At 45.2% G+C, this 72,089-nt stretch overlaps 1 long non-coding RNA gene across 2 annotated transcripts; it reads left to right on the top strand.

Annotated features, from left to right (window-relative positions):
* The first annotated feature begins 42,085 nt into the window (after positions 1–42,085).
* Positions 42,086–68,612, top strand: LOC144107853 (uncharacterized). 2 transcript variants are annotated; one of them, XR_013309422.1, is made up of 4 exons: positions 42,086–42,143; positions 64,752–64,849; positions 67,190–67,329; positions 68,541–68,612. It is a non-coding gene; the product is annotated as an uncharacterized LOC144107853 (long non-coding RNA). The 2 variants fall into 2 exon arrangements; XR_013309419.1 differs by lacking the exon at positions 42,086–42,143 and adding an exon at positions 64,150–64,265.
* Positions 68,613–72,089: the final 3,477 nt, after the last annotated feature.

Raw genomic sequence — 72,089 nt, 5'->3', positions numbered from 1 at the left:
TGTGGAACATTCCTAACGCGGCGACTTTCCCCATCCGAAGAGAGAGTCGTCTCCCTCGCGGCAGCGCACAGCAATCACGCCGTCCGTGGCGCTCGTGTAGCTGCGATGCCAACGCCTTTACTTGTTAGTAGGTGTACCCCGACCGCGGCGGCTGCGTTTTTATGGAGGAAAAACACTAAGGCGCCCGTGTGCTTTGCGATATCAGTGCACGTTAAAGATCCCCAGGTAGTCTAAATTATTCCGGAGCCCTCCACTGCGGCACCTATTTCTTTTTTCACTCCCTCCTCTATCCCTTTTTTTACGGCGCAGTTTATGTGTCCGCCCATGTATGAGACAGACTGCGCCATTTGATTTACACAAAAACCAATTATAATTCATCCGTTCGTTCTGCGCACCAAATGATCGGCGTCAGTAGTGCTGCCGGATTAGCCAAGACATATAAAGGGCCGCCTGCGTCACCAAAGTCGGCATTAAGCAAAAAATGCGGCGAACGAAGCCGCTCACGGTAAGTGAATGACGGCGGAGTCACCATAAGCCGTGGATGCCATGCTCGCTACCTAGCACGAAGCAGAGGTCTGGGCGAAGGCAGGGACATGTTCAGCAGCCAAAAGCCCTCATAAATACCCATCTGCGGCAACATTGCGTTATGAACGATCCTAGGACGCGCTACGACTTTCCTGTAATGCATTTCACGCTTACACCTACTCTCGAAGACGAGATACACTACATTTTAAGGCGAAAGCCGTACTAGCCCCATTACGAAAAAAGTCGGCGCCGTGTGTTAGTTTCTGGGACTACTCGTAGACGGTGCAGAAAATACCATCGATGAAAGAAAAATATGGCCACCTTATCGACCGGCCACGAATGGACGCAGCAAGCCGAGAGCCGCAACTTCAGAGAATCAACTGAAATTTATTCTTATGTGTCCATCACTGCCTGACCTCTATGTGGTGGCAGTATTCCCGACTACATTCGTGCCAAAACTGTGAGAAACCGTTCGTCCTAGAGCGCTCCGGGTGGCGTCATGCGATTGGTCTTTGCACATGGGTTACATGCTTTAGCCAAGTTGGAGGCTTGCTTGCGACAGGGGTTCGAACCATTGACATATGCATCTTCAATCGGATGCCTTCACAGGCGTTACCTCTTCCCTTAAAGTGCGATTGATATGTTCACTGAGATGTGAGACAAGTTATCTTGCCCTCTCTTTTCTTGAAAGAAACAATTTTAGTCTTAATATTGTGACTCAGTCGTTCTTCGTAAAACGTTGCGGGTGCTGTCATACAGCTTCTCTTTCCATACAGCATAGGTTCCTTGCTCAGGAGGTTGGCTATCTCGCGAGAGGTATTCCAACCGAGTGTTTCACTCGAACATTTGTGAAAATTGAAAATTAGTTTTTGAGGAACGGAAATGGTGAAGCAATTGCCTCACACATTGATGAAGGGTGACAGATGTTGCGAGGGGGAGGGAGAAGAAAGAGAGAAAGAGGCACCGTAGTGGAGAACTCTAGAATACATATCGACCACCTGGAAATCTTTAACGTGCACTGTCATCACACAGCACACTGGCGCCTTTGCGTTGCTCTTGCATCGAAATGCTGTCGCCGCGGTCGGATTCGAACCCAGAAACTCCAGCCCAGTAGCCGAGCGCCATAACCACTGAGCCACCGCGACTGTGGTCAGCGTTCCTGGAATCAGCATTCCAAGGCTTGTCTTTGTGTCATTCCTTAATGCACAACCTGCGTCGAGGTAGAACACTCACGATGCCAAACTAATGCCTTCGCCTTCACTGCACGTGGGCAGCCTTGAGTGCCCTTGGAACTATTTTGTTCTGAGGGCCTTCTGCTATTATCCTGTCCACGCGATAGTCATTACCGCTCGTGACGATGGAATGCCCGGTTCGTACCGAATTAAAAATTGCTATGAAATATTTATCTTTTTTTTTTGCCTCCACTGGCGAGACTTTTTTCTCTCTTGCCTCTATCATCCCTTAAAAACTGGCTATGAGAAAGGAGAAGCGCCGAATAAGAAGCTTTCAACCCCTTCAAACCAATCCTCATGGCGTGATTAAGGAGTCCAGTGAGAGCGACACTGCAAGCCGTATATCGTGCATTCATATTATCTTGCTCTTGTTTATTATTATGGTTGCCTTCACTGGAATAAGTATAAGCTAAACAACCGAAACTGAGCTAAGAGCTCTACCACCGTGTGCATTATTTGCACTCTCAAGTGACCTACGTTCTAGCTTTTCCCCCAAAAAGCAACTAAAATATTAAAATTGCGTCCTAAATACATTACAACTGACGTCATCAGTGGAGATGCAGCGAGCTAACCGATTATGAAAACCCATTCTGTGGCATGAAACCTAGTCGCCTCGGTGGCTCATAGGTTAAGGCGCATGTCTACTGCGCCGGAGTACCCGGGTTCGAATCCGACCGCGGCGGCCGCGTTTCGATGGAGCCGAAACGCAAAATGCGCCCGTGTGCTGCGCAATTTCAGTGCACGTTAAAGATCCCCAGGTGGTCGGTATTATTCCGGAGCCTTTTATCGGCATCCTTTTATTCCTTTCCTTGTTTCACTCCCCCCTTTATCCCTTCCCTTACGACGGGAATTGGCCGAGCCCATGAAAGGCACGTCCGCTCCCTCGGACAGCTGGCTGCGCCATTTTCGGCGGTTCATCGAGTCTGTGACCTTGAATTTTCCACCCGATCGACGGACCTTATCGAGAGGACCACAGGGATATCAGAGTTAGGACTCTTTTTTCCGATTTCTCTGAACTTTTTGTGTTCGATGGACGGCGTGGTGGAGCTAGGCCTAGCTTAGTCTATCCTTCTGCAGCGGACTGGGCTGGCGGCGACCCCGTCGGGGGACCACAGCCAGCCCCGTGAAGTCGACCAAAGCTCGAAATAGGGAAGTATTAGAGGAAACGTCGGTCGGACCGGAGGAATTCGAAGTGCCCGGGCAGTGGTACCCCAACAAGGAACAGAAGTATGTGCCGCTCGAGAAGAGCGCGCACCATATTGCGAAGAAACGCGCTGCTGAAAAGCAAGCGGGCAGAAAGGTGGCGCCGAATTCGGTGGGAAGCAGATAGCGACACCGCCTATTTGACGACGGAATCAAGACGTCGGCGGGGGTCAACCTACGTGATGAGAAGGAGGACGTGGTCTCCTTAATCATGAACCAACACACGATTCCCGTGGTCACTACGAGCGCGGAGAGAAAGCTGCGCTACGCGAGCCTTACGCACATCATGTTCGACGGCGAAAAAATAACAACGACAACCTACGTAGCGACACAAGAATACTGCTCCAAGGGCGTGGTCCCCGACTTCCCTATTCAGTATTCTCTCGAGAAAATTATGTATAGACTGGACCGGCGCGACAACCCGCAGACTTTGGGTGTTCGGAGACTCGGAAAAGAATGGAGAACCGTGCTTATCCTCTTTGAAGCAAGAGAATTTCAAAGAAACATCGCTCTGAACGCGGTATTCCTAAGTAGCATAAAAAGTTACGAGGTTTGCAACGCACGCGGCAGACTCGGCCACAGGGAAGACGTCTGCCGGACCCGAGCGACTACAAATTCAATGGCTACTGGAGACGCCACTTCAAGACCACCAAATGCGAGGCCAAATGCCAGCAGTGTGTCAAAGGCCACATATTGGGCCACCTAAAATGTCGAGAGATGTGCCGGACTCCATACGAAGTGAAGAAGCGGCAATGGGAGCGAATGTCTGCGCAAAATGAAGCGCCACCTGCAAGCCATGGGGCATCAGAGGAATAAACGAGAGAACTTCCACCTTCCAGAAGACTCCTTTTCCAAGCTGGAGTCCGCCGCCAGAGGGAAGACCCCGCCGCAGGCTGAGGGGGGCGCTCAAGTTCCCGCACCACTGGGCGCTAAGTTCATGGACCAGGAGGCACTCGGAACTCGAGGGACCATGCCAACCTGTAGAAGAGGAGCGCTAGCCAAGCCCACATAGGGGTAAGCTTCAAGGGCGGGGTTTCCAAGGCTAAGAGCAAAGATAACAGAGATGAGGAAATATTGAATTCAAAGAAAACAGCAGAGAAGTTAACGGGGATCGTCGAATCATTAAGACAATCAAAATTTGAAAAACCCGAAGCAGCAAAAGTAGCCCCCCCCCCCCCCCCCCCGCCGCAACAGCTGTCGTTACTTAAGCAAACCACCTCGCAGCTACACGCGCCATCACTGACGCTGGGGGAAGATAAAAGAATATCTGAAAGGCCTCCTTCGCCGCAACAGCTGTCGGTAATTATGCAACCCTCGCCCCACCTCCTGCGGCCACTGACGCCGCCACCGACGCAACAGGAAGAAAAAATGGTAAAGGAGATGTCGCTCCCGCCCCCGGTGAAACGGAAAGTTAATAACGTAGAGCCAATTCAGGAATTCGAGAGGAAGGTAGAAAATATGATGATACTCTATTCAAAAAAGAATGATTTCGAGATTAATATAAATATAAAAATCCAGGCAATCCTAGTTGATGTGGGAAAGCAAGGCGAAGAGTTGCAAAGACTAAGGAACGTAGTGGTAGCCCTCAACGCGTGGCAGCAAAATACTAAACGGGCATTTGTGCAGCTTCAAAATTGCCAGGCGCACAAATGAACTAAAGTTTGGCAGAGAACTGTGCGGGTTCTAGCGTAAGAAGGCGCTCCTGAAAGAGAATCTACCATTAATAGATGAGACTCCCCTGGTGAGTGCCCTCCAGGAAACTGGAAAATACGCAAAATTAACGGGTTATCAGGCGTTCAACACCGTTAGGGGAGTGAAATCATTTGTAACCCCGTTCGTTAAACGCAACATGGCAGCCATAGAGCATGACCTAAACTCTCGAGATATTGAAAATGTATTTCTAGAGATATTTATGGGAAAAACGAAGGCCCTAGCTTATTTATACTAAATTTGTACAGCTCGCCTAGGTAGCGGAAAATTACATTTAGGACCTCGACGCGCAAGGTTATCAAGGTAGCAGGTACTAGCCCCCCTGTAAATGTAGAGGATTTGAACGCGCAGCAGCAGGGATGGGGCTACGCCAAACAAAACTCAAAAGACAGACATCTGTGGTAGGACATGAACGAGCTAGGGCTCACCCTAGATGCGGACCATGAACAGCCACAAGGGTGGGGAATAGCGTCTGTTCAAGCGCCTTCACAGATCTGACATTCTCAAAGAACCTAAGATGTCTAGAGTGGTACTATTCAGAGCAAAAGTTTGGAAGCGATCATTTCATTGTCGTTTCGGCCCTCAAAGAAGGCGTCAAATCTCACATAGCGCGACAACCTGCCGTGACGGAATGGAATCACTTCAGGGAACCGAGAAGAGGCGCGGAATTGGGGCAAATCGAGAACCTAGATGAATGGATGGAGGCCCACAAAAGAAACGTTGAAGAGGCGACCAAGGCGCTATAGAAGCGGATAATGGACAGTCATCTGCTCCACATGTGGGAGGCCAAGCATAATATGGAAACGCGGCTAAGAAAGCAAAAGTGTACTCGCAACCTCAGAAGGAAGATCGCGAGACACAACAAGGAAATTGAAGTTTGCGCATTTAAATTATGCGGACCGAATTGGTGCAACAGATGCGACAAAATGGAGGAAGGCATGAACCACTCCAAGACGTGGAGCATGCTCCGGCATCTGCTGGACCCAACGAGCTCGGCAACACAGTCCGGAATTAGATTAGCAAAGGTCTGACATGCTTTTGTGGGAGGCAACGCCGAGTTTATGGACAAATTGGTAAAAACGTACGTTGGGGGCAATCAACGTTCCCGCCTCCCGGACTATGGTGGGCTCCGAATGGGCCCCTAGACGCCCCGAACAGAGGTGGAGATACGGACAGAAATTTTCAGACTAAAGACGAAATCCGCTCCGGCCCTGACGGAGTCACGAATAAGATGCTAAGGAATTTAGACGATGAATCAATTTGACTCTTAACCGAATATATCGTAGAAGATTGGAACAAAGGCAAGCTACCCGAGCAATGGAAGACAGCCAACATTATACTCATAGCGAAGCCGGGCAAGCCCACGCAGCTAGACAACCTAAGGCCAATTTCCTTTACGTCATGCGTAGGGAAATTGATAGAGCAAGTTGTGCAAACAAGACTGACGGGGTTCATGAAGCAAAACAACCTATGGCCGCATGAGATAGTCGGTTTCCAGCCAGACTTGTGCATGCAGGGCGTGATGCTCCGACTTAAACACGACATCATAGACTCACGATCCAAAGACGCAAATGTGATTTTGGGACTAGACCTCACCAAAGCGTTTCACAATGTCAAATAGGAGAGGGGGGGGGGCTCAAGGGGCAGAACGAGCTGCGAGTGAGGAACAGAACTTACGGATATATAAAGGACTTCCTAGCGGACAAGAAAGCCAATATGAGATTCAAGAGCTTAAAATCACCCCCATTGAGCTGGGAAGCAGGGGCACACCGCAGGGCTCGGTCTTCTCGCCGTTTCTATTCAACGCAGCAATGAGAGGCCTCCCGTGCAGATTAAACGAGCCAGAAGGGATAAGGCTCAGTATGTACGTGAACGATATCAATCTCTGGGTCAACCGAGGAAGCGATGCACACATGGAAGAGCGGCTACAGGCCGAAACAGACGACATTGTCGAGTATGCAGCCCAAAAGGGGATCGCGTGTTCGCCGAAAAAGCCAGAACTTTTAATACACTGAGACAAGCCGAAGGCATGTGACTTATTATTATTATTTATTAGTACCTCACAGGCCCCGAAGAGCATTGGGTGAGGGGGGCAAATACAGATGTACATACAGATGGAAAAAAAAACCATAATATCGGTGCAAGAACGCGGTACAAGTCAAATACAAGAAAGGAACACGAAATTTATACAAAACCGAGTTAAAATAACATCAGACACGAAACAACGTTAAGAACAAATGAAACTGTTGTACATTTCGAACATCACTATGGCAATAAATGTATACATAGATGTTTTTTAAACTCACCAGGATCAATGAAAGAGATTATGTTGTCAGGAAGATCATTCCAGAGTTTTATTGCTCTAGGTAATGCAGAGGAATTAAACGACAGGGTCTTCCCATATATCCGGTTGAAGCTGAGTTGATTGTGTAAGCGTTGTGAAGAGCGGAAAGGTGATGCCAGAGGTAACAACGAAGGACGGGTGTGAACATATTTATGGAATAAACACAGAAGTGAAATGGAGCGACAAATTTCAAGTATCTGTATGTCATTAAGGTATTTAAGCTGGGATACACTTGCGAGAGGACTATAATTGCTAAAAATGTACCGGGCAGCTCTGCTTTGAATGGACTCGAGCATATCTATGAGATATTTTTGATGGGGAGACCATATAGGTGAGATAAATTCCAGCTGTGGGCGAACAAATGTAAAATATGCAAGTTTTCGAACGGAGCTAGGTGAGTTTCGAAGGTTCCGGCGTATGAAACCTAATGTCCTCGACGCTTTGTTGCAGACTGCAGAAATATGAGAAGACCATGAAAGATTTGGTGTGAACTGAATTCCAAGGTATTTGTACGACGTAACCCTTGATAGAGAGGTATTATTTATAGAGTATATGAAGTTAGAAACAACATGCTTGCGGCTAAAAGTCATTGATTTACATTTATTAGGGTTAAGAATCATTTGCCAGTTTTGACACCAATCAACAATAGTGTCAAGGTCATTTTGAAGGGTCAGGTGGTCAGTCTCAGAAGCGATCTTACGGTAAACAACACAGTCGTCTGCGAAAAGGCGTAAACGGGATGAAATGTTAGTGGGAAGGTTGTTAATGTAGATTAGAAAAAGTAAGGGTCCAAGTACGCTTCCCTGTGGTACGCCTGAGGTTACGTCACATAGGGATGAGGAAGAGCCGTTGACAACTGTGAATTGCTGACGTAATGAGAGAAAGTTTCGAAGCCAAAATAATGTGAGGGAATCAAGGGAAAGGGTAGATAATTTTGTAAAAAGCCGGCCATGTGCAACTCTGTCAAATGCTTTTGAGAAATCTAAAAAAATGCAATCTGTTTGCTGGTTATCATCCATGTTGAAATGCAGGTCAGTAGTAAATTCAAATATCTGGGTATCACATGAGTAGCCTTTCCTAAAACCATGCTGATTTGAAAAGAAGAAGTCATTTCGTTCCAGATGGTTGTAAATGTGAGATGCGATAATATGCTCAAGTAATTTACAGCATATGCATGTTAACGAAATAGGCCGATAGTTATCAGGAGAGTTTTTGTTACCCGTTTAAACTTTTAAACTATAGTTCTTAACAGGACACATGCACAAGAAGTAAGACAATACAGGTGCTGAGAAGTCGCATTTATATTGCCGGTGCGAAAAAAATACATTGGACTCATCTTATTGAATTTCCTTATCTTGGACAGCCGATCATCTAGTCTCTTTGAACTGATGCTTTAGTCATATCAGCATTAACCCTTTCAGGACCATTTCTCTTCCTTTGAAAACAAATATTTTGGCCCCTAAATATTATATTGAGGCCTCAGGATAGATAATAAAGATAATATGTGAGTTCTCCAGAGCAGAATACTTGAGAGTGATATTATACAGGAATGTACATAATTTCGTACAGCGTCCTAACTGATGCAAATAAAAACACCAAAAAGCCAGGAATTATCACACAGACAAATAAAACATCCCGCAATTATTTTCCGTTTTCCAGATGCGCATTACGCATGACGTTGTGAAAAAAAATGTTTTCGCTGCTGTCATTGTCTGTCTGCAAAAACATGGTGGACGTGCTACCTCGCTCACTTATTTGAAAATATTATTTACGCATTCGCTATATGGTGTAAAACACCATCTTATTCACGACAAAAATGATGCTCATTCACCTGAAACAGTAAACTCACTGCAAGGGTCATCGAAGCAGTATGTTCAATGTGTACACCTTCAAGGTTTAAACAGACTACCCTTAACTCGAACTCTGCATAGTTTTAACAAATTTTAGGTCCCCCAAGAAAGCACGTGCCCATTCCAGGTTCCAAATACATGGTACTGCACGTGTTCGTGACAGCCGCCTTTAAAGCATAACTCCTGTATCAACAAGATGCACAGTTGGACTGCTGACCCACGTGACACATGTATGTTCCGTCTAACCTCAGAAAAAATACACTACCAGGCATGTGTGTTTTGTACCAGCCACCTCTCTCAAATAAGCATCAACAAATAAGTGCTAATGAAATACATTGGCTTGGTACTGTGCTAACAAATGCAGGACAGAAATGAGGACTGGATATATGAGACAGATGCTGCGCCATTTCCTTTCCCCAAAAACCAATTATTATTATTATTATGTGTGCAGAGTCAGGTAAGGTTTATTAAGAAAGTATAGGCCACCTGTAGCAAACAAGGACATGTTTTACGGGTTTGTGGGGTCTAACTTTCCACAAAAGTAAATGAGGCTATGAGGGACACCATAGCGGAGGGCTCGGGATAAATTCGACAACCTGGGGTTGTTAAATGTGCACTGACATTCCACAGTACATGGGCCTCTAGCATTTTGTCTCCATCTAAATGCGACCACCCGTGGTTCAGATCGAACTTGCGTCTTCAGGCTCAGCAGCTGGGCCACCGTGGCGGTTCAAACAAGGACGCGTGAAATTTTGTAAACACCCATAATAATGTTGGTGATGAAAATCATGTGCTCTTCAGAAACCATTCTACATTACCAGCAAGCATAACAAATGGGCAGCTCATACAGCTCACGCCCACAAAGACCACATCTTCAGATCTGTTGCACTGTAATATGCCCATCGAAATCATTTTATGGTCCCTTTAATTAAACAAAAACTTTCATAAGCCTGATAGTTCTGTATGCCTCTCTTCTAAGGTACGCTCCTAAGGTACTGCGAATACCAGAGCCTGCTAATGATTTTTTCCTGATGTAATACTACTATTTCTTGGCATACGTTGCCAATCTCCTAACCTGCACTACAGCATCTCAGCACGACTGGCTTTCATTTATCGGTACAGTGCAAAAACATGCAAAGTCCTTAGATCAGGGTGTTTTTAGGATGAGTAGCGCTTAATACAGTGACTCGTTTAAGACAGCTGGTCGGCAACCATGTTTTGGCCCCTCACTTCAAAATCGCAGTTTTCTGATTTACCTTTGAATTCATCCACCTCATGAATACGAATATTGAAAGAAGTTTAAAATCCCCAGTTGAACACAGACACCCACCTGGAATGAGCATTAGGACTCCACGAATTTTTCTTCCTGTGTCCAGCTTTGTGAGCTTGAAAACGTATATCATCTAAAAGGCTCGTTTTCGGGGAGAAATGTATTTAACCCAGTTTTTAAGAGATACGTTCGGGGTGCAAGAATTAGGTAAAATGAGGTTTTAGTTGAAAACCAAGTGCCCTACTTATAATCGACTTAAGCATAATTTTGATATGCCGTATACCCTACATCCTTCTTATTAGTGTCATCCCAAAATTAAGGTCTCCAGTTCTTTTACAAATCGAAAGGAATGTTTATTTCAAGCAAGTTACAAATCGCTTAAAACGCAGACATTTCTTCTACTTTTCCACAATGTCACCGTTGCGGTCTATGTTTTTTGCAGACGATGGGGCAGTTTTTGTATGACCATGTCATACCAGCTTACCACCATGCCGTTGAGGAAGCGCTTGAACGCATATTTCACTTTGTCATCATTGGTGAAGCGTCTTCCAGCGAGGTGATCTTTTAGCTTTGGAAGCAAGTGGTAGTCACTTGGTGCGAAGTCCGGACTGTAGGGTGGGTGGCTGATGACGTCCCATCCAAACTGTTGCAGGAAAGCGACGGTTTGGCAGGCAACATGAGGGAGAGCGTTGTCGTGGAGAAGACTCAGGCCTTGCTCAGCATTCTTCTTCTGTGATTTTGAATCGCCCGTCTGAGTTTTTTAAAGGTCTCACAAAATCTCTCCGCGTTTACTGTGGTACCAGGAGCCATGAAGTCTAGCAACAATACTCTTTTTCGATCCCGAGACACAGTTGCCATGACTTTGCCGGGAGATTGTGTTCGCTTGAATTTTCGCGGCTTGGGCGAAGAGGAGTGGCGCTACTCAAGTGATTCTTGTTTGGTCACAGGTGTGAAGAGGAATGCCCAGGTTTTGTCACCCGTAACAATAAAATCCAGAATGGTCTCCTTTCCATCTCTATAACAGCGATGAAATTCGCGGGAGTCAACGCATTGCCATTGATGGTCGTCTGTAAGCATATACAGTACCCATTTTGCCCATACCTTCTGATATTTCAACTTTGCTGTCAAAATCCTATGAATAGTGCTTCTAGAAACGCCCGAAACCAAAACGAAGAGTTCGTCGAGTGGGATCTTCTGACCTTGCTGCATTATTTCTTTCACCTTCGCAACTGTATCATCAGAAATTGACGTGCTTCTTTCTTCGTTGTGAATTTCAGTGCGACCAGCTGCGAACTTCCTACACCACTTGCTGACGTTTTTAGCTCGCACTTCCGACAACTCGCGATAAATTTCGATTGGTTGAACACCATTAGCGTTCAAAAATCGAATAACTGCGCGAACTTCACACCTGGCGGTAGCGAAAAACAGGAGCTCCATTTCAAATGGCTGCTCTGCGCCAAGACTGACAGTCATTTTCGCGCTAAGCATGGGTTGTATGGAAGACAGAAAACAATGAACACAGCAGTATGGCAAGCACCCACGCAAATAGTTTCCCTGCGGCCGCAGCCTTTTGGAGACCTTTCTTTTGGGATTATCCTCGTAATATAGCACAGCAAAAATTTCTTGCACAGATGCTTTAAGGTGACTTCAGGACCATTGAGGCAGCAGCAAAACAACTAATCTATTGACTAAGGCGTACCACAGCTACTAGTGTACTAGACATAGCAAAGTTCTGTCTAGTGCACTTCTAACTTTTGTGTCGTGCACAAGCTACCTTAGCTAAATCATCTCATAATGTTATGTGGTACCCTAACGCTCAATTTCTGCATGGCTATGATACTTTTCTGAAGTCTGCTGAAAGAAGACTTTCCAAGCAGAGAATTGGACTCATGCAAACGCGCACATACCAAGCATTCGCTCTAGCTTGGCATTTTTTTCCTCCAGTTGCGGCACCAGCTCTTTAAACTGTGTCTGCTCAGTGGTTATGGAAAGCTGTGAGGAGTGTGCAAAGAAGCATGTGAGGGCAGAGTAGAAGATACAAACAAAAAGAAATTGCAATAGCAAAGTACTTAATATAGCAGAGAATACACAGGCAGGGTTTAAAATTGCCAGCTATTAAGAAAAATTCTACTGAAGTATTTTGCTCAAGTTGAAGTAGCCAAGCTAATACATAATGTCCAAACAGACATTTCAAGCAGACAGGAAAAAATATAGATGTTACCACTCAAATTCACATTGAAAACCAAGAACAGGCAGAAAAATTGAAAAAAGGAAGCTAATGACCACACTACACTGAATAAAACATGCATGACTACGGCAAAAGTAAAAAAACTTCTAGTACCCTGCATTAGTCTTCACTTCGTGCCAAGCATGAGAATCGTTAATTTACAGCAACAAGCACCCGCACAACCTTACACACCTCATAGAACTTGAGCACGGGGCTGACATAAATAGCAGTTGAGGTGCACAGTGTTCTCTACATGCTGCAACATATGTCGGCTACCTAAAAGGCATTCAGCATTCAATACCTGTAAGGCGCTCGGCTACTGGTCCAGAGTTCCCGGGTTCAGACCTGACCGCCGCAGCTGCGTTTCGATGGAGGCGAACACTGATGCGCCCGTGTGCTGTGCGATGGCTGTGCACGTTAAAGATCCCCAGGTGGTCGAAATTATTCCAGAGCCCTCCACATCAGCACCTCTTTCTTCCTTACTTCCTTCACTCCCTCCTTTAGCTCTTCCCTTATGGCATGGTTCAGGCGTGCGCCGATATGTGAAATAGATACTGCGCCATTTCCTGCCCCCCAAAACCAAATTTCATTTCATTCCATACCTAATAAGCTACAGCACATCAATGAGCGACTGTTTCTTTTTTTGTGAAATGCTGTCCTTTCACGTCCATATACATCTAATGCCGAGGTGCTAAAGCTTGTGGGTTATGCAGCAACTGGTATCAAGGATGTGAGGCAATCCAAGAAGCTGATTTCATTGGATTTGCATGTGGAAATGATACTGGCAACGTGCATCAAAGAAGCACATATGAAGATGGATAACGGAGATACCTGCCCGAGAGCAGCACACCTTTGCAGTGTGAATTAAGTCATCTTGCCATTACTCACTGACTGCCTTCGAAATGCAATGGTTTACCCAGGAACAAACTGTATGAAATATAGTTTTGCATCAGGATGGAAGTGAAGAAATTAAAGAGCCAAAAATAAGAGCCATTAAAACCGGTTATTTACACCCATGTCGCCCACTCAAAAACGTGTACTGCAAGGAAGGTGTTTTTCATAGAATGATAAGAAGCACAAATAAAAAATAGCCATGTACCGAGGATAATGCACTTGACGTCAGGACTTCTCTCGGCAACAATGGGATTTGACACCACCTAATTTCAATTCTAAGTTCAGTGGCGTATAAACCATTGGGGCATAGTTTTCATACGCCTTTATATCCTACTCATAAGTGACTACAAATTACTAGGATTGCTCCAGAATTATGTATAAAAAAGTGGCAGTAGCACCAGTTTTACGAACCATAAATGAAAATCCGCAGTGAACACCACCTTCGGCCTTGGTTCAGTGTTTCCACAGTCAAGAAACTCAACTAAAATAATTTAATATATTTATGAGAATCCTACAAAGTGGAGTAGGTATGAAACAAGGTAGTTAATACTCATTAGCGTCCACCTTCGTGCAGCCATACGTGTGCATGAAAAGTCCTAGTTGGAAAAAAATATGTCAGGCCATATGGGTATTAGGCCAAATGCGAATATGTGCTCTAGCATGATATCAATTGTCGGTTAGAGCTACAACCTATTTGGTGGTACCAGGCTACCACCTAATTACCTCTCCATGTTCTTCCATTTAGCTGCTGTGCAAGCACCATTCGAACCATGTTCTTCTAACTGCTGCTATTCATTCTATTTAGCTTGGTGCACATAGGGGGCGGTGCCGCCTAATTACCGCCCCCTGTTCTCACCTGGTTACCGCCGGCTACATTTTGGCAAGTAAGCCACCCAGTGGGTAGGAGAGCAGTGGCACAAGGCAGGTGTTATGGCAGGTGCTGCCATCGGTGGGACTTGGTTGGCTTGGGTTGTGGTGCAACCCGGGATGCTCTTCCCGAGCAGCCTCGCGCGAATAAATGGGCTGCCGCCAGCCATGGTGGGCAGGTGAACAGTCTGCTACAAAACCGGCTTCTGATAAAAAGACAGACAATGCCCAAATACGAGGAACGGCCACTCTAAGTGCTACAACACTAAATGTGTCCTGGTATACGGAATGAATAACCTCCCTTTGACAGACTGTGGTCCCAGGTTCAATCACCGAACCAGAATGTATTTTCCTTTGCTAAGAAATTAGTGTAATGGCATGCAACTTTCTATTTTAGATGCATGGCAGTGCTCGGGTGGGTGCTAATGAGTGATTACTCATTAATGACAAATTTACTTTAGGTCTTCAACTTATAGCATTTATATTTCTTTTTTAAACATAGTACAAGTACGCATAGAAGTAAATGGAGCATACAGAATAATTTACTGCAAGCCTTTTCTTGCTGAGAGCAGGGATTGTTAAACTGAGTTCTGCAGAAACCTTTGTTCATTTGGAGGAGCGCTTTCTTTCTAACCCAGTAAATCCCTAAATTCATGCATCCCTAAATCCCCACCCATTCCTTTAACTGCTTTATTTCGGGATTAGTCACACTATAATACCTTACACAAATAGCTTCTCTTTGCAGCGAGCCGTCCTAAATTGAATTTTGCCATTTTCCTTGAGAAAAGAAGTTGTTCCACACCAGAACGCTATCTCTTTGCCTCTGAAGTTTTATCGTTTTTTTCCACAATCGGGGAGGCGCCGCTCCCTCTTCGAGACGGCGATGGAAGTTGAGGACGTCAGGTCTCCTCTGGAACCCGGTGGGTCGGCGGCAGCCGCCCAGAGGAAGCGCTTCCACCAATCGAGCGAGGCAAGCATCCAGACCACCGTGCTGCACTCAGCCACGAGCGAGGACTCTTCGGCGAACGATGGGTTCATCCCAGTGATGAGCAAGAAAGCCAAGAGAACACTTCGTAAGAGTGAAAACTCATCCTCATCAAGCACATCTACCGTCATCACGACGCGTGGTGCATCGGCGCATACAGTCCATTTTTACGCCTGAATCGCCCACCGACAACCTCAACCTGCTGAACAGAGAGGCTACGTCGGTGTTCCTCGAGGCTCGCGTCCCAGCGGTGATCAAGGACGTCAGAATCAAGAGCCGAAGAGCCTTGCCATCGATGTAACGGAACGGAGCGCCTGGAAAAGTCTAGCCACCATCAAGAAGTTTGGAGACATCCCCGTCCGCTCTCTTGTTCTTGAAGACAATGACACAGCCGCTGGCGTCATTTCCGACATCGATGCGAACATCCCTGACTCAGACCTGCCGATGCTCATTAAACCAGCGACGAACAGCATCGAAATAACCAAGGTTCAGCGCTTCGGCAAGTCTAGGTGCGTCAAGCTCACTTTTAAGGGCGATTGTATTCCATCGCACGTGAAGGTTGGCCACTGTCGACGACATGCAGTTCGCCCATTTGTCCCGATGCCGCTTCAGTGTGGGAAGTGCATAAAAATTGGGCATGTAAGTGGTGTTTGTAATAACAACATAGCTTGCCCGCGCTGCTCTGAGGCACATAGCGGTGACAGTTGCCGGTCACCGCTTCCCAGTCTTCCCGCTAACCGGCCGAGCACTTCGTTTGCGAAAATTACTGATGCCCATCGCGACTTCCTACCAACCCAATTTACACCAGCCTCTAGACCGTCTTCTCCATTATGGAGTCTGCACCAACCTTCTGTGCTTCTTTCCATACCGGGCATCAAAAATAAGGTTGATTTATCGACGGCATCACTAAAACAGACAACTCTAGAATATTTGCATGAGAGACACGGACACCGACTACACGTATACACCTATGGCTCAGTGACCCAGTTCCTCAGGCTCCGTATTCATCCCCGTAAGGACCATAGTTAAGTGAAAACATCACACCGGACATCATCGACTGGCGCCGAACTTACTGCTGTTCGTGCCGCCATTGAGCATATCAGTGAAGAAACACCTCAGCAATGGTCCGTTTTCATTGATTCAAAGGCAGCCCTCCAAGCATTACAATCTTCTCTTCGTCATGGGTCTCATGAACAACTTGTCGCCGAAATCCGAGAGCTCAACCACACAGCCATCAACAAAGGGCACGATAGTGTTTAACAATGGCTGCCAGGACACATCGGCACGGCAGGCAACCACCACGCGGACGAGGCCGCGCGAACTGCTCACCATGAGGGTGATTGCCTGTCCACCCCTATTTCGAGAGCTGACGCAGCGGATAGGCATATACCACTGTCGCGAGACATCACGCTTGCTCTGTGGAATTCAGGCCGATTCTCGCATTCGCGTTTCAAAACCTTAGACCCAGATCTGAAGCTTCGGTTTCCATCCGGCCTACCACGGCGTGAAGCAACTTTGTTCTGTCGCCTGTGGCTTGGTGTCGCTTTCACCAAGCACTACTCCTTCTTAATAGGTATGGCTGACAGCCTGCATGTGCCATCTGCGGGTGCGATGAGACGATAGCCCACATTCTTTGTGAGTGCCCTGCCTACAGCGCCGAAAGACAGTCTCTCTGCCGTGCACTGGAGCATCACGACCTACGCCCACTGACGGAAACGAAGATTCTCGACCACTGGCCGTGGTGGTCATCGGCAGTGAAAGCGTCCAAGGCACTGCTCCGCTTTTTGAAGACTTGTGGCATGCACGATAGGCTGTGAGTTTACTGAATGCTGTGACTTTACATAGTGACTTCAATTTCCTGCAATTGTCTTTTCTCCTTCATCATCTTCTCCTTTCACCCCTTTCCCTCGTGCAGGGTAGCAAACCGGCTATTCGTCTGGTTAACCTCCCCGCCTTTCCTCCTCCCCCTTGCATTTTCCTGTACAGATGTCTGCCTGGATATTCTTTACTTGCACGCATGTCAGGCAGGCAAGAAACAGAAGGCAAGAGACACAGGGTTTATGAATTCCTTTTGATAGCTGGTGGATCTACCAATGCTAAAAAGGCGGAGATTCCTCTAGCTTAGAGGAAATATGAAGGTGCGATATGTGCATGAAAGTAGCAGTAGCATAGTAGCATGCGTACATAGTCTGTCAACTTCAGATTGAATAAGCATTAATACAGCTCGAACAGAAAAGTGTGCTGCATTTACTTCATACCACACCTGTACAGGTGGGCTTACTGAACAGAATTGACAGGCTACAAATATAATTGCCCCAACACGACTACCAGCCATTATATTAACATATGGTCATTAACATTTCTAAGCTCATAACTCCTTTTTGCTGAATAATGCATTGTGCATACAGTCAAATGAAATTATACGAAATCAAGTACAATACAAAAGATGTCCGGGAAACATAAAAAGCCAAAGAAGGCAAACGCACAAGCATAAACATATGAGGCGCATAGTTATACTTACGTCGCCTAAAGTAACTGGTTGGCTGCCCAGGCTGGAATCAAGGAAGTCAGCACAGCATGTAATGTAGAGAACGAATAACTGATGATCAATTATACTAAAGGAATGTATTCCAAGACAAGACAGGAATATCAGAGAGTGAGGTGGGTGGATAAGATCAGGAAGCTTGCAGGGAGGCCACATCAAGAGCAAGAGGACATGGTTAATAGGAGGGATACTGGAGAAATCTTCATCTTGCAATGGATGAAGTTCGGCTAATGATCTGACTTCAGATACTTCCAAGGATGAAAGTCATATGCCTTGAAAACCGATGCTCCTTCGAGCTAGATCTACTTGTTCGCAAGGGAGACTCTGGGAAGCAGACGGTTGCAACCATCACCATTTTTATGGCACAAATATAACACGTTTCATAAACTAGCCAAATTTGATATTTAAAGGGAAACTGCATAAGTTGTAGAAGTCGACGAGCTTAAAGAGGTGTAATGTATGAAACTTGAAGGTAAAGCATGGAAATACCTTTCAGGCTAGCATTTGAAATGCTGACGTAATTTCTGCCAAAAATCCTGACGGCCTTCAAGCTTCTGCGCAGCGCACAGCACCAAGAGGGGTGCATCATGACGTCATCGAAGGTACCAGTACATTTACAACGTATAAACGCTTGCTTTCAAGGAAAATAAAATCCAATTCTAGCAACTGCAAAGGCCGCCGACCGTTGTTTGGCGGCATCCCATGAGGCACAGCAGGGTGTGGTCGACGGCAGCGGAAATTTGAAATCTGCCCAGCGTCACCTCACATAAGCTTCTCTGCATTCTTTTGGTGTTGTGAGGAGAATTCTAAAATTTAATCGTTGATTACATCATTATTTTAAATGCTAACGCCAAAACTCTTGACATGCTAATTACGTACAGCCAAAATAGATTTGAATACTTGGATAGCGCGGAAGTCTCAAAAAGTGGTGCAGTCGCCCATTAAGACTACAAATATATCAAGCACTCTTCCGAGTGGACTCTAAACACAATGTGAATGATACGCTTATGGACAATTCTGAATTTTTACGTTGTTTCGTCAGCATCTCAGAATGCTTTATACCTTTATTATTTATACCAGAGCTCTGTATGGGTCTGATGCAAGCCAGTATCGGCAGCATGTGCTGCATTAGTTTTTGACTACTGAGCCATCTGTATCGGGCATATTGCGTTACGGTAGGGCAGTTAAGCCGTGTTTGATTTACTTACATCGCAGAGATATCGGGAGGCCATACAGCAAGTGTAAGTGGTCAACGAAAAAAATTTACATACAGACCACAAAGCAGAAAGGAGAAACAAAAGTGTGAGATGCAGCCACCTATGCTAAATGTTCACGAATGTTGACTAAAACGCATAGCACGCTTCTCTACCAAAGGACACGTGCAAACCAGAATGCACACATCACAGGTTAACCGTGGGGAAATACAAAGACGCTTACAGAAAATATTCTTGTAGTGTTCATAGACTAGATTTTTTACTGAAAAACTTATTTAAGTTAGTTTTATTATTAATAATGGGACTGCATGGTGTATCATTTGTAAGTCAAGTTCTGTAAGGTTGAAGCGAAGTTACCAATATACTTGTTTAACAAAATTATATATAGTGCCAAGGTGGGCTTGAGGGGCGACAGTTTAAAGATATGTGGTCAGGATGAGAAAATTTCTTTTTTTTATATATGATGGCTCTGCTATGTGTAAAGAAAACCAACGTTAGCTATGTCAAATACAGCTTTCTGCTGCAGCATGTGAATTTGATTTTGGGTAGGTCAGCTTGAATAGTGCTTTCCAAGGCAAGAGAACAGTGGTTTTTCTGTCTGAAAACATTAAAACAAGGGCCACAATTGGTCTCTCACGCACAAAGCAGATTTAAGTTCTTGCATAGCGAAATGAATCACCGGCCTGTAGAAGATATTTTTTGGTCAAAGACTTTTTCCAAAGCGTTTGTGACATAAAAATAAAAACTGAGAACAAGGCACTACAATGGAACTACTGGAGGCATTTGAAATCAGGAAGAGAGGTGTATATTGTCTTAGCGATACGTCTGTGAATCTATACAAATCGGAGATGGCATATCTTGAACCGTTCTGTTCATAGTGGTGTGTGTGAACTGGTATCTGCACGTGATCTGGGTTTTCCTTATATTTGCTGCGCTGCGAATGAAAAAAGTTAGATGAAGTTTAGCGCTATCCCTGTGCGCCCCTTTCTTATGTTCGTCTTGGTTGCGCTACAGTTCTTTTGTTACAAAATGCACCATCTAGCCGAACAAAAACTTCTTCTAAAACAAGGCCTGTGGAAAGCTGGTGTCTACCCAGCAGCACTGGGTATTGAACACTATGGCAAGACGAGCGAGTTGGTGATACATACTTAAGAGAAAATAGCGCAAAATACGGGGACAAGTGGAGAAAACAACAGGACCAGCGCTTTGTTGATAAAACTAATTTAACCTAGATACATGACTGATGTTCTGAAAGTGTTTAAAGAAAATGCTCATGGTCTGAAATTCACCACAGAGGTCACGGCCAATAACAAGCTGCAGTTTTTAGATTTGAGCGTGGAAGTACATACGGAACATATTTGCTGGGAATACTTGCCAAGGGCCGGCAAGTCGTTGTTGAATTAGAATTCACATCATTCAAAAACAGAACAACAGGAACAGGTATAAAATACGAACAGGTATAAAATACGAACTACGAAATACGAAATACGAACAGGTATAAAAACGAACAGGTATAAAATAGGGGTTGTGTTTTCAGCTACTAAAAGACTTAGAAGCTTATGTGCTAAGGTGGAAGGACAGGCTGAAAAACAAAACGAATCCCAAAGTACCTGTGGAATTAAACATAAAACTATATATGTTCCATGCTCAGAAGGAAAAAATAGCGCTGGTCTTGTTGTTTTCTTCACTTGTCCCCGTCGTTTGCACTATTTTCACTTAACTGGGTACTAAACCCAGTACTGTCCGCATGCGAGACGCATGCTGAAATTTCGAGACCACTGCCATGGAATTACTAAGCAGTCGTGCAATTTTATCTGTTGTGGTAATTGATAACTCAAGGAATGTTAATTTTTTAGAAGGAAAAAAATTTGTACCACTTCTTTTAAGAGAGTAATATAAATGAACATTTCACTTCTTGTCAAGGACATGTAGATGTTGTGGCAATAGCGGTGGTGTTGTTTAGGGGAAAGCATAATTAGCCTTGGATTCAAAATTGCATAAATAGTAGACCTGTATTGATTAGTCTAGAAAGAAGACACAACTCCTAGCCCTGCTGTATCACAGAAAGAACTATCAGATTATGCTTGTGGAAATGTCAAGAATAGCCTCGTAACATTAAATTATTATTTACTTCTCTTCCCATGAAATCAAATACCTACTGATAAATTACAAATGACAAAAAGAATTTCATGTGCTGCATGGGACCGTTGTTTTGCGGAGAGTGAATTAATGAGACTATATTTGTGTTGTGTTGTGCTGGGTTTTATGGCACATAGGCAACTGAGGCCATCATGCCCCAAGAACAAGGTATAGGAAAAGTGTGCTGTTGAATAATATACAAATCTAAAAATCGTCTCTGGTGTAGAGACCCTGAAACGTTAATACCACCTAGTGAACACGTCCACAAATTGTAGAAATGGCTTGTAAAATCTTTAAAAAGGGCTGGGTAACTTCAGTTGCTTTCTTTGGCTATGCAAGGATATTGAGGCTTCCAACTAATCAATATAAAAGCCTCAGCTTTCTTCTCAGGCATGAGAAAGTGGCTCAGCTGTACTAAAATTCAAACAGATTAGTGGGTAAAAAATTTAGCCTCTTGGGAAATCTCGTTTCGGTAAGAGAGCCAAAAACGTGTTATATCACCAATTCCATCATCTCCTAAAAGCAATGCGGGATGAAAAGGAATGTATTCCTAAAAGCAATGCGGGATGAAAAGGAATGTATTTGTTATAAAACTGAGTAAAGTACTTTTTCTTTAGTGTTCCAGCTTCCAACCAATCAATATAAAAGCCTCAGCCTTCTTCTCAGGCATGAGAAAGTGGCTGAGCTGTACTAAAATTCAAACAGACCAGTGGGTAAAAAATTTAGCCTCTTGGGAAATCTCGTTTCGGTAAGAGAGCCAAAAACGTGTTATATCACCAATTGCATCATCTCCTAAAAGCAATGCGAGATGAAAAGGAATGTATTCCTAAAAGCAATGCGGGATGAAAAGGAATGTATTTGTTATAAAACTGAGTAAAGTACTTTTTCCTTAGTTTTCCAGCTTCGCACAAGAAATTAAAATGTTCTTAACAGTAACTTCATTTCCGCATTTTTCGCAGACAGGTTGATCTTGTTTTGTCCGTAGGAAATTATGTGTGAGGTGCGTGTGTCCTATACGAAGAAGGCACATAATCACTTCCTTAAAACATTCCTATTAGCTGCAGGACTTTCATTCACCTATAGCTGGTTTTACGATGTGTAGTTTGTTGTTTACTTTGTTGTTCCACGCAGACTGCCATTTCTGTCCTAATTTAAGATGAATTAAGTTAATGCCATCTTTGAACGGTATATTTACTTTCTTTACAGGCTGAGCACCGCAGAATTCCGCTCATTCGCTGCCTTTAATTCCGGTATTGGTACCCAGCAGAGTTTTAAGTTTTGTCCTTTAGCTGTGGCCATTGCTGTGTTGTGTATGATATCACCAAGTATAGGAGTGACTGCATTTCTAGAGTGAAGGGCTGTAAGCACGCTTAGTGAGTCTCTCTATATGATACTGTTTGCGAGGTTCTCCTTCACTATTTTTGTACGGCTCCAGGGATCGCGTAGCATTCGGCAGTGAAAATGGAGGCACACTGTCGAAGCCTTATTATTTCAATTCAATTTCCTTGTACCACTGCGGTTCCTACGTAGGCATCTGTTTTTGAACAATCTCTATAGAAAGCTCTGAAAGTACTGTACTTTTCCTCCAGTGCAAGAAATTCTTATATATGTTGTTGTGGAGTTTGTTTCTTCCGGAAGCATGTAGAGAAAAATCGCAGATTGCAGGGAAATGGCGCCATGGAGGTACTGCATATCGTCTTTGCGCAATACCAGGTAATTTGTTCAGGACGCCAAGATTCTGGCACATCTCTTCAAATCGCAAGAGCAATGGCCTGGTAGCTTGAGGTTTGTTGTTAAAAAGCGTTCGAGATGGGCACGTCCTAGCTCTATGGTAACATAGATGTTTTTGTAGGGAACGTATCTTTAGAATGTACGAGCAGGTAGACATGGTTCTTATGTCTGTAAGGGCTGGTTCATTAGTTTCTACATATATCTGTCTATGAGTCATGTCCGGTAGGCACCAATAGAAAGACGTAAACCTAAATTATGCACTGGATCCAGTCGTTTAAGATGCGATGCTCTCTCTGACCTATATACTATACATCTGTAATCTAAGGTAGAACATACCATGGCGCGACAAATTTGCAAAAGACGTGTCCTGTCAGCGCCCCAACGTTTGCGTGACAGTACCTTCAGTATAATTAGGGATCCGGAGGCTTTCTTTTTCAGTGCGTTTATATAGGGCAGGAAAGTGAGTTTTTTATCAATGGTTTTCCCTTGAAATTTGTGCTTATTTTTGCAGTTATCCGGGTTCCGTTGAGGTGTACGAATATGTTTGTTTGTATGCCGCGTTTCAACGAAAAAAGGATGGCTACTGTTTTCTGTGTGTAAAACTGGAAACCGCTCTGATCTCCCATGTCACTTGTTTATTCATAGTAAACTGTATTTGTCTTTCGCATGTTGCAATGTTTGAAGATGTGCTGGCAATTTGAACATCATCAACGCATACTAAATACAAGATGAACTTTGGGATTAGTTTACTTATGGAATTAATTTTTATAATAAACAATGTCGTGCTTAAAATACATCCCTGACGATTCCCGTTAAGAAGGTCCTGGACAATGATCCCAGGCTTACTTGAAATGAGCGGTCGGAAAGGAAGTCAGTGAGGCAGTTTAACATCCTCACGCAAATACCTAGGTCGCCTAGGTCGCGGAGCATCCCAAACCTCCAGGTTGTACCATACGCTTTCTCAGTATCGAAGAAAAGGGCAAGACAGTGCTGTTTGTGTATAAAAGCTTCTCTTATTGTGTATTCAAGGCGAACTAAATGGTCTGTCATTGAACATCCCTTGTCATAACCGCATTGATGGGCATCAAGAAGTTCGCGGGTTTAAAGGACAAATGTTAATCTTATATTAAGGACACTCAAAAGATTCCGCGAGACAGCTTTTGAGGGCTATCGGCCTATAGCTTCTTGGGAAAGTCGATGGTTTTCCATGTTTAAGGAATGGCACTATCATTGCTGTTTTCCACGATTAGGGATTTTTCCTTAGATGAATATTTTGTTAAAGATATTCAAGAGTGCCCCTATGGCAGGCTGAGAAAGATGAGCAAGCATTTCGTAGTGCATCTTATCGGGCCCCGGTTCAGTGTCTTTTCCGGCAGACAGTACTCTATTTGTTTCTTGTAGAGTAAATAAATTGTTGTATTGTACCTTTCCCTCTCCACTTATTGAAAGTTTTTGTTTTTCGGCTATATTTTTGTGTTTAAGAAATGAGTGCCTATAGTGAGAAGAACTGAAGATTGCAGCAGAGAGATCCCCCAAAATGTCTGCCTGTTCCCTTATGCTTGTTTGTGTGTCATGTGTTGTTAGAAGAGGAACTTTTAACGGTGAGAAGGTGCCATTTAATTGTCGACTCTGCTTACACATTTTTTTGATGTGGTTTGACTGTTTAAAGATGAAGCGTAACTCTGCCAAGAAGATTTCTCGGCTTTGCGGCGGACGTACTGAGCTCCGGCTCTTGTCTTTTTAAAATGTACGAGGTTTTCTTGTGCTGGGTACCTGCGAAATGTACCCCAAGCTCTATTTTGTTTTTGTTTTTAGCTTCCTTGCATATTTTGTCCACCACAATTTGTGTTTTTGCCGCACCACTCCCGAAGACTGTGGAATAGCTGATTGTGCGGCAGTAATACAATTCGTGAACATTTCGTTTATCTCATCGATGCTGGAGTTTTTTAAAACTATATTTTCTAAACTGGCTTGTGCTTTAAAACGTTCCCAGTCTGCTAAATACAGCTTCTATGTCGCGGTGCAGATGTCAAACTTATTAATACAGGAAGGTGATCGCTGCCATATGGGTTGTGTAAAGCATCCCATTTAAAATCGTTAAAAACAGATGGCTAACTAAAAGACCAATTCAAACAGCTCATATTGCCCGAGGTTGGCGAGCAATATTTGGCCTTTGCAGTATTTAAAAGACATATTGTTTGTGGGAATAAAATTTTCGATTTGTTGCCCTTAGGGTCGCTGCGCTCGCTTTCACAGACAGGGGAGTGAGCATTAAAATCCCCAACTACCAGATATCGCTCTAGAAGATCATCTATGAGTTATTGTAGATCATTTACTGTTATTTTAAAATGTGGAGGATTGTATGGGAAACAGATTGTTAGTGTTTTTTTAGCTGATTATGCTGACTGCAACCGCCTGAAGTTTTGTTTCGAGCTTGATTTCTTGAGCAGGAACGCCGCTTTGAACGACAGTCGTGACCCTCCCGAGAGTCAATTTGCTTGCTCTCGGTCGCGTCTAAATGTTTTATATTGTTTCAGGATATGCACATGTTGTGGACCAAGATTGGTCTCCTGAAGACATAAAACTATGGCTAACGTTGACTCTAAATTATGTGTTGTCCCTGCAATTCCTCATAAATCCTCTACAATTCCAGTCAATTAAAAATTCATGTTTATGCTTTCGAGAGCAAATGAAAGGGGATTTACTTAGGTGGTGGGCCCGTTATGAGGGGCAGGTCTTTTTTTCGGTCAAGAGAGCTGTTCCGCCGCTGCACAGCGTGCGGACTGGGGGTTAATAAATAGAACTCACTCAGTCAGGATAAATCAGGAGAGTAGCGAAGTGCACAGCAGAATGTTATTGGGGTGAGGCATCCATGTAATGTTGTCCTCAACAAAACTTTATTTATGCACTGTACTTCTGTATCGACAAGGTGAAACTTATCTGGTGTGCCAATGCGTTACGAACTACTATTGCAAGATTTCTTCAGAAAGGCAAACAATGAGAACCTTTGTCACTTTGTTTCCTGAAACGATGCCTCTTTGTACAAGTTGTGAGTTACATGTCTGTACAAACAATGCGCACTCAAGAAGCATGTAGCTACGAAATCTAGTTCATTAACTAAGTGCCATTGCCATGCGAGATGTTTGCTTTCTCTACTGCTTGTACAAAGTAAAGGGATCTTTTCTCACTACAGTATGCATACAGTCGAACCCACTTGTAGTGTCCGCATATATAACGAATGCTTGCTTGTTACGAGCAATGGCAGTGCTACGGTCAATGTATGCATTATGACAATGCCAATTTTTCTAATTTGCAGCGAACAAGTGTGCCTTGAACCGGGCAGTTAAACCATATGGAGAGGCGCTGTAAGCAAACCCGTACAGTTCAAAAAGGTATGCATCCAGCCTGTCCAGAGACCAGACTTCACCTGTCAGCCCATTACAGCACCTAACACGGGTGTTATAAAAAGTTGGAAGTCGCGTGATGCATGCACACACACAGAAGGAATAAACACAGTACTGCTTGCTTAACAGACACTGCATGTTTTGTATACTGTCTTCTGCATGCCTTCGATGATAGAACAGTGGTGGCTCAAAGAAGCTCTAGCCTCTTCAGGCGCCAATTATATCTGCTGAAAGGAAAATCTTTTTTTACATATAGACGATCAGTAGACTAAGAAGAAGTGATGTGCAAAATATTACGTGATAATATTCATATTTCAAAATATTTTATTCGCGTCCACATTTGTGTACATAGCGCCTTAAACCTTATACATGAACGTGAACACTACTACATTTGCTTGCCTTTTCTAACTGATCGTTAGACATGAATAAAGGTTTAGCTGTGATAATGTACGGTTCAAAAAATTATTCTGTAGTTCATGACATATAAAACACATGAAAGTGGTCATTCTGTGACGACAGGTAGAGAAAAATTCGGTGTTTTGAGCGTCGAACGTGTCTCTAGATGTGGAGCCTTCACGTCGGCCCCGTTGTGTAATTAAGGGGTTCAGAAGTTGGGGTCAATGGTTGCTTCCATCATCAGTAATGCTTCAAGTCCGGCTGCATGGAACGGTTCTCGATTTGTCTGAGCACAGATGGAAAGGGAGAGAGAAAGAGCAGTTTGCGGCCTGTTTTGCACAAGGTTTTTGCAAAAATTAGAAGTCATTTTTAAGGTCGTTGTTTGCTCAAATAATGTAAGGGACCTGAAATAAACTCTCCAGTCACGCTACCATTGTGCTGATTGTTGTTTTGTAACCTTGTAGTTAAGGAGCCAGCTCTGAACTGACCATGGTGTGAGGGCACGGGTTCCCCATTTTCATCCCCCCTTGTGTAGTGCTGCCAATTTGTAATATTCTCGGTCTCGTGTTTTATGAAAAATGTATTGATTCTTGCTAAATACCACAGCGAAATTTTCAAAGCGATAGAGAAAAGTTGATCTGAGCGAAATTGGTTGATTCCTTCGTATTGATACGTTCAGCAATATAGCACAGGAGCTCTCTGATTTCCTTTAGAATATCGGTATGGGGCCTAAGACCCTCCTAGACTTCCCTGAATTTAAGAATTGGTCATTGCGCGTTGTGTTTGTCGGCAGCGGCTCGGCTAAGTGGCGGTTCTTTGCGATCATCTGCGTGGCTTCATTGCTCGGTCGTCCACATTTCTTTGGAGTGCTCCTCCATCGGCTATTTTCATAAAAATCGCTTCAGCGCTGGAGTCGTCCAAAGTTCTCTTTTTACGAGCATAGTTTACAACGCCCATAAGCAGTAAGTCTATTTCGCACCATACGTCCACAAAAAAAAAAACGGCTAAGATGGTAGACAGGATAGTATCCGCTGTCAAAGAGTGCATATCTAATGCTCTGGCAGCGCATATTACCCAGGCCATGCAAATCGCAGCGACTTCTGTCATGCAAGCCATGCCTTTGTTAATAATCCAACAGTCCTTGTCTGCGCTGTCTCGGCCCCAGAAACAAGGTACAGCTGTTTCACCTCTTCCTCGGTCCGCTAATTCAGATGATGTTCAAATTATTTATGATGCAGAGATGGTGGATTCATATAGCGAATCCTGAAACGCAGCGGATCCCCAACGTATAACTCTTCTTCTCCACATCCTCTGCCGATATCAAAGAAGCAAAAGATTGGCTCTAAGCCAAAAGAAAATGTTTCGGGGCTGGCAGTTCCTGCTGCCGAGATTTCACAACCATATTGGTGTCCAGAGTTCTCCAGAGGAACTGTCGGTCACTTCTTTCAGCTTCAACAGACTTGCTGTACCTTATATCCCAACATAATCTAGACATAATTATTTTACAAGAAATGTAGCTTACACCTGAAAAAGATTTCCATTTGCAAAATTATTCTTCATTTCGAAAAGTTCCACAGTCAAGAGGATGACGGTTACTAAAACTAGTTTCTTCAAAATTTTGTCACAGGGCAAAGAAAACTTTTCGGTCCTGTACTCTAGACTGCGATTTATTACCTTTAGACATTGAAATTTCAGTGTGCTATGCCATTTTCGTTAGTAAATGCTTATTTTCCTTGCGGTGTGCAGGATATTAGGCCACTAGATTTCCGGCTAGTTAATTGTCAGAAGTCAGTTCTCTTGGCTGGCCACTTTAATTCTCATCATGTGTTGTGGGGCTATGAGGCAGACATCCATGATAAGCGCCTTTGAGCTTGGGTTGCTGATAACCTTTCGTGCATGAATTCGGTTCGGCCACATTTCTCCGTGCACAAACCTTATCTGTGTTAGATTTAACTTTCACCAGCCCAAGTGTTCCTGTACTCAATTGGTCGACAGTGCAATTTGGAACATCCAGTGATCACATACCTATATTTTTTATGTTAATTGCTGCTGAACTCCGGCGTGCTCTCAATTGAGGTCATATATAAACTATGACCAGTTTCAGTCCACTTTGCGCTCTATTGTTGTTTCAGCGGTTAATTCTGCTACAGAGCATACATCAAAAGGCATATGCTTGGCTTTTGAATATTGCCGAAAGAATTTCGAACTTTCGGTACGTACATCAAGAGGGAACACTTCAGCTAGATGGTGGAATGCGGATTGTTCTCGGGATTACAGACACAGAAAGGCTGCATAGAAGAAGCTCCTACACAATGAGTGCCCGAAAAATTGGCGTGATTATAAGTTCATTGCGGCTTCTTTTAAAAGCACAATCCCACAAGCGAAAGAAAATTATGAATCTGAGCATTTAAATTTCCTAGCAAAGTCAGGAAATCGTCGCGCACTTTTCGAATTCTTAAGATTGCGGAAAAAGATTCCGGTTGCAGAAAATTCACCCTCATGTGTTTTGACCCCGCAAGAAGCAATAGAAACAATTTAGACAATTTCCAAAGGATTATAGCCGCGTTTCTCGTCTGTACTTCCTTTGCGCTTCGCGTTTGTGGCGCATTGGGGAAGATTCTGTATGTTCCCTTTATTACTCTTCCCTAGGTTTCCCCGATAGTGTTCAGGTTACCAACTGCTGCTCCTGGCCCTGATAGGGTAACATAAAAATGTAAATGATTCTCTTTGAGGACTCCCCTAACTCTTTATTACAGCTGGTTAGTTATTCCATCAAACACACATGGATTCCTCCATGCATCCCCAGTGGTGCCGGGTACCCACCGGTGATACAATGGATACAAGCTTTCCCCTGACCTCGTGCTCGGCTTCTGAGGATTGAAAGGCTTGGGAAATGGGTCTTTGACCCCCACCTTGAATAATAGAAAAATACCTTGTGCCATGCCGCTCTATGCCCTTAGGTGCCCTTGGGTCATAAAAATGTATTATAACCATCACCTCCTGAGTAGCAAATAGCCAGTGTTTCGTTTACCTAAAAAAATGGTGGTGGCTATTATGTGAATAATATTGGACCCATTTCATTGACATCAAACGCGGTTATGTTAATTGAAAGGGTCATGCACCTACGTGTTCCGGTCGGAGTTTGTGGACAGCAATAATATCCTTCGTCCCTTTGGATTCCGTCAAACATGTTCCAGATGGAATGCACACACCGACGTTGAGAGTCGTATTCTTCTTGCGCGGTCCCAAAAAATGCATGATGCGTTGGTTACATTAGATGGAGCCAAAGCTTATGGCATATTATTGAAAAGACTGCATACTCCGCAGTTTCCGAATTATTAATTGCGGGGACATCTGCGTTCCTAGAAAACAGACATTTATTTGTATACTAAATGGTGTCAATTCTTGAAGATATAAACAATCTATAGGTGTGCACAAATGGCAGTCCTGTCGCCTGTGCTCTTTAATATTCTAATGAGTTCTATTCCCAGCCATCAACACATTTGCACGTACGCTATGCGGACGACATGGCATTTTTCACGGCTGCCCTTCACATTCAATCTCTTTATGTGAGCCTGCAATCATGCCTTAATAAGCCTCAAAGTTGGTTGTGCGGCTTCCGACTCACCTCAAATATAAATAAGTGCACTGTACTTATTTTTCATATGGAATATCCTGTTCATCTGTCTCTCAATTACCAGCGACAAAATATTCAAGTTAAGCTATTAAAATATCTTGGTGTCATTTATGATAAGAGCCTCACGTGGCGCTCTCACACTGACCATATTTCAGCGAAAAGGGCTCGTGCTGGGGCATGTTGCGTAGATTAAGTAATCTCCGGTATAGAATGCAGAGAGATGCACTTTTGCTCATCTATATTTTGTATGTCCCACCAATATTAGAGTTTTGATTTGTGGTGTTTTCTGGTGCAGCTGCGTACAAAATTCGCCCGCTCGTTCTTCTGAAGCGGGAACAGCTTCGGCTGTGCTTTGGCCTCCCCAAATTTGTGGCCAATAACGTGCATTATCTTGAAGCCTGTAATCCTTCTTTATTATCTATATTTCAATTCCAAACTGTTCAGAAGTACCTCAGAATATATGAATCAAGTTTACACCAATCTTTGCCGTTTTTTTCTGAAGTCCCTATGGTAAAATCTCATATTGATTCATATGTGCCTGATATGAATTTATCTGTGTCTAGTATGTGGTCATACCAGGTGATGCGTCCATTATGTGCTTCGTATGGGCTGATATGTGTCCCTCGTATCCCTCGTATTGGCTTATATGTGTCCTTCGTATCCCTCGTATGGGCTGATATGTGTCCTTCGTATGCCTCGTATGGGCATTAGTCTCCTTCGTATCCCTCGTATGGGCTGATATGTGTCCTTCGTATGCCTCGTAAGGGCATATGTGTCCATCGTATGCCTCGTATGTGCTGAAACGTGTCTATCGTATCAGTTGTTTGAGCCGAAATATGGATCTCGTATCACCCGAATGGGCCGATGTGTCTTTTGTATCACTCATTTGAGCCAATATGCAGCTCTCGTATCACTCATATGTGTGAACTGCGTCTCTCAGTCAGCTGATATTGTAACGAACTCGAAAACGACAAAGTTGGCAGTGGCGCGGCACGGAGCGCTCGCGCTAGGCCCACCGCCATTAAATCATTCCATCGCCATCTGTTATGTATACTGTCTTCACCTGCTTGCCGTTACGTAACATTTGGCGTGAGGTGCGGAGTTCATCACCATCCTGGCCCTGGAGCTTCGGCGTCCTGCGTGTGCCGTGGTCGTTGGTCGTGTGTTCCTGCCCGCACCTCCCGGTTGTGCCGCAGCGCGCCAGACTAGAACCGACCATGTCGTTCACCCCAGCCCCGTCCCCGGCCCCGACCAGAAGACACGGCAACTTGACGACGCCGCCGCTACTCGAACCTATGACCCACCGACCCCAGAAGCCGCCAACATATTAGAACACAGCCCCTGCCCATGCCGTTCGGTGTGTTCATATGCCTCGGCCGTCGGCTCAAGGTGACCTCGCTAGCTACGGCCCGGAAGCTTCCTGGACCAGCGCTCATCTGATCATCATCTGTTCATCTCTTTCATCGTGACGGCCAACCCTGCATCTCTCTTCTGTGTTCATCCGCCCTGTCACGCTCATCGTCACGCCCTGCGTTTCGTCTTCACTGCCGGTCTTTCAGTTCGCGCGATCGGGCAGCCCCGGGTAGTGTCACGGACTCGAAGACGACAAAGTGGGTAGTGGCGCGGCACGGAGCTCTCGCGCTAGGCCCACCGCCATTAAATCATTCCATCGCCATCTGTTATGTAGTACACTTCACCGGCTTGACGTCACGTAACAATATGTGTGTCTTTTATGAGGCTTGTATGAAATTAAATGGATAACATTTCATCTTGCTTTTCACGCGGTGCACTTGAGCTCATAATTAAAGAACACAGGTGATCAAATTAGATCCCTCTAACGTGGTGGGATGTTAAATCCTAAGTAAAGTACCATTTTACGCTGAATCAGTTTAGCACATGAATGGACAAGCATATGGCATTCCAATACTGTCCTGTTTCAAAGCTACATCTCAGCTGAAGCGCACACATTCGAAAAAAAGTTTTAGAAAACCCTCAGGAAAAGTAAAATTAAGCGAAGGACACCATCTAAAACATAATAAAAAATGAGGCCACAAAACATTAGTCCATAGGATAAATGACTCAAGTAGCTTCCAATAATAAGGAAGTGACTATACAGATGCAAAAATTTCCCATACATATATCCCAAGCTTGAGAAGTGTGTGGAATAATTTTCCTCCTTGTCTATAACATGCGAATTACTGAAAGTGGAAGATATTATTATAAACAAAGCCTCAGATGTCTTTTTTCAGAGGTGTAATTCATTTTTTGATATCGTCCCCCACTTACACTGATGCCCTTGCGTCATCGATGCACTATTGTTGTTTACAGGCCCTCAGAGAAGAATGAGGCTGATGGCCCCAACTGGACACTTAAGGTCTTCAAATGTTTCTTCAAGTACGGAATAGCCAGTAGCTACAAGGCACTAGGTCAGAACAATTGGTGGGTGATGCAGAACATCCCGAAACTGCAGCTTATTCAACACGGCGGTATTGCCGCCTAACTTGTTGTTATGCCAAGCATTGTCACGTTAAATGATGAAGTTTTACGACAAACTTTAAAAAAAAGTGCACTGTCCTTCAGCTCCTCAAGTTCAAGAATGCCCGCAAAAACCGTCTGCTTAATGTGACAATCATCACAAATAAATTCATCCACATGTGCCACGAGCTCAGATGCGAGATGCAGACTGCGGGTATCTACTGCACTCCTCGTCTTTCACACTCAACACAGCTGGATCTTGCATGTACGTACAGTTTGTACCCACATTCTGACTGGAAACATAACATACCCATTACCATAAATTGGACTCATTCGATGATGAATAATGATAGGGAGAACACCTTCTGCCATCCAAAATTTCGTTTCGAAAAACTGTTATAACCGTACACTGATGTATACTAACATTTTCCTTGAGACTACTTAAATGTCAGTGGTGCCATGTGCAAATTGAAAATATCATGAAAAGTGGGAACATCAAACTTTCTTTTCATTGTAACGTCTTTCCCTTTCATGAGGTAATAAATGTGTTACAGACCAGGAGGTAAAAATATACTGATCACCCTTCGTATAAACAGAATCCACCAATACTACCTGTTTAATGAAACAGCCCTACATATTGCACAAAAACACTGCATACTATATCATGGAACAAGACTAAGAGTTTTGTACACAGACCTCACGAACAACACAGCAGAAAGTGACATACAATATTAGTTACATTTCTCCATATTTACTATACTCAAATACAACTTAATAATGAAGTGGCAGACGCCTCTCAAAGGACCATGCATTGTAATGAGCATGGAGGAGAAGGACACAACCAGCAGTGCATGCGAGTTTTGATGACGACGATGAGATGTGAGCACGTTAAGAGGACAATGTGATCCATTAAACGTCTGCGTATACAAGCCGAGCACATCGAGCACTGCCACAATGAGATTAGCAAAAATGAGAATGACAATGTCTCTAATGAGCTATTGTTGACGCCATGGTGGAGGGCTCCAGATTAACTTCAACTGCATATGCGCTGACAAAGCACAGCAAAGAGGCGTGTTTTCTACTTCAACAATATCAACATGTGGCTGCTCTCGCCTGGATTTGACTCAGCCTCCTTGGGCATAAACCACAATGGAGTGAATAAATGTCCACCCAAACAACTGTGACGTCACAACTAAAGAACTGATTATGGACAGATAATGACAAAACGAAAAGTGGGCCATATATGCCCTCTTCACTGTGTGAACATGTCCACCCATCTTAAAACAAACATAAACATAAAAAGCCATCAAATGTCACCTGCTGAAGATATAAACAGCCCAAACACTAGTACACCTTCATTCACAGAAATGGAGCTACCTGTCAAAAGGCAATGGGTGTGGTAGGCATGCAGCAACCCAATTATATAGTGTGCGCCATCCTGATTTGCTCAGGTTGTCGTATCTTTCATGCAAACAACTTGCGAAGTGAATTATAGAGAAGCATTTGCCACTTCATTCTTGAGTTGTATTCAACTATAGTTTTACCCAACACACAAAAGAAAATACTGCTTCTCAAAGGGACACTAAGGACATGTCCACATAATTTCTGTTCTTAGTAAAAATATGTTGCATTGGCCCTTTCTAACCATTCTCTTGTTCTATTAACCATTCTATTACTAGGGCTGCCTACCCGTGTGTGTGTTTTTTTCTTGCAGAAATGAAGGGTTTATTTGAGATATGTCAATAAAAGAATTCCAAAATTTTCCAATAGTTCGACGAAAGCTATATATTCGGTAAAAAAACAATCCGATATACACTGCGAACTGCCTTCAAAGATCTTTCCTGACCGAATGGTTCGTCGGATCGAACATCTCTCAGGACACCTCGTATGTTTAAAACTTGTTTACCAATAGACATCGGCTTTGTGACCAATATCAGATATGCAATATGCGAGATATACCCACTCCAGCGGGCCGATCACGTATCTATAGGGCTGCCTAGCCGTGTGTATTTTTTTTCTTGCAGAAATGAAGGGTTTTTTGAGATAGTCAATAAAAGAATTCCAACAAGTTCCTATAGTTCGACGAAAGCTCTATATTCCGAAAAAAACAACAATCCGGTATACACTGCGAACTGCCTTCAAAGATCTTGCCTGACCGAATGCTTCGTCGGATCAAACATCTCTCAGAACACCTCGGATGTTTTAAACTTGTTTACCAATAGACATCGGATTTCCGACCAATATCAGATATACAATACGCGAGAAATATCCATTCCAGCACGCCGATCACGTATCTATAGGGCCGCCTACCCAAGTTCAGGTGGGCTATACTCAAGAACCACGGAACAGGGGGGTAGAAATGGGGAACGCCGCCCCCCCCCCCACATTTTTCAGGAGGGGAAAGCGCCCCCCCCCCCCAAATCTCCATTTGCTTCTACTTGGATCAGATTACTTAAAATTTAAACACCTATTAGTTCTAGGAATCTTTTATTTCAAAGCACAGTGCGGCTGCATGAGCTGCTTGGCTTAGTAGCCAGTTGTAAAGCATTTCGTATATGAGTAACCTAAACTGGTCATGTCCCTACAGAATTCGATCGACTATATATCGACCTGACCGTGTACATGATCATGATTAGCAGAATTTAAACAAACTATGCACAGGCTTTTTTAATGGAATTGATCACTCCTCGTGCGTACAGCTTCCCACCTATAAGCTCCTCGTTTCAATTAATTTTATACTGCCATAAATCTTTGCACCGTTTGTTCGTTCGCACTCGCAACCTCCGGCACGCGGCTTTATCATTTTGTTTTGGAATGCGAGGTGCGACCAGACGTATGCCGCTGATCATGGCCACGTGCAAATGATTCCATATTTTTCCAGATTCTTGCTGCTTTTGGTTCTTTATCTCGAAGGTTCCTTGCCAGCTTTAAATTCAGCACGACCAAGAACTGCATGGCATTCAGGTCGATGACCGCCGAGCACGCATAATTAGGCCTGTTGCAGCCGCCGAGTAATTCAGTTCTTAGTGGGCGTGAGTCAGCCCCTTAAACAGTTAATTTTGGAAGCCTTTTCGTTGCCTTCCTGACAGCTGGAGTGTCGTCACAGCAACGTGATACTTCGCATCAAGCTTTGAGCATTGAAAATATATATATATATATATATAAAATTTATTATGTAAATGAGCATTAAATAAATAAATAACAAAATAAGCTCGAAGTCCTTCCCTCCGACTAAAAAAAAAAGAGTTCCGGAGTCTCTGGCTATACTTTGTCTCGAGCATAGCCCAAACCTTCACCCGCTGCCACTACGACCCGGACGCGACAGGGGTGTGCCAGAGAGCACTGCGAAAGTACAATTATAGAGCTCATCGATCACCTCGATCGAAGCACCTCGATCCAGGGGGCGTTTGTGCTGCCCAGTTCCGTGTTCTAGCGCACACTATCAGTTTATTTTTGAGAGCCTCTTCCTCCTCGTACCTTGCACACTTCTAATTTCTTAACATAAATTCTTTCAGCGCATCAATTTACCTATTCAGCAATCTATATTTCCCCCTCTGCTGATCCTAAGTCTCTGATTTAAGGTCAGTGGCAATATAATACTTATATCTACCACGCACCGTGCCAGAAAATACTTTTGCAGCAATTACAGACTCTTCAAGCACTTGCTGCATATAGGGGAGTTCTAAAAGAAGTGTTTAGTTTATCGTAGATAACACAGAAGGTGCTGTTTACAGCGCAGAGAACAGGGAAGGGCCCAGAGTTATTTATGATCAAGAGCCGCGCAACAGGAGCTTTTATATTTCGAAACCGAAACTGAAAATGTTCTAGCGTCGTCTGACGGCTAGGCCCAGTCTTTATAGGTGCTTCCTGTTATTCGTAAGCCACACAAAACTTTCTGCTTAAAGCACTAAGTAAAAAGCGCAAAGCACAATCAGGCACCGCGCGCCACTATAGCTTCCAGCTTTGAAACCGAAACCGAAGGCGATTTGTCACATAGCGACTACTTTGTGTAATGCAGTGGCGATCAAAAATCGCAGAACACTTCAGACATTTAGGTTACAGCGGTACCATAAAGCTCATACATGATAGAGCCCGCAGAGTTACACTAAGCCACCCTATACACACTCCATGGGCAGTCACAGGTGCAAGACCGATTTGACGGGCTAGTTGGTTCTGCTTATGTTGGACCAACGCTCTGTGGCACGGCTTGACACGGACCACATAACTATTTCCCCTTCAAAGTAGTATTTGTAACTTTTCAACTATAAGTATTTCATGGGGTGTAGAGCCCCGCGTCGTCTGCTACTACATGCGGTCAATCAGCAGTCAACTGGATGGCCGGATGCGCTGCACGAGGAGGCTGCGACATGGAGCGGTATAGAGATCACGGTCGGAGACGCAAGTTCTGCCGCAGGAAATAAACAGTCGAAATTGAACAAATAAAACGTATTTATTATTCTGGTTTGTAACGAAGAGGTCATCATCATCATCGTATGCAGCGCCCTGTGCGGTCCGCGTCGCCAAGCCAATCCAAGTCTGCGGTCGTTTACGTCCAACGTTTGCGTCATCACTAAACACTGTGTCGGTGTGTGTGGTTGTTACAGTTATTAGATTTTGTGTTTTGCAGCCACATGTGACACTTCCGCTATGGGTTCGCCAGCTGCGGCGAGCTATGCGTACGTGAAATACTTCGACCGACGACCAAAAGCTATCGTACACGTCTCTATGTCGTCCTTCTTTCCTTTGCGCTACACCTTTCCATGATGCCTCACCGACTGGCGTTAGCGACCAGGCGAAAAAAAGGACGTCTACTGGCGCGGCGGAAAAGATGAGAAGGCATTCTATTCCGCCCAAGTAATGGAGCTTGGAGGTGAGTTTTGCAGTTACTTTGCTACGTGGTCAGATTTCAGAAGTTCCAAATGTGTGATCCGTGTACAGTCAAGCCTAACGCTTTTAGCAAAGCTTGGTGGCGTTTTACATAATGTCGATGCACATGCTTTTTTATTGTTACGAGCACTTGCCGAACACTTGCGATACCACTTCCTCTGTGCTTGCGATCCGTGCACACAGCAGCCCAGCGCACGCTTCCCAAAGAAAGGAAAAACTGCGTGGCCGCGTTATAGCAGGCCTTAACGTAAGCGTCACTCTGAGCGAAATAGTATTTCGTGATTTTTTTCATGAATTCAAGTAATTGCATGAGGCAGGAAGAAATCGGCTGTGTTCAGATCTGCTAATTTTTCGCATCATATGATTTTTGGAAGGCAATGAACGCGACACTCTAACTGATCCGTTTCCGTTTCCGGGGAGCAGCCAGGCGTTGCGGGACTGCGCACTTCTCTCGTTGCAGCACGTTGCCTTAGCTTCGGTTTGCAACTAAGTGGCCTGTTTTCTCAGTGCCATGACACTGGTTAAATATATGTATTGCTGGAAATTTATAAGTCCTAATATTCTTCAGTTGTGCGGCTTACCAAAGCGAATCGGGCCACGTGAGACACGGATAGGGCCTCTGATAATTATTATTCACGAGGAGTGATAAATATTATTCGCGTTCTATAGAAAACACCGGTGCCGCGCTGTGGGCTACAACTGCGGTGGGCTCTCTCCGGTTGGGGCGGCTCTTGTCAAGACACGATTAATTACTGGAAGGCACCGTTCCCCTCTTCCCGTCATCTGTCCATCGTCGGTCGCTTCTTGCAGGGAACCATTCAAAGGAGGAAGGTCATTTGCATCGTGCCGAGCGTGGGAAGAACAGGTTCCTTCCCAGCTAGTCATCCTTTCATTTTGTGCAGTCGTCGGCCACCCGATGACGCTGTCGAAATTGCCGCTGCTATCGCTGTGCCACCGTGGTCATCCCTGTCATTGGGATCTGCACCTTAATCCTCTTCGGCTGGTGTGCATTCCGTTCATAACAGGCCCAACGCGCACGCCACCGAAAGCTCCCCATTTGACCTTCAAACAAAAGGGGTGCTGTCTGCTCTTGCAAACGAAGGGCAGCCACACAGAACAAGCAGGGATGGTGGACTAAAGCTAGTAGACCAAGCGGAAGGGAGAAAAACCTCTGAGAGGGAATGGAAAGAGATGAGCATGAAAAAGTAGCTGGTTTGCCATATATGTCTCTCCGATATAATGTCTTTTATTAAAGAATTGTTTGCGGTTGTGTGTTCTGGGACGGTGCCTCACAACAACCTTGGTGGAGGACATTTTCAGCCAGAGGGTGGTCGGGGCCCTTTAAGTAGTGGCTGCCGGCTGGCGTGCATTTGTGCTCTGCCAAATTTGTTCAAAATTTTTATTTTCTACGGAGGTCATTTTCATTTGACAGCTGAAGATGAAGCATAACATTGTGTGTTCCGATTCGGTCGTTGCCATAAAGCTTGGTGCTCGGGTCTTCTGCCACAAGTGCTTAAAATACCTGAGAAATAAGTATGCATACTTCACCTTGAAGTTGACACGTCAAAAATAAAAATTTCCCAGTGTGAATCGTCATGCCTGCACACACAGTGCGGGGCCGACATGCAAGGCAAGATTGTAATGCCTTTCATTAGAGTGCTAGCTTTGCAGTAAAAGCTATAGCATACAGGCACGAAGTGCAGCTAAATTTGTACAGTACACGCACTTCAGAAAAATGTTCAACCAGCTGATGTATACGCTTGTCAAAATTATGCGTGAATTACTTGCTGGCAGCAATATTAACAGCTGGAGGGTGTCAGACTACAGTTGAGCGGAACATATCCTGATTGTTTTCTGCTTACAGCCCACAGGAATTAGTTCACAAACAGAAATTGCAACTACAAGAGGAGAGTCAGTATAGGCAGGGTCGATCATTGGCGCCCAACTAATTAGCGTGTAGTCAACAAATATGCAATAATCTGAGACTACAGCATGTTTGAGCAGTGCATGCGCAGTTTTTCCCTCCTCCTCCTCATCATCATCAGTCTCACTACACCCACAGAGAAAAGCCTCTCCCATGTCTTTCCAATTAACGCTGTCCAATTAACCCTCCTATGTGGTGTCAAATGCAAGTCTTTAGAGTGCGACTGCCCGTCACATATGCTTTTGAGGATATCTCGAAGCATACATGCAGACTTCACGACAGCACACATTGCACTGAAGGACATATAGTTGCGTTGTTGCCGCCGATGTATGCATCTGAGTGCAAGAGTCCGCAGCGGCCCTGAATAACTAACGTCCTTTCTTTCGCTCCCAAGGATCAGATTTCTACCGTACGCATGCGAGCAATGAGACGCAACAGCACGCAAAGCAGCAGAGGGCACTCGCCTACCGTGATCCATGGACGGCCTTGGCGCAATGATTGCCAGCAGGCTGGTTCTGGCGGCGACCAGTTCATGTGAGCATGATGCACCTTCCTGTCAGGAGTGAATTATCTGGCAGTGTACAGGCTCTCCGAGCGCGGCAATTTGAAAAAGCCCAATGATAATTTAGAGATGTATAGACACCTAATTTTGGTGGCATGTTTTCTTTACAATGATTCAGAAGACACCACTATGAATGAATCATCATGTGGTGTTTGCCTGGGACCTATAAATAATTTTTAATCGAATTTTTCTGTCATGCTTTCTCGGTTTCAACAGCCGAGTGAAGACTGTGATATCAGAGAGGTTATATGTAGCGTGAAGCATGAAAAAATGCGATATAATTGCTGCTTGATCGTTTTAATTCACTACTGCGCTGAAGCTAGCCTTCCTCAAGTGTCGGAATGACAAATGTAGCAGCACCGATTATATTTCAATTTTTCATGCCTCGCTCGACCTATGAGCTCACTTTGATGTCATACTCCCCGTTCAGCTCTTGAAACTGAAACAGCGAGAGAAAGAAATTCGATTATAAATTATTTGGTAGTCATGGGAGAATCTTCATCATCATCAGCCTGATTACACCCACTGCAGGGTGAAGGCCTCTCCCATGTCTCTACAATTAACCATGTCTTGCCAGCTGCGCTCACCTTATGCCTGCAAACTTCTTAATTTCATACGCCCACCTAACCATCTGCCGCCCCCTGCTATCCTTTCTTTCTCTTGCAATCCCTTAAGGACCAACAGCTATCTTACCTTCGCATTACATTCCCCGCTCAAGCCAATTTCTTCCTCTTGATTTTGGCTAGGATGTCATTAACCCGCGTGTGTTCCTTCAACCACTCTTCCTGCTTCCGGTCTCTTAAAGGAGTATAGACACCTAATTTTGGTGGCATGTTTTCTTTTCTTCAATGATGCACAAGACGCTATTATGCATGAATCACCATGTGATGTTTGCCTACGACCGCTAAATAATTTATAATTGTTTTTTCCTGTCATGCTGTTTCAGTTTCGGAACAGCCGAACGATGGCTCTGACGTCAAAGAGGGCTTTTCCTTCACGTGAGCCATGAAAAAAATGTCCATAGAATCGCTGCTTCATTGTTCTAATTTACTGCAGTGTTGAAATCAGCCTTCCTCAATTGCCGGAATGACAACGAATGTGCAAGCATCGATTATATTGCTGTTTCTTTATGTCTCGTGACGTGTAAGCACACATTAATGTCACTGTCCTTGTTCAAGTGTTGAAGCCGAAACTGGACGAAAAAGAAATGCTATTATAAATTATTAAGCGGTCGTAAGACGTTACTAGCTGCTACTCCATGTAAAATAAGGCCTTATGCATCATTACAAACAAGAAAACACGCACCCAAACGGTAGGTGTTATACTGCTTTAACGTTACGCCTATCATTTTCGTTTCTGTGGCTCACTGCGTGGTCCTCAACTTAAGCTGAACCCTTTTTGTTAGCCTCCACGTTTCTGCCCCATAGGTGGGTACTGGTAAGATACAGCTGTTGTACACATTTCTCTTGAGGGATATAGGTAAACTGCCATTCATGACCTCAGAGACCCTGCCATAAGCACTTCATTACAATATTATCCTTCTAGTTATTCCCTCATGATCCGGATCTGTTGTCACTATTGATACCTGCCTTAAATAGACGTATTCCTTTACCACTTTCCTTACCTCGCTACCAATTGTGAACTGTTGTTCTCTTGCTAGACTGTTGAGAATAGGAGAATACCACAAGGTAATCCATGTATAACAATGCCTGATGCCTCATTAGAAAACAAAAACACACACCCAAAAGATGGCTGTTTATACTTTAAAGCTAGTTGGTGCATTACAGAATGTGAGTCACCAGTGTTACCAGTCAAACCCTTAAACATCATATTTTGATCTGTTGATTGAAATCAAGTATTTTTGTGTTCTAGTTAATGGTATTTCATTATTTCTTTGCTCCTTATTTGGAAAAATTATTTTTCGGGACTCTGACCAGGCTCAAGAAGTGTAATGTGATACTAAACAGAATATGTTTGAAAATCCTCTGATGTTGCCCTTTATTTACCTTGTGCATTAGTCTTTTGTAGCAAATGTGAACACTTTTCATACTTTGCAGTCTTCCACTAGCATGAATCCTGCTGCACCACAGAACACGGATATCTTGCTGAGGTCAGCAGCCAGGTATGAAGGTGCCGCATATTTAGAATATAAGACAAGTGGGCTTTGGTGCCCCATCGGCCAGTGCTGATGAAGGAGCAAAACACAGACAGAAGACGAGGCTGACAATGTTCAGTTTGGTGCTCAGGAACGCTTGGCTACCGGAGTGCGCCGTGCCAACAAAGATTGTGGCAGTCCACATTTCTTGTTTGATTTGCGGCTTTACACTTGTGGAGGGGCTGGGTGCACCGTGCTAACAAGAAGTGTCGACGGCCACAATCTTTGCTAGTACAGCGCACCTCGGTAGCCAAGCGTTCTTGTGCGCCAAACTGGACATTGTCAGCCTCGTCTTCCGCCTGTATTTTGCTCCTTCTTCAACACGGGGCGCTGGTGCATCAAAGCCCAATTGTTGATCTTACAAGAATGATTTTTTAAGCTTGAAATGCTTTTAGCTCTCATCCTTGATAAATTCAGGCAAACAATCTAGAAACTGGAAGTATGGGGATGAGCATCACTGCACACCTCTCGGAAATGGGAAATTTTCTGTCCGAATGATTTGAAGCAGAAAAAAATTGCCTGCAGAGCAGCCCTAGGCAAATTTTAACCTGTGGCAGCTCAAAGCAGCTTTTCTTAGCGATGGCTTCGTGCCCGAAATGCAGTTTTTGTTTGTGTTCTAGTTGTTGACGTTTCATTATTTTGCAGAATTATTTCTTGCAACTGAGACAAGGTTCAAGAAGTGTAATGTGATAATAAACTCAGTGCTTTAAAATCCCCTGGAGATGCCGATTAAAGGAACACTGAGGAGAAATTGAAATTGGCTTGTATCGATAGAATATTAGCTCCTGATCACAAAAACGCCACTCTTACTGAAAAACAAAGCCCTTGTAAAGTAGAAAATAGCAAGAACCAAAATACAGGTATCCCCGCCGCAGGGCAATCTCGCAAGTACAAGCGTGATGACTTCATTGGACAAGAGACGCCACCTTGGAGGAATTTTCCTTCCTACATGAAGCTGCGAATCTCTGAGGCTGACAAAGGAAGGTTGCGTGGTTCAATATTGAAGTAAGTTTTGTTTTAAAACCGATAGTGCACGTTTATCACACAAGGAAGACAGAAAAAAGACAACTTGAATGTTGGAAGCAAAGAAAGCCGATGCTTGGCGGCGCTACAGGCGGCCAGGAGAGTTTTGACTTGTTATGGCGCTTCGCGTCTATGAGCTTTTGTCCTTAACGCACCACACCCGGAATGGGGATACACTAGAGCCGGTTCCAAAGGCAACAGGGTATGGCAAGTGGTCAAAAATCTAGGCCTAACTGTCCTGAACAACCCCCAAGAAATCACGAGACTAGGCAACAGTATATGTAAAGACACGTCGCCAGACCTAACCCTGGCAAAGGACATACAAAACCGGACATGGACTAACTCACGACACACGCTAGGCAGTGACCATTGCATTATATCTACCACCTTTGAGACAGCAAAGCATAAATCAGTCTTCAACAAAGTAAAAATTACGGACTGGGACAAGTTCAGGGCAATAAGAGAACAAAGACAAAAAGATGAAAGCACAGACCCAGTAATTGAACATCTCGGGGACTGGGTTGAATCACTAAAAATGGACATTAAGGCTACCACAGCCGAAAACGGCATGGAAGAAGGACAAGTCACTGACTCTAGGTTATTGCATATGTGGCAAGCACATTTCAGCTTGCAAAACCGCTGGAAGAGGAACAAACACAACAAAAATCTTAAAAAGAGAATTGCACAGTTGCAGAGACTAATTGAAAAATATACTCTAGAGCTTCAACACAAACAATGGGAGCAAATTTGCGACCGCATGAATGGTAAGCTCGAGTGCAGGAAAACTTGGCATCTGCTAAGGCACCTTCTTGACCCCACAGAGGCTAAATCAACTAAACGAGGTCAACTTATGAGATTAGTGCGTCAGTATCAAGGCACCACAGGGGAGTTCTTAACGCAACTACGAGATCGATACTTAAACACAACCCCAGATGGACCGCTGCCAAACTATCTGTGAACACCAAACGAGGACTTGGACGCTGAGATTACAGAGTCGGAAGTGTGGCTTGCCATGGGGCAACTACGCACCACGTCTGCAGCTGGGCCTGACGGTGTTACTAACAAAGCACTTAGAAACTTGGACGCAGGGTCAGTGACAGCACTCACTGATATCATGAACAAATACTGGACAGACGGAAATATTCCACAAGAATGGAAACATGCAAAGATTACATTCATTCCAAAGCCAGGCAAGAAATTGTGTATAGAGAATCTACGCCCAATCTCTTTAACATCCTGCTTAGGAAAGTTAATAGAACATATAATTCTCAATCGGCTACAAGAATATGCTGAGGACAATAACTTACTCCCTAACTCCATGCTAGGCTTCAGGGCTAATCTTTCTACCCAAGATGTTATGCTGCAACTCAAGGCAGACAGAATAGACATGGAACGCAGCAGAGGAACTAAAGCCATATTAGGCTTGGATTTGAACAAGCCGTTTGATAATGTCACGCACGATGCTATCTTAAGGAATCTCTCGGACATCAACCCAGGGGAAAGAACTTTCCAGTACATCAAGTCATTTCTCAGTAACAGAACGGCAGAGATAGCAGTGGGAGAGATTAACTCAGACTCTATCTCACTTGGAGGTAAAGGAACGCCACAGGGCTCAGTCCTGTCACCCTTCCTTTTTAATCTCTCACTAATTATAATTCATTTTAAATTAGCAGCCATCCCGGGGCTGCAACACACATTCTACGCAGATGATATCACTTTATGGACCACAACTGGCAGCGATGGTCAGATAGAGGATACCCTGCAACAAGCTGTAGACATAGTACAAGACCTGGCGAGTAAAGCAGGGCTAACCTGCTCGCCCTCCAAGTTTGAATTATTTCTAATCAGATACAAACCAAGGGGCCCTCGAGCAAAAAATTACAAACCTCCGCCTCCACTGAAAATCTGGGTGGAAGGGCTCCCTGTAAAGGAAGTTCAAACTATAAGAATCCTAGGACTCTTCCTTAAGTCGAACTGGAAAAACAAGGAAACATTACAAAAACTCCAGACAACCGTCAATATGACGGCAAGACTAATTAGACGAATTGCAAGCAAAAGGAAGGGAGTGAAGGAGACAGAACTTTGCAAAATAGTGCAAGCATTTGTAATAAGCAGGCTTGTCTACGCACTCCCATACTTAAAATTAGACAGTAGTGAAAAAGCCAAAGTAGAGTCTATGATTAGAACAGCATACAAGGTAGCATTAAGGCTACCGAACTGTACCTCCACCGAAAGGTTTCTGGGCTTGGGAGTACACAACACCTTAGACGAGCTTACAGAGGCCCACTTAACAATGCAGAGAGGCCGGCTTTCCCGCACCAAAGCAGGAAGAACCATACTTGATCGTTTAGGACTAGGCATACAGTTGCCACGCCAAGATACCAAAACACAGATACCTAAACGCATCGCTAAGGTAATAAGAGTTAAGCCACTAGCTAAGAATATGCATCCTACTCACCACGAGGGGAGAAGAAGGGCTAGGGTAAAAGCTCTACACAACATATACAACCAAGATGAACATGCAGTATATGTAGATGCCGCAGAATATCCCCAGAAACAAGCGTTCGCACTAACGGCGGTGGATACGCAAGGTAAACTGATAGTCTCCGGCACTACCATAACGAAATCCTCGGAAACGGCAGAAGAGGCGACAATCGCCCTTGCTATCATTAACACAAAAGCTACTACCATACTCAGCGACTCTAAATTCGCCATACGCAATTATGCGAGGGGCAGAATTTCTCAGGCAGCAATGAGCATATTGGGTCAAACCAAAGACTTAGACTGTATTATTGAATTGATATGGGTCTCTGCTTACTCGGGGAACCCTGGTAACGAAGCGGCACACATAACAGCTCGAGGATTCGTCAGCCGAGCAGGGGACGCTGTAGTTGCTGAGAGTTTTTTGAAGAACGGCCTATCATCTTTTCACGATATTACTAATCATTTTAAACTTGAAAGGAGGATATTCCCTCCTTAAGACAAAGCCTTTAATAAGGAGCAGGAGACCACTTGGAGGCGACTCCAGACGTGATCCTTCATTACGCCTTACCTGTTGTCAAAATTCTACCCCGGTGAATACGACCCTGCATGTACATTATGTGGTGATTTAGCCACTTATGATCACCTATTGTGGAATTGTAAAGGGGAGCCGCCCCCGAAATCTTTAATACAGATTCCTACTCTCGAGCAGTGGGAGGCCGTGTTGGTCAGCTCAGACTTGGGAGTTCAAACCCGGGTCATTGAATGGGCTACCCAGGTCGCTGTCAGCCGTGTACTGATAGCCACCTAGCACGGATCGTCTGCATTCTGCCTTTTCTAACGAATTAAATGTTTTCCAATCCAATCCAATGAGCTTTGGTGCCTCATGGTTTTGTTTTTGCCGCGTCTCGATTTACAAGCGCCGAACAGCAGAGGAACTTCAAGTGCCGCTTCTTGTGCTAGTTAACCTTTGAAGGAGCCTGTTAAGGCTGGTCAGATGATTGCCGCGGACGATGAAAAACCATGATGGCACGATGGTCGGTGATCGTACAAGGCAGTGCGCGGTACATAGAGCACTTGTGTCTTCGCACGCTCGCCCAGCGAAACATTCCTGGCTGGCCAGTCAACTTCAAACTACTTAACAAAAATTGTTTGTTAGAGATGGGAGACAGGGTACAAGGCAGTTATGAAAAATATGCTGATGGCCTAGCTCTGTTAGGCGAGCATATACGTAGCAAAAGCGCGGAGACTTCTGCATCGTAAGAGTGCATTCACTAGATGCGCCTTTATTCATGGTTAAATCTTGAGCCATCGTGGCTGAGTAGTAGAGTCCGCCTCAAACTACAATAGCCCTGGTTCGATTCCGAACCTCGGCACAGGTTTTTTTTATTCAGTGAGTGGGCGGGAGGTTTCAGTGGCTACCATAGGTGCCGCCACTGAATACGTTGGTTAGCAGATAAGCGCAGGCTCTGTTAAAACGGCAGTTAGGAGAACTCTATCAAATTATTTTTGTTAGCAAAATGTGATAGTTCGGCATTTCAGGGCTTTGTTGCCGCCTGTCCGGGAGAGAAAGATGCATTTACTTCAAAGAAATTTGGATTCCAAGTTGATAACGTTTTTTTCGCCACTCCGATTCAAACTAGAGAAATTTATGACATCATGGCGCACTCTTATGACGTCACAGGACGCAGTGACAAGAAACGTGACGTAAGCGCAGACGTGGTGATTTCTCGCGGCTAGCGCTGTGGTCTAGCAGCCGGAATGAAAGCTACTGCCACCGCACGTTGAAGGCATCTATCGGGGGTCGCTACCGTTGCTTCGTTGACGTTTGCACAGGCGTCTTGCCTGCGTTATGATCGATCCCGTTCCCGAACCTGACGACGAAGTTCTCGCAAAAACTCCGGCCTGCATTTCAGCGATCTCAGCCCCACAGAGCATGCGATGCTTTTGAGGGAGCACGGTTTGGTTAGGCGCCGGCGGGTGGGTTCCCCCTTCCGCCATGAGCAGTCGTTGCAAATTAAATATAACCCCAGTGCGGGGAGTCACAAGGGGCCAGGACAAGGTCGGTGAGTCGCGCCCATTGGAGGTTTGCCGGGGCTTAGGGACGAACGGATTGCGATTGCTTAAACGGCGCGGTTGCATGGTGCAGCAGGCGACATCGAGGTCTCCCACGGTTGCAAGGGCCAGGTTATTTATTTTGTTTTTCGCCAAAAAAACGGATGGGTGCGCAAGGGCGCTTGCGTTTAAAGTTGGCGGCTTGAAAGTAAAGCCCACGCTTCAACGGCTTCCGCGCGTTTCCGGCGGTACGGGGTCCACTGGATAGGGCTCTCTCGCCCACTTGCATGCGCCTTCAGATGTGTGCTGTGAAAGGATTAAATAAGCCGAGAGCTCGAAAAGAACAGCCCCGCCGAACTACCGAAGCTATTGAATGATGTCACAACGCGCACCTCGCCGCGGAACCGTATCAGTCTGGTCTGGCTAGCACAGCTGGCGCACTCGGCGCGAAATAGTGACATGCTCCAAGTCTCCGCCAGTGCGGTCAGAGTGCACCGAAACCGCCGAACGCGTCGGCGGTCAAGCAGAGTTGGAGCATAGAGGGTCTCGGTTTGGCCGACGTGACGTCGCCATGCAGCGCGCGCGCATTACTCCAGAGTGTAAACGCACCTTAACAGAGCCTGCGCTTAACCGCTAACCAACGTATTCAGTGGCGGCACCTATGGTAGCCACTGAAACCCCCGCCCACTCTCCGAATAAAAAAAAAACGTGTGCCGAGGCTCGGAATCGAACCAGGGCTTTTGTAGTTTGAGGCGGAGACTCTACCACTCCACCACGGCGTCTCAAGATTTTACCACAAATAAAGGCTGGCCCGACTCAACCCGAAGGATACATTGCAGTAGAACGACGTGAAGAACATGCGAGAAGAGTAAAGGAGTTTGAGACGGCAACGCGTGAATTCAACAGACGCTTTACTAACAACCCGTTCGGCTATGCGTGTACATTGCGTGACCGGTTGTGGCATAGGGACAAACTTACGCCGGTGAGTGCTCTCATGTTTCCCACATTGCTTCGCAATCACCAGGCTTAACCAAGCTAAGCCACGGCCGTTTTTTTTAACTGCCTTGTACCTTGTCTCCCGTCCCTAATATACGATTTCCGTTAAGTAGTTTGAAGTTGACTCGCACAGCTAATTATGTTTCGCCGGGCGAGCGTGTGAAGACACAAGTGCTCTTTATACTGCGAACTGCCTTGTACGATCACCGACCATCGTGCCATCATAGTTTTTCATTGACCATGGCGATCATTTCACCAGCCTTAACCGGCTCCTTCAAAGGTTAACCAGCACTTGAAGCGGCACTTGGAATTCCTCTGCTGTTCGGCACTTATAAATCGAGGTGCATCAAAAACAAAACCACGGGGCATGCAAAGCTCAAAGATGCGAAGCGCCATAACAAATCGAAACTCTCCTGGCTGCCTGTGGCGCCGCCAAGCATTGGTTTTCTTTGCTTCCAACATTCAGGTTGTATTTTGTCTGTCTTCCTGCTGTGATAAAAGTGCGCTATCGGTTTTAAAAGAAAGCTTACTTCAATATTGAACCGCGCAACCATCTTTTGTCAGCCTCAGAGATTCGCAGCTTCCATGTAAAAAGGAACATTCCTCAAAGGTAGCGTCTTTTGTCCTATGACGTCATCACGCTTCTACTTGCGAGATTGCCCTGTGGCGGCGATACCTGTATTTTGGTCCTTGCTATTTTCTACCTTACAAGAGCTTTGTTTTCAGTAAGAGTGGCGTTTTTTTAATCAGGAGCTTGTATTCTATCGATACAGGGCAACCTCACTTTCTCCTCAGTGTCCCTTTAAAGCGCGTTTATAGCCTGTCGTAACGCTTGCGCGCGCACTGCACACCAACGTCACGCCGGCCAAAGCGAGACCCTCTATACTCCAACTGTGCTTGACCGGTGACACGTTCAGCGCCTTAGGCGCAATCTGACCGCACTGGCGGAGACTTGGAGCATGTCTCTATTTCGCGCCGAGTGCGCCAGCTGTGCCAGCCAGACCAGACTCATACGGTTCCTCGGCGAGGTGCGTGTTGTGACATCATTCAATAGCTTCGGTCGTTGGGCGGTGCTGTTATTTTCGAGCTCTCGGCTAATTTAATCCATTCACAGTACACATCTGAAGGTACATGCGAGTTGGCGAGAGAACCCGATCCAGTGGACCCTGTACCTCCGGAAACGCGCAGAAGCCGTTGAAGCGTCGGCTTTACTTTCAACCCACCTACTTCAAATGCTAGCGCCCTTGAGTACCCATTCGTTTTTGTGGCAAAAAATAAATAAATAACCTTGCCCTTGCAACCGTGGGAGACCTCGACGCTGCCTTCTGCACCGTGCAACCGCGCCGTTCAAGGAATCACAATCCGTTGACCCCAATGCCCCGGCCAGGCTCCGATGGGTGCGACGCACTGACCTTGTCCTGGCCCCTCGCGACTCCCCGCACTGGGGTTATGATATTTAATTTGCAACGGCTGCTCATGGCGGAAGGGGGAAAGGACCCGCCAGCGCCTAACTGAACCGTGCTCCCTCAAGAGCATCGCATGCTCTGTGGGGCTGAGGTCGCTGAAATGCAGGCCGCAGGTTTTGCGAGAACTTTGTCATCGGACTCGGGAACGGGATCCATCGTAACGCCGGCAAGACGCCGGTGCAAACGTAAACGAAGCAATGGTAGCGACCCCCGATAGATGCCTTCAACGTGTGGCGGCGGTAACTTTCGTTTTGGCTGCTGCTAGACCGCACCGCTAGCCGCAAGAAATCACGGAGTCTGCGTTTACGTCATGTTTCAGGTCACTGCGTCCTGTAACGTCATAAGAGTGCGCCGTGATGTCATAAGAGTTCCTGAGTTTGAATCGGAGTGGCGGGAAATACTTTTCCAACTTCGAATCCAAATTTCTTTGAAATAAATGCATCTTTCGCTCCAGGACAAGCGGCAACAAAGCCATGAAATGCTGCACTATGAGATTTTGCTTACAAAAGAAATTTGTGTTCTTCTTACTGTCCCTTTAATGTACCATGTACAGTCTTGGTCAAAAGTGTTAAGGCTACAGCATTCAGCTGCGGTGAAATCAATGTTCCTAGAATAATTCATGTAGCGGATTATTCAAAACTGTAGTCAAGCAGGAAGCTTCTGTTTCGGAAGAAGAAGCCTGCTAGCATTTCAAGGTCACTTGGTCTTTAATATTGCCGTAATGGCTCTGTTATGCGTCTGAAGCGAAAAGCCTTTGTCCTTAAGACTTCACCGACACTGTGCATTACTCTTGTTTCAAATGTGAACACTTTGCACACTTTCCAGGCTTCCACTAGCATGAGTCCTGCTGCACTACGGAATCCATGTGTTCTTGCTGAGGTCAATGGCCAGGTACGATGGCTTCTCATATTTAGAACTAGTTTGTAAGCTTGAAATGCTTTTAGCTCTCGTTCTTGGTAACTGCAGGCAAACAATCTAGAAACTATGGCAACGTATAGGGCTGAGGATCAGTGCACACCTCTCGGACACGTGAAATTTTCCATCTAAATGGCATGGATCAGAAAAAAAATTGCCTGCACAGGAGCCCCAGGCACAATTTGAACCTGTGACAGCTCAGCGCAGCTTTGCTTAATGAAGGCTTAGATCAATAGACCATGACCACAACCTTTCACCTTTCATGTTCTATTTAGCACAGCCTCTTGTGCTAAGATTTAATTGCTGTGTTTTAAATATTCATAATCTTTCATCTGTTAGTTCTGTGCTTCCGAATATTTGGCAGCATTACTGTTGGCAGGGTGCAGTGGAGCCTGAAATAGATATAAAAAGGCTCATCTATGTTGTCAAAGGCAGCTTGATATGACTGCACACAAACGTGACCTGGTGGCCCATCGCGCTGCTCACTCCATAGAAGAGAGCGATGTGTCATGTTTTATCATTAGTAGCGTTTGCAAGGAAAACTACCATTTTCTTAATGTTACATATAGGAGTCCTAAGGAATAGGATTTTAGCAGTTTTAATGTGGGAAATAATAACTCTCCCCAATCTGTTATAGGGCTTTATACAAAGCATATGTGCAGCTGTTTTATTGCAGGTCCACCTCAGGAGCGGAAATTGTCAGTGCAGAGCGGTGGCGCTGGCTTCTTTCCCGAGGTCGAGACTTCTTGTTTTGCAAGGATGCCACAAAACACTTGTCGGGTTTCCCACAAAAGTGACGGTCCTTCCTGGTGATGCTCATTCCCCCAAGAGCCTTAGGGGAAAGAGCGTTCAGGGAAGGAGCATCACCGGCTCAGTATGCCGGCAATTCTTTAAGGCTGGTGCCATGCAGAAGCCTCGGATGAGCTCAAAAAAACTAGCAGCTGTGGGCAGTAAGCCTCTTTTATTTAGGTACATTTCCTGACTAACAAAGGCATTTGTTTTTTTAAGTGTGCATGACTTATATACCTTTATTTTACAGCACCTGCATGTCTTCAGTTTTGTCATGATTATTACTTTTTCAGATGCATTCGATGCATACATCAAAGCTGCACGAGCTGCCGAGGATGAGAAAATGCGCAGAGCAGTTGAATTCTACCTGGCGGACATGCGGAGGGACATCAAGTAATCATCGCCTGCACCTGCCTCTGTAGTTCATGACTGTAGTCAGATAAAAATGATAAAATAAAGGCATCAAGAAAAATTGTTGCATTGACTGCAGCCGGGTATTTAGTGCTGGGATGCAGCATTTGCTGCACTGAAGGGTTGCAAGTTCATTCAGGTAGCCTACATATTCAGAGCTATTAACTGTACACCAGAGTACGTGTTGCAATTTTTTTAACCAAGGGAACGGAGCAGCGCAAAAACAAGCAATCACACAAGAAGGACAAGACACAACACGAGCGCTCGTGTTGTGTCTTGTCCTTCTTGTGTGATTGCTTGTTTTTGCTCTGCTCCGTTCCCTTGGTTAAAAAAAATGCACCAACTAGCGTAAATAGAAGTTTTACTGACGTGTTGCAAGGCCATTGTATCCCCACGACGAGGCCCTCGTATCTGTACGAAGGTTATGTGCCCCTCGTATATACGAGGGACGGGTGTGACACATATCCAATAGCGTATATATGAGGGACGTATCACACGTATATATGTGCTTCGCAATACGTGGAGAGGAACGCGCATGCCATACGAGCACGTATACATACGAGCATATATGTGGACACATATCCAATAATTGCGTATATATGAGACACATTTAACACATATATACGAGATTTTTCAATAGGGGTCAACTTCCTATTTTGGAGTCCACTGGCCTAGATTTCATACCCCGCAGGTAGCTACGGTACAAAATATGCTTCATCCTTTAAATGTTCTCCTGTATTACATTCTTCTGACAAAATACAGTGGATCATCTGTAGGAAGTGTCTATGATTTACCACCCCGCATTTTAAATGGATTATTAGACGACCATTTACCAAACCTACCGATTAACTTAACGATAGCTACTGACGCCTCCCAATGTGTTGAAAAGTAGGGTTGGAAATATACTGCCAGCTTCCACATTGGTCTTTTTCTGTGCGACTTCCCGACTGCACCCCAATTTCCCAAGCCTAGCTTCTTCTTGCTATTCCCAAACTAGAGCCATCGTTCTCTTCAGTGGCTTTCATTACAGGCTCTTTCTTTCTGCTCGTCTCTTGCTTTGGCTATGGATTCTTCAATCTTGAACGCCTTCTATTCATTACTCTCTCCGCTCGTGAGCCTTGTTCATATGATATGGGCCAGGTCATAGCAGTGTGACAGCCAGTGTAGTTTCGGACAGCCTGGCAAAGGGTTCCCTCAATAGCCCCGTGCTCCCTATAGTTTTGGCTACAGCGTACATCACAGCAGCGAGGTTTCGAAGACAGAATTTGTTAAAATGATAACTCGATCTCTTTTAAGATCTGATGATTACCTGGACCTGAGGTATTCGTGGAGCAGGAAATTAGGCCATTCACGGCAGCTTGAGGTATCTCTAACAAGTCTCCGCTGACTGATCCTGATCCCACTCTTAAATTTTTTTGTACAGGTCTGGGTTGGCGCTTTATCCCGTCTGCGTATTCTGTGGTGAACACGAAACCATAGACCATATTTTGTTGTCTTGTCGCCGCTTCACCATGATGAGAAGGCGGTCTTTAGAGAAGCCATTACAACAGCTTGGCCTTATTTTAAGCAGCCCAGTCATATTGTCGTTTGGAGCCACCATCACTTGGGTACAGCCGCAAGTCTGTTTTAAAGCTGTCCAAAATTTCTTAATGGAATCAAATCGGCTGCCTTGGTAACATTTTTCATTATTATTATTACTTTTACAATTATTATTTTCATATAACCACTCGGCCATAAACCTCAGTGTGGATCTCCTGCGTGCGTTATGCATTTTCCGTTTCATTTCGCTTTTATATTTTTTACTTCTTCCTTCCTCAGCATTCATTTTATTTTCGTCCATGAAAAGATTTATCTGAAAAACACCCTGTGCCCCTCAATTCTTGGCCAATACCCCTAAGTGGGCATGTGCCATTGTGTGAGGGTAACAACAACGACAACGTCCATAGCTGCCTCGCAGAGCGGACGTGTCCGTCAGCTGGACGCCGTTTTCTCCAGCACGCATCGTGGGCTAGATCAATAAATGTGCACCGCACTTCTAGAACTGTTGACCGCGGACTTCCGGACATTCAATCGAGTAACCACGCCGATTTCGCCTCAACAGCCATTCCTTCGCGACCTGCAGCGCCATGGCCACGTCACACTGGGCCTCATCCCATCAAGGCGACTCCATCCTAATGCCTAGCAGTCAGACGCTATTCCCTGACCTACCCAGCTTTGCACTTTTTTATGTCAACGACCCTCTACACCTGGTTCGCGACCCTCGAGTCCCATTTTTACATCCACGGCGTCGCAAGCCAAGCCATCCGCTTCTGCCTCACCAAGAAGCGCCTTCCGTGTGGTCTTCTCCAGCGTCTGAACGTGCCAACTCTTCGGCCCACTTTTTACGATGACCTCAAGGCGGCCGTCTTTAGGCACTACGGTTTCGCGCTCGCAGAGCAGCCGCATTTAGAGCGCACCGAGAAGGCGCAAGTGGCGCCAATGCTGCCTCGTGAGCATTCCTTGTGCGCTCTGGTGCATTCCATTTCTACTACCATCCATTACTCGTTGCCACATGCATCTCAGGACTTGGCGTCATCGGATTCACACAAATCACCTGACCACTCACCCCACCCTTGTGGCTCAACCGCTGAGGATCTCCTGCACAACGGAGTGGGTCGCACAGCGCCCGGCGTGGCAGCTCCAGAGGCTGGTTCCACAGTGCAGCCGTCTCCACAGCAACGCCTAAGCTGCGTCTCAGGTGTTCTATCATCTGCACCCGGCAGCACGCGCTGTCCCGGCCCACGCCCAACGACTGTGTCGCCACGGCATTTGCTGTGGCGCCAGACCACAGCCTACACTTTTCCCGATCAGTGCTTACAAAGGGCGCCTCTCGTTCCCAGCCACGTGCAGGTCGTGCACATTTGTTTGTCTCAAGGACTTCCACTGCTATGACGCTCCCAGCCTTTCAGCCATGGCGGCGCCGCTACCACCAACGCATAGTGAATGCCGCCGGGAAAGCAGACCTGCACCATCTCACCAGCATTTGTCCGCCAGACCTTGCATGCCAAGTTGCCAGACAGAGTACAGCCCACATCAGCGACTGCCACCTCTACTGTATCTTCCATCTTCTGACATCGTCCAATTGCGAGCCCGCCACCTCAACCAGTTTTGCTTTAAGGCTTCCCAACACAGCGGTACCCACAGGCCGACCTCTCCGTATTACTCGATCGCAACCTCCTGAACTTCGATTTTGATTTTGTCCTGTTTTTCTGCTCGGCCATCGGACTACAAACTATACGCAGACTTACTGTACATAAGTTTAAATAGTAGTAGTAGCATCATCACTCTCTTTCCTTTCACCCCTTCCCATTTTTATCGCTAATTTTGGCGCTATTTTTATCGAGCAATAATCTAGGAGGGAGCAATGTAGCGCCACCTCACGTGACAGCGTGTAGAAGACGAAGAAGTAGGAGCGCTTCCAGGTTTTATGTGCCATCGCTTTTGAGGCAATAAAACCAACGTCCATAGCTGCCTCGCACAGCTGACGCGTCCGTCAGCAGGGCGCCGTTTTCTCCAGCACGCATCATGGGGCTACATCAACACATGTGGTCCACTCTTCTACAGGTTCACTCGTTTTGTTGACATATAAATGTTTACCACTTGGATACCTTGGTAAGCGCGTTGCTATAATATACCGGCTTGGTTTAGGAGGTTTAATGTCCCAAAGTGACTCAGGCTATGAGACGCCGTAGTGAAGGGCTCCGGAAATTTCGACCACGTGGGGTTCTTTAACATGCACCGGCATCACACAGTACACGGGCCTCCAGAATTTCGCCTCCATCCAAATTCGACCACCGCGGCCGTAATTGAACCCGCTCTGATATACCTGGTGTTACAGTGAAAATTTTAGGTTTTCTCAAAAAAAAATTTTGAGGTAAAAATATGGCTTTTGCCGCGTGCATTCTAGGCTTGGCGGACACAGAAAACCGGTGAATTATGTTTACAAGTAAGGTGGTTAACTTATTTTCAAAAATTCATTTTCTAACTATTAGAGTTTAGCGGCTGGTTGGAAATAGAGATCTTTAGCCGGTGATTAGTAGCCGCCAAACTGGTTTTTAGATTTTCGAAATCGCGATCTCCCTTGCCGCTGTGGCTCGACAAAATTTGGATATTTCAACTAGTTACAAGCCCCGGAGGGGCTGCTTTGTCTGCGTGCTCTTCAAATGCGCACGTATTTTAGCACGATCTGCAAAAAATGTACTAAGGGAAGCAGAGACACCGGAAGCTAGCAAGGTGCGACGGATAACCAAAAAAATTCAAGGGGCCCTGCCTCCAAAAGCGCCACTTAATTACACCATCGCCAAACAGCCTGCACATATACAGATCAGCGCCAATGAGTAGAATACCTCAGTGCCGGAGCTCTCATTTATAATGGAACAAAAGCTTGACACGTCCATCCAGCAATACACCCGGATTGTCACAATTCCCTCAGCTCCTTTTCTTTATCTTCTGGGTTTAAAACCGACCGCAGGTCGAAAGCAGAACCCAAAGCTTGGATAATTTTTAACGACCAAACATATAAAAGGACAAACTGCAGGTGAAATAGCTAACTGTAGCCCTGCACAAACTCAAATAAGACAATCTTATATTTGATGGACAACCCTATCGAAAAATCTCCTATGGATGCATATGTGTCTCGTATGAATTTATATGTGTCTAGTATGTGGTCATACGAGATGACCTGTGTCTAGTATGTGGTCATACGAGTTGATATGTGTCCAATATGTGTTTCGTATGGGCTGATATGTGTCCCTAGTATCCCTCGTATGGGTTTATATGTGTCCTTCGTATCCCTCGTATGGGCTGATATGTGTCCTTCGTATGCCTCGTATGGGCATATGTGTCCCTCGTATGACTCTATGTGCTGATACGTGTCTATCGTATCAGTTGTTTGAGTCGAAATATGGATTTCGTATCACCCGAATGGGCCAATGTGTCTTTCGTATCACTCATTTGAGGCAAATGCAGCTCTCGTATCAGTCATATGGGTGAACTGCGTGTCTCAGTGAGCTGATATTGTCACGAACCCGAAGACGACAAAGTTGGCAGTGGCGTGCACGGAGCGCTCGCGCTAGGCCCACCGCCATTAAATCATTCGATCGCCATCTGTTATGTAGTACTGTCTTCACCTGCTTGCCGTCGCGTAACATTTGGCGTGAGGTGCGGAGTTCATCCCCATCCTGGTCCTGGAGCTTCGGTGTACTGCGTGTGCCGTGGTCGTCGGTCGTGTGTTCCTGCCCGCAGCGCCCGGTTGTGCCCCAGCCCGCCAGACCAGAACCGACAATGTCGTTCACCCCAGCCCCGCCCCCTGCCCCGGCCAGAAGACACGACAACTTGACGACGCCGCCGCTACTCGAACCTATGACCCCACCGACCCTAGAAGTCGCCAACATATTCGAACACAGCCCCTGCCCATGCCGTTCGGTGTGTTCATGGGCCTCGGCCATCGGCTCAAGGTGACCTAGCTAGCTACGGCCCGGAAGCTTCCTGGACCAGCGCTCATCTGATCATCATCTGTTCATATCTTTCATCGTGACGACAAACCCTGCATCTTCTTCTCTTCTGTGTTCATCCGTCCTGTCACGCTCATCGTCACGCACTGCGTTTCGTCTTCACTGCCGGTCTTTCAGTTCGCGCGATCGGGACGATCGCTCGGCAGCTCCGGGTAGTGTCACGGACTCGAAGACGACAAAATGGGCAGTGGCGCGGCACGGAGCTCTCGCGCTAGGCCCACTGCCAATAAATCATTCCATCGCCATCTGTTATGTAGTACTCTTCACCATGCTTGCCGTCACGTAACAATATCTGTCTTTTATAAGGCTCGACGTATGAAATTAAGTGGATAACATTTCATCTTGTCTTTCACGCGGTGCACTTGAGCTCATATTTAAAGAACACAGGTGATCAAATTAGATCCCTCTAACGTGGTGGGGATGTTAAATCCCAAGTATAGTACCATTTTACGCTCTATCAGCTTAGCACATGAATGGACAAGCATATGGCATTCCAATACTATCCTGTTTCAAAGCTACATCTCAGCTGAAGCGCACACATTCAAAAAAAAGTTTAGAACACCCTCAGGAAAAGTAAAATTAAGCCAAGGACACCATCTAAAACATAATAGATAATGAGGCCACAAAACATTGGTCCATGGGATAAATGACTCAAGTAGCTTCCAATAATAAGGAAGTGACTATACAGATGCAAAAATTTCCCATACATATATCCCAAGCTTGAGAGGTGTGTTGAATAATTTGCCTCCTTGTCTATACCATGTTAATTACTGAAAGTGAAAGATATTATAAACGAAGCTTCAGATGTCTTTTTTCAGAGGTGTAATTCATTTTTTGATATCGTATCCCACTTACACTGATGCCCTTGCATCATCGATGCATTATTCTTGTTTACATGCCCTCAGAGAAGAATGAGGCGGATGGCCCCAACTGGACACTAAAGATCTTCAAATGTTTCTTCAGCTACGGTATAGCCAGTAGCTACAAGGCACTAGGTCAGAACTATTGGTGGGTGATGCAGAACATCCCGAAACTGCAGCTTATTCAACACGGTGGTATTGCCACCTAACTTGTTGTCATGCCAAGCATTGTCACATTAAATGATGGATTTTTTTAGGACAAACTTTAAGAAAAAGTGCACGGTCCTTCAGCACCCTCAAGTTCAAGAATGCCCGCAATAACCGTCTGCTTAATGTGACAATCATCACAAATAAATTCATCCACATGTGCCACGAGCTCAGATGCGAGATGCAGACAGTGGGCATCCACTGCACTCCTCGTCTTTCACACTCAACACAGCTGGATCTTGCATGTACGTACAGTTTGTACCCACCTTCTGACTGGAAACATAACATACCCATTACCACAAATTGGACTCATTCGATGGTGGATAATGATAGGGAGAACACCTTCTGCCATCCAAAATTTGGTTTCAAAAAACTGTTATAACCATACACTGATGTATAGTAACATTTTCTTTGTGACTACTTCAATATTAGTGGTGCCATGTGCAAAATGAAAATATGAAAAGTGGGAACATCAAACTTTTTTTTCATTGTAACGTCTTTCCCTTTCACGAGGTGATAATTGTGCTACAGACCAGGAGGTAAAAAATATACAGATCTCCCCTCGTATAAACAGAATCCACCAATACCATCTGTTTAATGAAACAAACCTACATAATACACAAAAACACTACATATATACTATATCATGGAACAAGAGTAAGAGTTTTGTACACAGACCACACGAACAACACTGCAGCAAGTTACATACAATATTAGTTACATTTCTCCATATTTACTATACTCAAATACAACTTAAGAATGAAGTGGCAGATGCCTCTCAAAGGACCAGGCATTGTAATGAGCATGAAGGAGGAGGACACAACCAGCAGTGCATGAGAGTTTTGATGATGACGATGAGATGTGAGCCCGTTAACAGGCCAATGTGATCCATTAAACGTCTGCGTATACTAGCCGAGCACATCGAGCACTGCCACAATGAGATTAGCAGTAATGAGAATGACAATGTCTCTAATGAGCTATTGTAGACGCCATGGTAGAGGGCTCCAGATTAACTTCAACTGCATATGCGCTGACAAAGCACAGCAAAGAGGCGTGTTTTCCACTTCACCTATATCAACATGTGGCTGCTCTCGCCTGGATTTGACTCAGCTTCCTTGGGCATAGACCACAATGGAGTGAATAAATGTCCATCCAAACAACTGTGACGTGACAACTAAAGAACTGAACATGGACAGGTAATGACAAAAAGAAAAGTGGGCCATATATGCCCTCTTCACTGTGTGAACATGTCGCCCATCTGATCCATAACTACAGCGCAAACGACAGGACAGAGATGAAGAAGGGACGCCACACAGCGCTGACTCACAACTAAAGATTTATTGGATGCCAGCAGGTATAAATACCTGAAAACAAACATAAAAATAAAAAGACATGAAGTGTCACCTGCTGAAGAAATAAACAGCCGAAACACTAGTACACCTTCATTCACAGAAATGGAGCTACCTGTCACAAGGCAACGGGTGTGGTAGGCATGCAGCAACCGAATTATATAGTGTGCGCCATCCTGATTGGCTCAGGTTGTCGTACCTTCCATGCAAACAACTTGCGAAGTGAATTATAGAGAAGCATTTGCCACTTCATTCTTGAGTTGTATTCAACTATAGTTTTACCCAACACACAAAAGAAAATACTGCTTCTCAAAGGAACACTAAGGACATGTCCACATAATTTCTGTTCTTAGTAAAAATATGTTGCATTGGCCCTTTCTAACCATTCTGTTATTCTGTTAACCATTCTATTTACTAGGGCCGCCTACCCGTGTGTGTGTTTTTTTTTCTTGCAGAAATGAAGGGTTTATTTGAGATAAGTCAATAAAAGAATTCTAAAAAGTTTCTATAGTTAGACGAAAGCTATATATTCGGAAAAAAACAATCCGATATGCACTGCAAACTGCCTTCAAAAATCTTTCCTGACCGAATGCTTCGTCGGATCGAACATCTCTCAGGACACCTTGGGCGTTTTAAACTTGTTTACCAATAGACATCGGCTTTGCGACCAATATCAGATATTCAATATGCAAGATATACCCACTCCAGCGGGCCGATCACGTATCTATAGGGCCGCCTACCCGTGTGTGTTTTTTTTCTTGCAGAAATGAAGGGTTTATTTGAGATATGTCAATAAAAGAATTCCAAAAAGTTCCTACAGTTTGACGAAAGCTATATATTCGGAAAAAAACAATACGACAATACGGTATACGCTGCGAACTGCCTTCAAAGATCTTGCCTGACCGAATGCTTCGTCGGACCGAACATCTCTCAGGGCACCTCGTACGTTTCAAACTTGTTTACCAATAGACATCGGCTTTGCGACCAATATCAGATATTCAATATGCAAGATATACCCACTCCAGCGGGCCGATCACGTATGTATAGGGCCGCTTACCGGTGTGTGTTTTTTTTCTTGCAGAAATGAAGGGTTTATTTGAGATATGTCAATAAAAGAATTCCAAAAAGTTCCTATAGTTCGACGAAAGCTATATATTCGGAAAAAAACAATCCGGTATACACTGCGAACTGCCTTCAAAGGTCTTTCCTGACCGAATGCTTCACTGGATCGAACATCTCTCAGAACACCTTGGATGTTTTAAACTTGTTTACCAATAGACATCGGCTTTGCGACCAATATCAGATATAAAATATGCGAGATATACCCATTCCAGTGGGCCGATCACGTACCTATAGGGCTGCCTACCCGAGTTCAGTGGGCTATACTCAAGAAGCACGGAACAGGGGGGTGGCAATGGGGAAGGTCGCCTCCCCCCCCCACATTTTTCAGGGGGGATGTGCCCCCCCAATCTCCATTTGCTTCTACTTGGATCAGATTTCTGAAAATTGATACACATATTAGTTCTAACCTCTTAATTCAAAGCACAGTGGGGCTGCATGAGCTGCTTGGCTTAGTAGCCAGTTGTAAAACATGTGGTATATGAGTAACCTAAACCGGTCATGTCCCTACAGAATTCAATCGACTATATATCGACCTGATCGACTGTGTACATGATCACGATTAGCAGAATTTAAACAAACTATGCACAGGCTTTTTTAATAGAATTGATCACTCCTCGTGCGTACAGCTTCCCACCTATAAGCTCCTCATTTCAATTAATTTTATATTGCCATAAATCTTTGCTCTGTTTGTTCGTTCGCACTCACAACCTCCGGCACGTGGCTTTATCATTTTGTTTTGGAATGCGAGGTGAGACCAGACTTATGCCGTTGATCATGGCCAGGTGCAAATGATTCCACATTTTTCCAGATTCTTGCTGCTTTTGGTTCTCTATCTCGAAGGTTCCTTGCCAGCTTTAAATTCAGCACAACCAAGAACTGCATGGCATTCAGGTCGATGGCCGCCGAGCCCGCATGATTAAGCCTATTGCAGCCGCCGAGTAATTCAGTTCTTAGTGGGCGTGAGTCAGCCCCTTAAACAGTTAATTTTGGAAGCCTTTTCGTTGTCTTCCTGACAGCTGGAGTGTCGTCACCGCATCGTGATACTTTGCATCAAGCTTTGAACATTAAATATATATATATATATATATATATATATATATATATATATATATATATATATATATATATATATATATATATAATTTATTATCTAAATGAGCATTAAAAAATAAATAACAAAATAAGCTCGAAGTCCTGCCCTCCCACTAAAAAAAAATGAGTTCCGGAGTCCCTGGCTATACTATTAATTGTCTCGAGCATAGCCCAAACCTTCACACGCTGCCATCACGACCCGGACGCGACAGCGGTGTGCCAGAGAACACTGCGAAACTATAATTATAGAGGTCCTCGATCACCTCGATCGAAGCACCTCGATCGAGGGCGCGGTTGTGCTACCCAGTTCCGTGTTCTAGCGCACACTAGCGGTTTATTTTTGAGAGCCTTTTCCTCCTCGTATCTTGCACACTTCTGATTTCTTAACATAAATTCTTTCAGTGCATCAATTTACCTATTCAGCAATCTATATTTCCCCCTCTGCTGGTCCTAAGTTGCTAATTTCAGGTCAGTGGCAATATAGTACTTATGATATCTACCTCGCACCGTGCCAGAAAATACATTTTTGCAGCAATTACAGACTTTTCAAGCACTTGCTGCATTTAGGGGAGTTCTAAAAGAAGTGTTTATTTTATCGTAGATAACACAGAAGTTGCTGTTTACAGCGCAGAGAACAGGGAAGGGCCCAGCGTTATTTATGATCAAGAGCCGCGCAAACAGGAGCTTTTATATTTCGAAACCGAAACTGAAAATGGTCTAGCGTCGTCTGACGGCTAGGCCCAGGCTTTATAGGTGCTTCCTGTTTGTCGTAAGCCACACAAAACTTTCTGCTTAAAGCACTAAGTAAAAAGCGCAAAGCACAATCAGGCACCGCGCGCCACTATAGCTTCCAGCTTTGAAAACGAAACCGAAAGCGATTTGTCACATAGCGACTATCTTTGTTTAATGCAGTGGCGATCAAAAATCGCAGAACACTTCAAACATTTAGGTTACAGCGGTACCATAAAGCTCATACATGATAGAGCACACAGAGTTACACTAAGCTACCCTATTCACACTCCATGGGCAGTCACAGGTGCAAGACCGATTTGAGGGGCTAGTTGGTTCTGCAGTTGGTTCTGCTTATGTTGGACCAACGCTCTGTGGCACAGCTTGACACGTAACTCATAACTATTTCCCCTTCAAAGTAGTATTTGTGACTTTTCAACTATAAGTATTTCATGGTGTGTAGAGCCCCGCGTCGTCTGCTACTACATGCGGTCAATCAGCAGTCAACTGGATGGCCGGATGCGCTGCACGAGGAGGCTGCGACATGGAGCGGTATAGAGATCACGGTCGGAGACGCAAGTTCTGCCGCAGGAAACAAACAGACGAAATTGAACGAAGAAAACGTATTTATTATTCTGGTTTGTAAAGAAGAGGTCATCATCATCATCGTATGCAGTGCCCTGTGCGGTGCGCGTCGCCAAGCCAATCCAAGTCTGCGGTCGTTTGCGTCCAACGTTTGCGTCGTCACTCGTGTCGGTGTGTGTGGTTGTTACAGTTATTAGATTGTGTGTTTTGCAGCCACATGTGACACTTCCACTATGGGTTCGTCAGCTGCGGCGAGCTATGCGTACGTGAAATACTTCGACCGACGGCGCAAAAGCCATCGTACACGTCTCTATGTCGTCCTTGTTTCCTTTGCGCTACACCTATCCATGATGCCTCACCTACTGGCGTTGGCGACCTGACAAAAAAAAGGACGTCTACTGGCGCGGCGGAAAAGATGAGAAGGCATTCTATTCCGCCCAAGTAATGGAGCTTGGAGGTGAGTTTTGCAGTTACTTCGCTACTTGGTCAGATTTCAGAAGTGCCAAACGTGTGATGCGTGTACAGTCAAGCCTAACGCTTTTAGCAAAGCTTGGTGGCGTTTTACATAAAGTCGATGCACATGCATTTTTACTGTTGCGAGCACTTGCAGAACGTTTACGGTACCACTTCCTCTGTGCTTGCGATCCGAGCACACAGCAGCCCAGCGCATGCTTCCCAAAGAAGGGAAAAACTGCGTGGTCGCGTTGTAGCAGGTCTCGACGTAAGCGTCACTCTGAGCGAAATAATATATCGTGATTTTTTTCATGAATTCAAGTAATTGCATGAGGCAGGGAGAAATCGGCTGCGTTCAGATCTGCTAATTTTTCGCATCATATGATTTTTGGAAAGCAATGAAAGCGACACACTAACTGATCCGTTTCCGTAGCTTGCCCTGTGTTTGCTGTCGCTTTCATTATTTTATCTCTCATTTCTTGTGTTCCAGTAACAAAAGCGGAGCTTATCCAGAGGGTGTCGAAGAGAAAAATCACTGCAATGGACCTTGAAAAGTCTGAGCCAGCAACAACAGTTGCACAGATACATGTATGTACTGGGCGAAGTTTTACTGCGGATGCCTCTGCTACTGCCACTCGCACGCTTACCAGTCGCAATATGTACATTACATAGCAGCATACCTCAGAGCCAGGCAGGCGTCTCTGTTTGTGTGTGTCTAAAATATTTATGGTTGCGGGAAGCAGCCAGGCTCCTGTCAGCAACAGAGAGCTTTGTAGCGGATCTTTGAATTGTAGTATAGAGATATTGCTTAAATGCTACCATTGTAAAAGATTGCGTAGGACACTAGAGAACCGCATGTGGAATGGAAGCATCGTTCTGTTTTTTGTTCTCTCATATATTGTGTGCTTCATGTCAGGTCAAAGTTTCATTTTTCGTATTGCCTCCTCGCATTGTTGTCTAAAGTATTTATTGTTTGGGGAAGCAGCCAGGCTGCCTTCAACAACAGAGAGCTTTGTATCGAGCCCACCGATACGGCGTTGCGGGACAGCGCACTTCTCTCATTGCAGCACGTTGTCTTAGCTTCGGCTTGCAACTCGGCGGCCTGTTTTCTCAGTGCCATGATACTGGTTAAATATATGTATTGCTGGAAATTTATAAGCCCTGCTATTCTTCGGTTATGCGGCATACCAAAGCGAATCGGGCCACGTGAGACACGGATAGGGCCTCTGATAATTATTATTCACGAGGGGTGATAATTATTATTCACGTGTCTATCGAAAACACCGGTGCTGCGCTGTGGGCTACAACTGCGGTGGGCTCTCTCCGGTCGGGGCAGCTCTTGTCAAGACACGATTAATTACTGGAAGGCACCGTTCCCCTCTTCCCGTCATCTGTTCATCGTCGGTCGCTTCTTGCAGGGAACCATTCAAAGGGGGAAGGTCATTTGCATCGAGCCGAGCGTGGGAAGAACAGGCTCCTTCCCAGCTAGTCATCCTTTCATTTTGTGCAGTCGTCGGCCACCTGATGACGCTGTCGAAATTGCCGCTGCTGTTGCTGCGCCACCGTGGTCATCCCTGTCGATGGGATCTGCACCTTAATCCTCTTCGGCTGGTGTGCATTCCGTTCATAATAGGCCCAACGCCGACGTCACCGAAAGCTCCCCATTTGACTTTCAAACAAAAGGGGTGCTGTCTACTCTTGTAAACGGAAGGGCAGCCACACAGAACAAGCAGGGATGGAGGACTAAAGCTAGTGGACCAAGCGGAAGGGAGAAAAACCTCTGAGAGGGAATGGAAGGAGAGGAGCATGGAAAAGTAGCTAGTTTGCCATATATGTAACTCCAATATAATGTCTTTTATTAAAGATTGTTTGCGGTTGTGTGTTACGGGGACGGTGCCTCACAACAACCTTGGTAGAGGACATTTTCAGCCAGAGGGTGGTCGGGGCCCTTTAAGTAGTGGCTGCCGGCTGGCGTGCATGTGTGCACTGCCAAATTTGTTGTTCAAAATTTTTATTCTCTACGGAGGTCATTTTCATTTCACAGCTGAAGATGAAGCATAACCTTGCGTGTGCCGATTCGGTTGTTGCCATAAAGCTTGGTGCTCGGGTCTTCTGCCACACGTGCTTAAAATACCTGAGAAATACCGTATGCATACTTCACCTTGCATTTGACTCATAAAAAAGAAAAATTTCCCAGTGTGGTCATCATGCCTGCACACACAGTGCGGGGCCGACATGCAAGGCCAGATTGTAATGCCTTTCATTCGAGTGCTAGCTCTGCAGTAAAAGCGATAGCATACAGACACGACGTGCAGCTAAATTTGTACAGTGCACGCACTTCAGAAAAATGTTCAACCAGCTGATATGCACGCTTGTCAAAATAATGCGTGCATTACTTGCTGGCAGCAGTATTAACAGCTGGAGGGCGGCAGACTACAGTTGAGTGGAACATATCCTGATTGTTTTCTGCTTACAGCCCACAGGAATTAGTTCACAAACAGAAATTGCAACTACCACAGGAGAGTCAGTATAGGCAGGGTCGATCATTGGCGCCCAAGTAATTAGTGTGTAGTTAACAAATATGCAATAATCTGAGACTACAGCATGTTGTTTGAGCAGTGCATGCGCAGTTTTTCCCTCCTCCTCATCATCAGCCTCACTACACCTACAGGGCAAAAGCCTCACCCATGTCTTTCCAATTAACGCTGTCCAATTAGCCCTCCTATGTGGTGTCAAATGCAAGTCTTTAGAGTGCGACTGCCCGTCACATATGCTTTTGAGGATATCTCGAAGCTTACATGCAGACTTCACGACGGCACACAACGCACTGAAGGACATATACTTGCGTTGTTGCCGCCGATGTATGCATCTGAGTGCAAGAGTCCGCGGCTGCCCTGAATAACTAACGTCCTTTCTTTCGCTCCCAAGGATCAGATTTCTACCGTACGCATGCGAGCAATGAGACGCAACAGCAAGCAAAGCAGCAGAGGGCACTCGCCTTCCGTGATCCATGGACGGCCTTGGCGCCATGATTGCCAGCAGGCTGGTTCTGGCGGCGACTAGTTCATGTGAGCATGATGCACCTTCCTGTCAGGAGTGAATTTTCTGGCAGCGAACAGGCTCTCCGAGCACGGCAATTTGAAAAAGCCCAATGATAATTTAAAGATTTAAAGATGTATAGACACCTTATTTTGGTGGCATGTTTTCTTCCCTACAATGATTCAGAAGACACTGCTATGTATGAATCATCATGTGGTGTTTGCCTGGGACCTATAAATAATTTATAATCGAATTTTTCTGCCATGCTGTCTCGGTTTCAACAGCCCAGTGAAGACTGTGACATCAGAAAGGTTATATGTAACGTGAAGCATGGAAAAAAATGCGATATAATTGCTGCTTGATCGTTTTAATTCACTACAGTGTTGAAGCCAGCCTTCCTCAATAGTCGGAATGACAAATGTAGCAGCACCGATTATATTGCAGTTTTTCATGCCTCGCATGACCTATAAGCTCACTGTGACGTCATAGTCCCCATTCAGCTCTTGAAACTGAAACGGCGCGAGAAAGAAATTCGATTATAAATTATTTAGTAGTCATGGGAGAATCTTCATCATCATCAGCCTGATTACACCCAATGCAGGGTGAAGGCCTCTCCCATGTCTCTCCAATTAACCATGTCTTGCCAGCTGCGCCCACCTTATGCCTGCAAACTTCTTAATTTCATACGCCCACCTAACCTTCTGCCGCCCCCTGCTATGTTTTCTTTCTCTTGGAATCCCTTAAGGACCAACAGCTATCTTACCTTCGCATTACATTCCCCGCTCAAGCCAATTTCTTCCTCTTGATTTTGGCTAGGATGTCATTAACCCGCGTGCGTTCCCTCAACCACTCTTCCTGCTTCCGGTCTCTTAAAGGAGTATAGACACCTAATTTTGGTGGCATGTTTTCTTTTCTCCAATGATGCAGAAGACGCTACTAGGCATGAATCACCATGTGATGTGATTACAGAATGTGAGTCACCAGTGTTACCAGTAAAACCCTTTAACATCATATTTTGATCTGTTGATTGAAATCAAGTTTTTTTGTGTTCTAGTTAATGGTATTTCATTATTTCTTTGCTCCTTATTTGGGAAAATTATTTCTCGGGACACTGACCAGGCTCAAGAAGTGTAATGTGATAGTAAACAGAATATGTTTGAAAATCCTCTGAAGTTGCCGTTTAATTTACCTTGTACATTAGTCTTTTGTAGCAAATGTGAACACTTTTCATAATTTGCAGTCTTCCACTAGCATGGATCCTGCTGCACCACAGAACCCGGATATCTTGCTGAGGTCAGCAGCCAGGAATGAAGGTGTCGCATATTTAGAATGTAAGACAAGTGGGCTTTGATGCCCCATCGGCCAGTGCTGATAAAGGAGCAAAACACAGACGGAAGACGAGGCTGACAAAGTTCATTTTGGTGCTCAGGAACGCTTGGCTACCGGGTTGCGCCGGGCTAACGAAGATTGTGGCCGTCCACACTTCTTGTTTGATTTGCGTCTTTACACTTGTGGAGGGGCTGGGTGCGCAGTGCTAACAAGAAGTGTCGACGGCCACAATCTTTGCTAGTACAGCGCACCTCGGTAGCCAAGCGTTTCTGTGTGCCAAACTGAACATTGTCAGCCTCGTCTTCCGCCTGTGTTTTGCTCCTTCTTCAGCACGGGCCGCTGGGGCATCAGAGCCCAATTGTCGATCTTACAAGAATGATTTTGTAAGCTTGAAAAGCTTTTAGCTCTCATCCTTGATAAATGCAGGCAAACAATCAAGAAACCGGAAACATGGGATGAGCATCACTGCACACCTCTCGGAAATGGGAAATTTTCTGTCCGAATAATATGAAGCAGAAAAAAAAATGCCTGCAGAGCAGCCCTAGGCACAATTTTAACCTGTGGCAGCTCGGAGCAGTATTGCTTAGTGATGGCTTTGTGGTCGAAATGCAGTTTTTGTTTGTGTTCTAGTTGTTGACATTTCATTATTTTGCAGAATTATTTCTGGCAACTGAGACAAGGTTCAAGAAGTGTAATGTGATAGTAAACTCAAAGTGCTTTAAAATCCCCTGGAGATGCCAATTAAAGGAACACTGAGGAGAAATTTGAAGTTGGCTTGTATCGATAGAATATAAGGTCCTGACCACAAAAACGCAACTCTTACTGAAAAACAAAGCTCTTGTAAAGTAGAAAATAGCAAGAACCAAAATACAGGTATCGCCGCCACAGGGCAATCTCGCAAGTACAAGCGTGATGACGTCATTGGACAAGAGACGCCACGTTGGAAGAATTTTCCTTCCTACATGAAGCTTGCGAACCTGAGGCTGACAAAAGAAGGTTGCGCGGTTCAGTATTGAAGTAAGTTTTGTTTTAAAACCGATAGTGCACTTTTATCACAAGGAAGACAGACAAAAGACAACCTGAATGTTGGAAGCAAAGAAAGCCAATGCTTGGCGGCTCCACAGGCGGCCAGGAAAGTTTCGACTTGTTATGGCGCTTCGCGTCTATGAGCTTTGTGTGCCTCGTGGTTTTGTTTTTAACGCGTCTCGATTTACAAGTGCCGAACAGCAGAGGAACTCCGTGCCGCTTCAAGTGCTAGTTAACCTTTGAAGGAGCCTGTTAAGGCTGGTCAGATGATTGCCGCGGTCGATGAAAAACCATGATGGCACGATGGTCGGTGATCATACAAGGCAGTTAGCAGTATAAAGAGCACTTGTGTCGTCGTACGCTCGCCCGGCGAAACAATCCCGGCTGTGCCAGTCAACTTCAAACTACTTCATGGAAATCATTTATTAGGGACGGGAGACAAGGTACAAGGCAGTTAAAAAAAATTGATGGCCAAGCTGTGTTAGGCCAGGATATACGTAGCGAAAGCGCGGAGACTTCTGCAGCGGAAGAGTGCACTCACTAGATGCGCCTTTATTCATGGTTAAATCTTGAGTCATCATGGCGGAGTGGTAGAGTCCGCCTCAAACTACAATGGCCCTGGTTCGATTCCGAGCCTCGGCACAGGTTTTCTTTTTATTCAGTGAGTGGGTGGAGGGTTTCAGTGGCGCGCATAGATGCCGCCACCGAATACGTTGGTTAGCGGATAAGCGCAGGCTCTGTTAAAGGGGCAGTTAGGAGAACTCTATCAAATTAGTTTTGTTAGCAAAATCTGATAGTTCGGCATTTCAAGGCATCGTTGCCGCCTGTCCGGGAGTGAAAGATGCATTTATTTCAAGGAAATTTGGATTCAAAGTTTAAAAAGTTTTTCTCGCCACTCCGATTCAAACTCGGGAACTTTATGACATCACGGCGCACTCTTATGACGCTACAGGACACTGTGACGTGAAACGTGACGTACGCGCAGGCGTGATTTCTCGCGGCTAGCAGTGTGGTCTAGCAGCCGAAATGAAAGCTACTGCCGCCGCACGTTGAAGGCATCTATCGGGGGTCGCTACTGTCTCTTCGTTTACGTTTGCACCGGCGTCTTGTCTGCGTTCTGATCGATCCCGTTCCCGAACCTGACGAAGTTCTCGCAAAAACTCCGGCCTGCATTTCAGCGACCTCAGCCCCACAGAGCGTGCGATGCTTTTGAGGGAGCACGGTTAGGTTAGGTGCCGGCGGGTTGTTTCCCCCTTCCGCCATGAGCAGCCGTTGCAAATCAAATATCATAACCCCAGTGCGGGGAGTCACAAGGGGCCAGGACAAGGTCGGTGAGTCGCGCCCATTGGAGGCTGGCCGGGGCTTAGGGGCGAACGGATTGCGATTCCTTGAACGGCGCGGTTGCACGGTGCAGCAGGCGGCATCAAGGTCACCCACGGTTGCAAGGGCCAGGTTATTTATTTTATTTTTTGCCAAAAAAACAGGTGGATACTCAAGGGCGCTTGCATTTAAAGTTGGCGGCTTGAAAGTAAAGCCCACGCTTCAACGGCTTCCGCGCGTTTCCGGTGGTACAGGGTCTACTGGATCGGGCTCTCTCGCCCACTTGCATGTACCTTCAGATGTGTACTGTGAATGGATTAAATTAGCTGAGAGCTCGAAAACAACAGCTGCGTCCAACTGCTGAAGCTATTGAATGACGTCACAACACGTACCTCGCCGCAGAGCTGAATCGGTCTGGCCGGGCCGGCGGTGGCTGGCGCACCCTCCGCTAAATAGAGACATGCTTAAAGTCTCCGCCAGTGCGGTCAAAGTGCGCCGAAACTGCCGAACGCGTCGGCGGTCAAGCACAGTTGGAGCATAGAGGGTCTCGGTTTGGCCGATGTGACGTCGCCATGCAGCGCGCGCGCGCATTACTCCGGAGTGTAAACGCACCTTAACAGAGCCTGCGCTTAACAGCTAACCAACGTATTCAGTGGCGGCACCTGTGGTAGCCACTGAAACCCCCCGCCCACTCACTGAAAAAAAAAAACCTGTGCCGAGGCTCAGAATCGAACAAGGGCCTTTGTAGTTTGAGGCGGAGACTCTACCACTCCGCCACGACGGCTCAAGATTTAACCATCAATAAAGGCGCATCTAGTGATTGCACTCTTCCGATGCAGAAGTCTCCGCGATTTCGCTACGTATATCCTGGCTAACACAGCTAGGCCATTAAATTTTTTTAACTGCCTTGTACCTTGTCTCCCGTCCCTAATAAATGATTTCCGTTAAGTAGTTTGAAGTTGACTGGCACAGCCAAGAATGTTTCGCCGGGGAGCGTGTGAAGACACAAGTGTTCTTTATATTGCGAACTGCCTTGTACGATCACCGACCATCGTGCCATGATAGTTTTTCGACCGTGGCGATCATTTGACCAGCCTTAACAGGCTCCTTCAAA

The sequence above is a fragment of the Amblyomma americanum genome, chromosome 1 (genome assembly GCF_052857255.1).
Source record: "Amblyomma americanum isolate KBUSLIRL-KWMA chromosome 1, ASM5285725v1, whole genome shotgun sequence".
Taxonomy (NCBI): Eukaryota; Metazoa; Arthropoda; class Arachnida; order Ixodida; family Ixodidae; genus Amblyomma; species Amblyomma americanum.
Note: the sequence above shows the minus strand (reverse complement) of the source record. Positions and strands in the feature narration are given on the sequence as shown.